Below are 59,859 nucleotides of genomic sequence, written 5' to 3' on the forward strand. Positions count from 1 at the left end.
CCCTGCCTTTCGTGGTGACTCCTTTCCTGGATGCTCCCATCGCTTGGTCCCCACGAAGACCTCAGAAGCTCGGTTCGCAGTCAGCTTGATCATCACCTTTCCGTTCCTGGGCATTTCCACTGAGGTGCCCGATTTAGGGAAACCTGGAGTCGCGCAGAGCTCTGAGCGGGCCTTGCCCCCTTCCGGCCAAGAATCGGTTCAGGGTGCTCAGGAGTGTTCCAGGAGTGCCAGGAGTTCACTCGCTCAGCTTCAATGGGATCAACAGGAAGTTCCACTTAGACCCAGGACACTCCAGGTGGATTTAGATGGGCTTGGGGTGTGTTTCTCTGCACGTCTGTGCACTGAGGTCCTCGCAAGGAACCTGGACGTGCAGATGTTCTTGCTGGAGGTTTCCCCGGGACTCAGCCCACAGCTTTCGCAGATTACTGAGCTCTAACCAAGACGATTCCCAGTGGCAGGAGGCAGCCAGCGTGATGTAGATAAGTGGGACCACATGCTGGGTTTTTTTGGAGGTGAGGAAGCAGACGGGGAAAGGTTTACTAGTGACTTGCTTGTGTGTGTTAGTCTCATATTTTACTCAAGAACATGAGCCATGCGCAATGGTCTTTCTTTTCAAATGGCTGAGTAGTTCAGCGGCGTAACTTAAGTGGGTTCAAAGCCCACTTAAGTACATCGTATTTGGCTCCTGTTCAACAAGAAAGTCCTTTTTGCTGGTGCCAGAGCCTGGACTTAGTAAGAATGTGAATCGATTTAAAACATTAGCAAATATCTGCTGGCTCTTTGTTTATTGTTCTGCTTCTTAGGCCTAAAAACAACCCTGAATTTTGTCTTCAAGCTTAAAAATAAAGTGCCTCATTGGGAGTGTTAAGTAGGTTCTTGAATGAATGTCTCTAACACAGTTCTATCAGGCTACCAGCGTTGGAGAAGTGCTAATGCACTACTTCCCATCCTGTAATATCTCTGAAAGAGAGCAGTGAGAGGGGAATCCTCCTAATGGGCAGAGCTTTGGGCGGTGGACCTAGTCATCTACTGCTTTCAGATATCAGAATAGACATGAACTCGTGCACAGAGACTAATAGCTGGGCTCACTGTTCAGAGAGAGCACAAAGTGTGAAGATTTTTCTATCACATGTTAACTTCCACCAGAGTGCATCCGCCACAGGAGAAGTACTAAACAGCCAAGTAACCAGAATGCTTCTGCCAGTTGTTGCCAGTCAGTATTAGTACCTAGCAACTCCAGTGCTGGCAAATTGGTCACATGAGTGGTGTAACCAGGTGGCAGGGATGGCCCAATAGCAAGGGGTCCTATTCGTCAAGGCTGATCAACTTTTTGCCACCACCAAACATTGAACCTGCCAACCGTACAGACCAAGGCTGAGTCCTTAATGAAGCACCTCTGCAGGAGAGCAAGAAGCCACCTGCCTCTTATTAGTTTACTCAGGAAGAGTGAGCAACCTGACCAACTAGAGTCCTAGAGAAGATATCCCCAGAAGGGATGAAGTCATTATGTGAAGGAAGCGGCTCTGAGTAGCACAAGTGGTGGAGTGGATGTTCCACCCGGAACCACCACTTTCTAGAGCAAGGCACTCATTTCTCCCAGCAGCCTGGAGTGTTTGTTGATAGCTCAAAGCTGAGCTCCTCCCAGGAATTGCTTTCAACTAAAGGAAGCTACTTTGTCTAAGGTTACACCCTCTCTCTGGGAGCAGCCTACATCTAAAGACAGGTCTCTGAGGGAATACAACAAATCCTGTGTCTCAATTCAGGGCAACTCTGAAGGGTCATTGCAGCTCCAAAGCTCTCCGTGGGCTTGGATGAGGCCTCTGTTGCAATGGCATCACAGTTCAAGCTTTCTGTTTATCCTCTTCATTCCTCGTGTATGTTGTTCCTGGAAGCACTTCCGAATAAACTTCCTTCATAAAAACTACATCTCAGAATCTGTTTGTCAGAGAACACAATCTAATACATTCCCTTAGAGTGTTTGCAAAAGAGCTACCATATATATCATTTTAAAGCATGTCAGATTTGTCTCTCCTAAAATCAGAATTATCCAATACCTCCCCATTGTACTTGGAGTAAAGTCAAATTCCCAATATCTCCTACATGACCCTACACAATCTAACCCTCTATTTCTCTCCATCTCATCTCTGTTATTCTCTCCCTCACTTGTGATCTGGCCACATGGGCCCTTTTGCTATTCCTCAAACATCCCATGCAACTGCCTGCCTTTGGTTACTGGCTGTGCTCTGTGCCTAAAACCCCTTATCCCCTTTTTCCAGTCAAAAAGTGGGTACAATAGTTGAAACACAGAGAAATCGGGTTTAATGGCTTTTGGAATGGTCATCAGAGCCATGGTTCTAAGAAATGGGCAGCACTGAAATCTTCGATGTCGCGTCAGATTTGAGGTCACTCAGGAAATCTGAGGCAGCAGGTAAGTGGGAAGGCTCCCGAATGTCGACCAAGTCTGACCCTGGAGGTAGCGGGTATTTGAAACCTGGAGACTACGGGTCAATCGAGAATCAGACCCGTGGGAATATTCTTCAGGCACAAAGTTTTTACCTGTTAGTGAGCAGTTCTTCTGAAGCCCGGAACTGCTCGTGGTTCAGGGGGTCAGGTTCATTATCTGCACGTGCCTATCACCAGCCATGTAGAGAGCAGCAAATACTTCCAGGAATTCCCGGGCCGCTGGCCTGAGTTCCAAAAGTTTGTTTCCTCTTTCAAGTGTATGAATACGACTTGAAACCAATGTTCTTTTTTGCTTTTGTTTTGTTTTTGTCTTAAGAGAAAGCGTCTGATTCCTTTTATTAAGGAGGCAAAGCAGCAAAGAAATTCTCCTGACAAATAACTAACGATTATTTTGAACTTCCCACTCAGAGGGAAAAAAATGATATCCCTGGGCTGCTGACTGTTGAAGGCCGGTTAGCTCAGTTGGCTAGAGCGTGGTGCTAATAACGCCAAGGTCGCGGGTTCGAGTCCCGTACGGGCCAATGGTTTGTTGCATCTCCGAAAGTAGGCTGACAACTATTCTTGCTTCTTGATCTTAAAAAGCAGGGAGTAACGTAGAATGCTCTAAGAAGTTCCAATTCATCGCCTTCATTTTACCCTGATCCACTCATAAATCAACTCAGTTCCAGGGTTTCCATAAAGTGAGCATTTCCCCCAGGAAGTGTTCCTGTACAGGAGCAATGTAGAGATCTGTCCAGGGGCAGAGAGGCCAAGAGTTGGAGATTTTCCTAATGGGGGAAAAAAGTGGAAAAGATTTCTGGCAACTTTTTGTGTAAAGCTTGTTGATTTTAAGTCGTCTTTCCAAAGCAGTTTCGCAACCACCTCCTTTTTCAAATCGTCAAGAGATACAAGTAAAGAGAAGTTCTTAAAGGGTTGTTCTTTCCATGTCTCTGAAGATTCTTTAAGGTTTCACTGACAGCTGACATGACCCCGTGAGGAAGCACCATGGAAGGTGAAGGACTGGCTCAGGAGACCTCCTCTCCCTACGTGTCTGTATCACTTTGAACAGGAAAAAGAACACAGACCTTTTCTTTTTTTTTTTTAGTACAGGAGTCCAATCTGGATTCTTGTGATCAATACATCTTGCATCATTGCTTCTGACTTGAAAGGATGGTGAAATATCACAGCTACCCCTGATCTCTGCGGGTAGTCTTTCTCCAGCCTGGTAAAGTTCTCCTGCCAGCATGCGATGATCAGTATTCAGTTCAATGGGAAGTTCTTTCTGGAATTTTCTATTCTCACAGCTCTCTCCTTTCTGCTACTCTGTCCTGCCAAGTCCAGCTGTCTTGGTCTCCTGGACTATCAGCTCCCTCTCATCAGCTCATGGAGTTCACCAGCCTCTGCCTGGGTTCCCCTTCCCTGCATGGGGCCTAGAAACTCTCTAAAGGCAGTAAGTTAGGGGCAACCCTCGTTCTCACTTCATTTTCCCCCAAGATGGCTTCATTTTTTTCTCTTTCAGGGATTACTCTCCTTCTTTGCCTGATGCTCAGTGTCTTAAAAATTGTTGTTTCAAATATTTTTTCAGGTTTTAGTTCTTTCAGGCAGGAGGGTAATCTGATCCCTGTTATTCCCTCTTGGCTGGAAATAGGTCTCCCCACTCTTTGAAGGGTGAGAGGGGGAAGTTAAAGCCTCTGCTGTTTCTGTTGCGTGTTGCAGGCTTTTGTGAGCAGTGAGGGGCCCCTTGATAAACGCATGGGCCTGTCTTGGGGCAGTTCGAATTGCCCTTCTGGGAATCTTGGGTCCTCAGGTTGCTTGTGGCAGGCAGTCTGCACAGATACTGGAATGACTCTCCAGGATCCAACTGGGGCAACCTGTTTATAGGGTCCAGGCTACAATCTTCCTCGTGGGTCAGATCATCTTTCCCATGGTTTTCCGTGTGTCAGGGCTGGTTGTGGGAGAGGAGGGTGCTTGTAGGAGGGCAGAGCCTGGGATCAGGGGTCCTGAGAGAACAATGCAACCAAAATAAGCATTTGGATCTCTGTTGTGCTGGGAGGCTGAAGGTGGGAATTTTCTGATGAGGGAGTCTGAGACTTGGTGTATGTGGGGTCCGTGCACTTTTTCTTTACCATTGCTCTGCCCTTCACCTCTGGGGAGTCCCCTCAGGGTCCTCCTAGGAGGCCTGGCAGTGATTGCCACCTGACACGGCCTCAGAAGCTACAAGTGGATAAAGGAGTGGGACTTGCCCAGCACCTGAGTGCACTGGAGTGACCCCACTCCGTGTAGGCCATCTCTGTCCCTGTCCACATCAGAAGGTACGAGAGATGGGATGTTGTTGGACTCATTTGTGGACTAGGTGGATCTTAAAGAGAACAACTTGTTCATCAACGATCTTTAAATGACCTTTCCTGTGAAAGTTGCATTCCCCAAATACACTCTAAAATTAGAAAATCACCTACTTGAAATGGTGAACATAAGGCTTCTTATCTGGATAGAACTGAAGGGTAACCAAGATCATCAATTTTTATAATAAATATCATGAATTAATTAGCTAAATTAATTAGGAAGAATTTAATTAGCATAGATGGGGATGGCTTTCCTGTGCCCTGGCTACTTGTTAATCATGTGATCATGATGAACTTACTTAAACATTCAGTAATACCTACCCCTCAGGATGTGGGTACCACGAAGTAGGGGACGTGATAGTTGATGGATGGCTCCTTTTTTCACTTTTCAGGGAGTGAGTTCCAGTGGTCTAATGCAACAGTGATTTAACCAGGCTAATCTCACTCTTGGGGCACAGGAAGACCTTGCAAGAAGTACAAGTGCCCAGGTAGCATCAGGCGATCAATTTCCTAATCATCAACCACCATATGGATTTTACCTAGAACTGATCTACCTGAAAACACCCCTGATATCAAAGTGTACATTTCTGAATCACCTTTTCTCACATTGCTAAAGAAAAATGTTCATCTCGCTTCTCAAATCTTACTGAGGTTCATTGTCTCGAAGCGCAACAAGCTCCAGGTTTCAACACAGGGACAATTAGAAAAGCTGGGGAAAGGTTAAGATAATTGAATTATTCTAATATCTAGGTAACTATCCTTTAGCAAGTCAGGAAGTTTCCAATTATTGACTTGTAATAAATTAAGGGAGAATCTAGTCAAGTTATCAAATAGAATGTGAAAAATAATTATTGATGGTGGACCACTGTTATTTTTTTTTTTTGTGAATAACTCAGAAAGCATTACACAATTGTGATAAGTTTGTATAATAAAACCTAATCTACTTTCATTTTATTTGTATATTAAAAATACATCTCCCCTGGAGTTATAAACTAGGCATAAAATTAATGCTGAAACTTGACTTATCATGGCAACATGTACATTTATTTATGATTGTATGAACTAACTTTAAAAGCCTAGTTGTATCATTTAGATAAACATTCAATTATTTTTCCCTTTAATTTTACTGATTAGTTTTCAAATTCATAATATGTCTGTTGTTATGATTAATTGTGTATAAGTAATAATTTAGTTATAATTTTAATGATAATTTAGTACATGAGGGACTCATAAAAATTAGAGACTTATACTCTCCCCCAAACTGACTGTGATGTGCCCATGTAATTTTTGTTGCACGAAAGTAGGACGTAGGAAGCTTAATATAATTTCAAGCATAAAATTATTTTATATTATGATATGTATTTGTGGGAAAGTGAAGTTCAAGAAGAAATCAATGACACAAGATTAAAGACTGTAAAAGGAGTACTTGTTCATATTTTATTTTTTCATAATGATTGTATCAAATTATGCAAAATTTGTGTTCAGTATATTCAAGAGTGATGCAACAGTTTCATTTTTAAATTGTCAATAGTTATAACACACAGAAAAGCAACTGCTTAATTTCATGGCAAAATCAAGTAGTTGTCAAAAAATGTGCCGGGGTACATAGCTTTAAAATTTTGGGGAGAGGCATGGGTAACAAAATTTTTAAGGCTTCAGGCTCGACTTGGCTGAGGATAAAAACGTCTAAGCTCTGTTAATTCCTCAGCGTTTGTTTGTATCTTGTTTTTTTTTTTGGGAGCAACCTCCAAATTCAATGTTAAGAGACCCCACTCACTAGCTATTCCAGCAGGCTCTTCCCTGGAATGCTTTGAGGTTGGCATAGCCTCTGGGGCATCTCACAGCTGGGGGCTGGGGGCCAGGTCAGCATCACTTTTTTTGCCTCCTGAAAAAACTCGAAAGTGGCCAATAAATGTAGAGCTCTTGCAGATGCCATTGTCACTCCAGAAATGGTCGGGATCCCTCTTTTCTTTGGAAATGGCCTTGGCCTGAGTTGGCACCAAACTCTGAGCGGGATGCTGAGTTGCTGGAAAATTGTCCAGGAGGAAGAGCTGCCTATCGCCTATCCAGAATCTTTGTGAGGGCTCTGGAGCTCAGACTTGTCTTCTCCAACACACACACACACACACACACACACACACACACCTGCATCTGCTAAACCTGAGTTGCATCGCAGGCCTTGTGTGTTTTGTGTGTAAAAAGGCACTGCGCGCCAAGATGAACTTGGGAACCCTTGGGTTGCAGGAGGCTGGGCGGGTGAGCGCGAGGAGCCCCAGGCCTGGCAAGATGAGAAGAGATGCGGAAGAAGCCTGGCTGAGAAGGAAGTGCTTGGAATTCATCTTGGAGCAAGAGGAGCGAGAACTGGGAGGAAGTCTCTTTTGGCCGACGAAGATCTCTGAGACGTTATTGAAGCTGTTTCTCTACCATCTCCCACCCAACCACCGCACTCCACCTCTGAGGAGGTGAATTGATTTCTGTTGAAAATAACTTTCTGGAAAAAAGAAAAAATGGAAACTCTTGGCATTTGACCTGGAGAATCCTCGCTCTCGATTCCGAAGACCAGATCAATAGCAGAAATGACGTTATGGACCCCTTTCCCCCATTCATTAAATTAAGTGACCGAGAACCTACCAAGCTGTGCGGGCTCCGCGGGCACCAGAGGAATGAAAACAGCACAGTCCTCGCCCTCAAGGACAAGACAGAGAAACACAAGCAGGTAACGATTATAAAATGGCAAAGGGAAGCAGCAGGCATTCACACTGCCGGGTGTCGTCAAGGGAGTGCAGAGAAGGAGCATCTCCCGAGTCCTTAGGAATCCGGATCTGCCAGAGATTTCCTTCCTTCTGGGATGGAGAGGAATCCTCCTGCCGGGAGCCAGGACCAAACCCAGCAGCCACGTCTGATGGAGGGTCAATTTAGAATCTGCCCATTCAGGAGTAATGCTCTGGACGACCAACTTCTCCTCCCAGATCCTTCCCAGGGTGGGAAGAAGGAAGCCTCTGCTGTGAATGTTTCTCGGTGTTTTCTCGGGGCAGAATCGATGAATTTGACAAAGTCTGGTTCCACCAGAGAGGCCAGGTCAGTTTCTGCTGGAGGTAGTGTTTTCGTCTTGTCTTTTTCATGTCGCAGGAGTGTAGAAAGGAGAAATGGAAAACAAGAAGAGAGGCTTGAGAAACGATGTTATTTGTTCTTGGTGAAAAGAAATTAAACGAAAAAGTCACCTTTTGAAAGGGAGAAGAAAAATTTTCTTTAAACACCAGAATGTCAACACACTTTTTATTCTTTAAATGAAAATTCTCAGTTCTTACGCGACCGGTTAGCTCAGCTGGTTAGAACGTGGTGCGAAGATTGAGGGTTCGATCCCCCTACAGGTCAACAGGGGACCTTTTTTTTTCCTTAATAAAAATTGATTTTGCTTTCCTCACCTCACACATTGGAAATAGTGTCTCCGACATAAAATTGGGATTAAATGCTGACTTCACTTCTTAATCCTCGGCAGTGACATCTACCTTCTTTGTCCCCCTCTCCAAAAGGGGCGGGGGAAGGAAAAGAAAAAACAATCTTTGGAAAAAAATGGCATAAAGCCTTCAGATAGAAATTTTAGGAAAGAAAATGAGGGTAGGAGAGTAGAGGTGGCTTTGGAGGTGAGATGAGTGTCTGATGGCCGCTGACCCTCTGAGCGCCCTGGTTTCCTTGTCCCTGTCCCGGAGTCAGTCCACCGAGGCTCCGTGTGGCCCTTACAGCTTCGTCCACCTGGTTGTCTCCTGGCCCTTTTCGCTGCCTTTTCAACACTGTTGAAGTCGCTGTTGCTTATTGTTGAAGTCATCACAGTCGTGTGCGTTGCATATTTTCCTTTCTCTTCCTTTTTTTAAAAAAAATTTATTTGCCAATTGGCTTTTATCAGTATTTCCGTCCATGAGGACCGATTTTCTTTTTCTTCTGGATCTCCAGGATCAAGAACAGTTCTGAACACAAAGGAGGCATTCAGTAAATATTTGTGGAGTGAATGTATGGAGCCTCACTATGAGAGCGTGCTTTCAAACGTAGGGATTTTTTGTTGTTGTTGCCAAATCTGATTAATACACCAAAGCCTACCAAAGTCACCATTTATGACAAAATGTTGTGATTGTAGAGGACACATTATTGTATAGAATACGCAAGAATTTCAGAAATGAAAAATTAATGACAAATATAATCCCAGCAAAAAATGAAATTTAGATATTTCAGATTTGACAAAGAGGCATTTCCAAATAGAAATAGAAAGTCAAAGCTCACTTAAGGAGACAGCTGTGTTGGTAAAGCAGAGCCTCTGATGTTTTGTTGGGGAGAGGGCTTAGGGAAACAAACTCTTTCAGAGGCTGACATCATCTGTGGAAGCCTGGTTATTTGGGAGAGGCTGTTGTTTGGTTGGCACTCAAAGGCGTGTTTACTGAAGTGAGTCTATCCCTGACTGGCTGGCTCTCAGAAGGAAAGTGTTGGCAGTGATTGATTGTCTTGCAAAAGCGTGTTCACAAAATGGTTTCCATTGATAGATCGAATCAGTTTAATATTGGTTCTGGTGGCTACCTGTTGTCATGCCTACAGAACCATCAGTCGTTTCCTGTTTGTGATTAGTTTATGTTCTCAACGTTTTACTTTGACCTGAAAGCAAAATCACATTGTTTATTTATTTAAATGTCCAATTAATGTATAATAAAAGCACCAGTTTTATCTCTGAGCCTCTCAATCCATCTTAGACACTTTAACTTTCAGTTCAGTGACGGGATGAAAAGCAGAGATGGAGTAAGGACAGGGTGAGGGCTGGGTGAGGCTTAGGGATGCTGTAACCGGCAGGATGGGTCCTGATGGAGTAGAGGTAAGAAACTGGAATATGTGGAGCACATAACAGGGTAATAAAAAAGATGGTTTTTATTTTGACCTTTCTGCATCAAATCAGTTTGAAATAATTAGGTACTTGTGGTGGATTTATTGCCTTAATGATCTGAATGCATTTGTTTGTTTGTTTATTTTAATTCAATCTAATTTTTAATTTTTATGTTTTTAAGATCTCAGTTCTTCTTCCTTCCATTTATCTGTGCTGTTTTTCATGTGACCACGTACTGCCTTCCCACTCTCTCTTGGCTGAGCACTGAAACTTCTTTTGGCCAATCAAGTATGAGCAAACTTGACAAAGAAGATTCTTGAATAAGCCCTTTGTTCTTTCTGCTTGCTTTTTTGGGTTGTTTTAGTTTTTCGTTTGTTTTCTAAAATAGTCTTTATTTTTTAGAGCAGTTTTAAGTTTACAGCAAAACTGAATGGGAAGTTCTCATATACCACACCCCCCTTGCCCCCACATACTCTTCCACTATCAACATCATAGGTCAGAATGGTACATTTGTTACAACTGATGAACCTACTTTGACACATCATTATCCACCAAAGTCCATAGTTTACACTAGGGTTCATTCTTGGTGTTGTACATTCAATAGACTTTTACAAATATATAATGTCACATGTCTACCATTACAGTATCATACAGAATAGTTTCAATGCTCTAAAAATCCTCTGTGCTCTGCCTATTTATCCCTCTCTCCCTCTTAACCCCTGGCACCCCCTGATCTTTGTGCTGTCTCCATAGTTTTGCCTTTTCCAGAATTCATATAGTTGAATCGTACAGTATGTAGCCTTTTCAGATTGGCTTCATTCACTTACTAATATGCATTTAAGTTTCCTCTATATCTTTTCATGACTTGATAGGTCATTTCTTTTTAGTGCTGAATAACATTTCATTGTCTGGATGTACCATAGTTTATTTATCTGCTCAGCTACTGAAGGACTTCTTGGTTGCTTCCAAATTTTGACAATTATGAATAAAGGCCAAAAACATCTGTGTGCAGGTTATTGTGTGGACATAAGTTTTCAACTCATTTGGGTAAATACCAAGAAATGGTATTGCTGGATTGTATTGTTGGTAAGATTTTGTCAGAAACTGTCAAACTGTCTTCCAAAGTGGCTGTACCATTTTGCATTCACATCAACAATGTATGAGAGTTTCTATTACTCCACATCCTTGTCAGCATTTGGTGTTGTCAGTGTTTTGAGTTTTAGCCATTCTAACAGGTGTGTGGTGGTAACCTCATTGTTGTTTTAGTTTGCATTTCCGTAATGACATAAAATGTTGACCATCTTTTCATTTGCTTATTTGCCATCTGTATATCTTATTTGGTAAGGTATCTGTTCAGGTCTTTTGCCCATTTTTTAATCAAGTTGTTCATATTCTTGTTTTGGGGTTTTCAGAGTTCTTAGTGTATTTTGGATAGCAGTCCTCTATCAGTTATGTCTTATGCAAATATTTTCTCCCAGTCTGTGACTCGTCCTCTCATTCTCTTGACAGTGCCTTTTGCAGAGCAGAAGTTTTTAATTTTAATGAAGTCCAGCTCACAGATTGTTTCTTTTATGGCTTGTGCCATTGGTGTTGTATCTAAAAAGTCATCATCAGACTCGATGGTCATCTAGATTTTCTCCCATGTCATCTTCTAGGAGTTTTATAGTTTTGTGTTTTACATTTAGGTTTCTGACCCATTTTGAGTTAATTTTTGTGAAGAACATGAGGTCTATGTCTAGATTGTTTTGGATGTGCAATTGTTCCAGCACTATTTGTTGAAAAGACTGTCCTTTATCCATTGTTGGGCTTTTGCTTCTTTGTCATAAAGCAACTGACTATATTTGTGTGGATTTACTTCTGGGCTCCCTATACTGTTCCATTGATCTATTTATCTATTCTTTTACCCATATCACAATGTCTTGATTATTGTAGCCTTATAATAAGTATTGAAGTCAGGTAGTGTCGTACCCCCAACTCTGTTCTTTTCTTTTAATATTGTGTTGACTAGTCTGGGTCTTTTGCCTCTCCATATAAACTTTAGAATCAGTTCGTCAATATCCACAAAATAAATCCTGGGATTTCGATTGGGACTGTGTTGAATTTATAGATAATGTTGGGAAGAATTGATGTTTTGTTAATATTGAGCCTTTCTATCCATGAATATGGAATATCTTTCTATTTGTTTAGATCTTTGATTTCTTTCATCAGAGTTTTGTAATTTTCCTCATATAGATCTTCTACAAATTTGGCTACATTTATACTTAAATATTTCATTTTAGAGGGTGTTAATATATATCATATTGTGTTTTTAATTTCAAATTCCAATTGTTCATTGCTGGTATATAGGAAAGTGATTGACTTAGGTATATTAAACTTGTATTCTACAACCTTGCAATAATTACTTATTACTTCCAGGAGGATTTTTTTTTTTCCTGGTGGCCTTTGCCCTGAGCCGTTGCCACGATTACTTGTCTGAATTTAGCATGCAGCCGAATAAGAGATATACGGAGATCGGCTGATTGTTGTTCACCAGACGTGTGAGTCAGCTCAGCTGGACATAAACAGCCTGGTCAATCCCAATCTATACTAGGAAATCATAGACTAGTGAACTAACTAGATTCTAATTGTTTTAAGCTACTGAATGTGGCTGGTTTGTTAAAGCAGTGTATTTGTGGCAAGAGATAAGTGCTATGTATATTAAAATGTCATTCGTTTTGCTCCAGCAGAATTACCCTCCTTGCTCTCCCTCTAGTACACAAGGTAAACTACGCATCAGGATCTTTGTGGGCACTATAGCCTATAGTCTGGAAGATTTTACTTGGATATCCCCATGGTTCATTCATTTTCTTCCTTCAGAATTTTGCTCAAATGTCACCAATACTCCATTTAGAAACTAAAAATAAAAACTCATTCCTAATCTCCTTCCCTAATTAATTGTTCTCCTTAGCATTTATTATCACATCATCTAGAATTTTATGTGCAACTTTACTTTTTAAAAGTTTCTGTAACCCTACCACTAGAAAGGAAAGAAATTTTTATCTATTTTGTTCATGGCTGTTATCCCGGTGACTAATGCACTATATGGTACATAGTATACATTCAATAAATATTTATCGACTGAATGAATGATTAAGTTCTTCGTTGTCTAAAGCAAAGAGGACACATGCTTGAAGAGACAGTGGGGGAGGAGCAAATATCACCTTAGCTCTGGCCCTCCAGAGATGTTGGGTCAATAGAGCAGGAAAGGCACACTTCCCTTTTCGAAAAGCGCATAGAAGGACCCACTTGGTGTTAGCTTTCTCCGTCTCCATTCATTCTCTTCTTCCCTTATCTGGAAGCCAGATAGAGTGAGAGTGACCCAAAGAAGGTTTAGGGATAAGGTCACCTATATTTCTGCCAGAAGGACCTCTCAACTTAACAAGATCTGTAGAGGGTCTAGATTATCCTGACCCCTCTAAAGGCAGTAGTTTTTGATATAATACTGGTAATTAGGGAATAATGGGAATCGGTAAGTCTCTCAGTGTCATTTTCTCTTTGAATCTATGATGTCTCTTCTGTCTTCTGTCTGATTCTCTTTGTTTTTTTCCATTTCCAATTCCCCCTGTAAAAAGTCCACGTGGACCACCTATCTAAATACTTGAACCATTTTTGAGGCAGAGATTTTTACTGAGGATCACATTTAGGTCTCCTTACAGGTCGCTTGACAGCCCATGGATTGACTGCCTTTGAGAGCTCTGGCCCAGTCAGATATGGCCAGAGGTTAGGCATCAGCATTACATGTTAGAAAATATGGGGACCCTAAAAAGCATTTAGCACTCTGTGATTGCAGGCTGATAGTGGAGCAGTGTCTTTAGATGAGACTAATGTCATGGCAAGCTGGAGGATTGCCAAGTCTATCGACATTGCTAGATGTCCATAGTGGACATCTCATGATTTCTTCCACCATTTTAAAGACTAGCACAGTTCTCAAGCCAGTCTTTATGTACCTTTGTCCTGAGGAGGGAAAATAACTGAGAAGAGAAATATGGAATTAAAATCTATTCTTGACATGTGCTATCATAAACTTCAGAAAATTCTCCTATCTCTTCAGGGAAAGGAATTTTCCTGTATTCCTATCAGTGAATTACTAATGACTTAAAGAGAGTTTTATCTTCATTGTCTAGAGCAATCTTCTCCTGAATATTGGATTACTCCCATGAACATTCAAATATGCTATTTGACTCCTATCTTTAAAACGCCCCAATATTTTCTCTAGCTACTGCCCTATTTCTCAGATGATTTCATAGACAATCTCTAAAAAACTATACAGATTTACTATGTGCAGTTTCCCTCCTCCCAGTCTTCTTCAAAGCCACTGCATTCAGTTTTCTGGCACCCCCACTTCATGGAACCTTCCTGTCAAGATTGCTAATGGCCTTTAAATGTCTAAAATTAATCGTCACTTCCATGTCCTTGACCTTTCAGGGACCATAGGCACATTATTCTTCTTAAAACATTTTCTTCATTTGACTTTCAAGGCACTGCTTTCCTGATTGTCTTACTGCCCCACTGGCTCCTCCTTCTCAATATTTTGGTTTCCCCTCTTCTCACCCACCCTTTTTTACAGTGAAATGTCTCAGGGCTTTGTCCTTGGAACTCTTCTTTATATGCAATCACTCCCTGGCGACTTCATCTATTCTCGTGGCTTATATAATGTCTGTGTGACTGCCACTCGCTAATTTGTATCTGTAGTCTATTCCACTCCATTAGACTCCAGCCTTGTAGATTCATCTCATTCCTTAGGATTACACTTGAGGGTTTTATTCTAGGCATCTGAAAGTTGGCGTGTCTAAAACAGAACACCCAGTATTTCACTAATGATGCTGCGCATCCAGTCTTCTCCACTTCAGTTTATAGCAATTCCGTGCTTCCGGGTTTTCAGCAAAAAACCTCAAAGTCATCACTGATTCTGCTTTCTCTCACTTCTCCCATCCATTTTCTCAGGACTGTCTTTTGACTCTGTCTTTAAAATATATCTATACTGTGACTACTCCTCACCAACTCGACTGCCACCATCCTGTTCAAGCCACAGTCATTTCTGTTAGGTAGCATGATGAAAGGGACTTAAGAGATCTCCCTGCTTCCGTTGTTTTCTCTGTGCAAAATATTCTCCACCGAGTTCGCAGAAGGGCACTTTTAAAACACTCAAGTCACGTAAAATTGTTTTCCTGCTTAAAATGCCATGTCTCCTCATTTTATCATAGTAAACGCCAAAGTCCTTAAAGAAATGATCAGCTGCACTTGATCTCTCCCTTCCGTTCTGTTTCCTCTCTGACTCCAGGAGCCACTCTCCACTGGACTGTTTCTCCTGCAGTTACAGTTGGCTTCTTGATCCTCCTAGCATTCATCATCTTCATTTGTGTGTCAGGAAGATTCATTCTCTGTCCCTGCCCATAAGGGATGGGAACCTCACCTCCTAGGATGGACAGGCACTGTAGCCAAGCGCAGGATCTTCTCTAACCCAGCAGCATGCATACGACCTGACTACTTGTTGAACGAGGGGAGGAAGCCTTTTCAGCTCTGGTCTTGTGCTACAATTCTTGTAATTGAAAGTCCTGGGCTGCAAAGGGAGGGCGGAAACTTGAGAATTGGTGGAAATGTAAAGATTCAGATAGAACATTTCTGAACCCAAACTCAGAATTAGCAGGAAAAAAAAATTTATTGAAATTGTTTCCGCCCGGTTTCGAACTGGGGACCTTTCGCGTGTGAGGCGAACGTGATAACCACTACACTACGGAAACCCGCCCCTTCAGCTATTTTCCTTTTGAATTAGTTAAAATGAGCCTTAAATTTATTCTCTTCTTCATAATATTTTCTTAGTTGAGGTGCTATTTTTCCCTCTACACTTTCCAATTCTCCGAATCAACAGTATCTAAACTCGATCACTCGTAGCCAGGCCAACGCTACCCCCAGAGCCCCAATTACTTTACCAGCATCAGACAGGTAAATCTTAGGCAGGCTCCCGGGAGATTTTATTTGAAGATATTTCTTGATATATTTTACGCTCGTTTCTCTAACATTCGTAGAGCTTCATCTCTCGATGACTGAAAACGATCGTTTAGGAATAGAATCGACTGGCGGAGCTCATGGGACTTTGAGCAATGGCGGGAGACTGAGGGCAGAGGGCGGGGTGGCGGACCGTGCCCAGCTGTCTGTCAGGCGAGGGTGGTGGGGTGGCTGGGAAGTTTGTGAAAGTGGAATCTGGCGAGTAAGTCTACCAGACGTCAAATGAACAACTCTCTTCTGTTCTGCATCACTCACGTTGACTGCTCGGGAACGTGTCAACTCGGTGTGTGGTGTCCATTAAAGTCTCATAGCAGGAAGATGACCTTTGTGATTTACTTGACTCTCCTTTGTTATTCACTCCATTTCAAGTATCCTAGTCAATGTCCTTACCGCGGACACCTCAAGCGATCTGCCTTCTACTAGGTTCTAAGACTGTTCCCCTGCAAAGGCGCCCGGTGGCAAAAAAGTGTTTGCCCCCAAGGTAGTCTTGAGAAAGTAGTGACAGGACAGAGGTTTCTGGGCCTTTGAGAAAGATCACCGACTGGCTCCCTCGTGTGGCAGCTAAAACGTGACCTGATGAAAATAGTGTGGGTATTGGAGGAGAGAGGCATGTTTCTCATTGGCACAATCCTAGCCCCACCTTTTCTTATTTTTTGCTTTGAGATCAGATCAACAAGATAAAGAGCTATTATATTTAAGGCATATGTGTGTTTGTTAAGCTTTCTCAGCAATTTGATTTGACGCTTATTTTAAAGAAACCATTGAATAACCCACTCCCATTCTGGTACTAGAGGTATCCGATGCCCTAAAGGAACCGACAACCTAGAAGGAGGGGAGGGGGACCTGAGGTGATCATAATTTGGTTACACACAGTAATTTACTTACAATAAGAGCGCTGCATGGAATGCCAGCTATAAAAGCCACCGTGTTTTCTCATATGAGCACAGAAAAGGAGCATCCCCTCCAGTCTTAATGGTCAGGAAATACTTGCTAGGGGAAATGATATTACTCAGTTGATGGAAAAAAAAAAATGGAGGTGGTTGAATAGGCTTGGATGGAGAAGGTATTTCTGCATTGGCATGAACATGGCACAGAGGGTGAATGCAGTATGAGGAGCTCCAATGGTAGGTTTGAATCAGAGTGTATGTTTGTTTATTCCTTTTCCTCAGGGAAACTTATTCCATTGAGAGTAAGTAAAATAACACATCCTGGATCAGGGAGAGAAAGGAATACCCTTCAAAGCATGGAATTTAGATTTAACTTGAATGTGATGGGTGGGAAAGAATTGACTTCTTAAAGAGGAACATGACGTTTTCCATTTTGATCCAAAGACCTCTTGGCTTTTTTATAAACCATGAGTGAAGAGGGCTAATACTTTATGATAAATTTTTCGAGCATTCATAACATTTGAAAGAACTGTGAAGTGAAAACCACATGTATTTTTACTTTTTGGAGATTGGTCCTCAGGTATCTTTGCTCAGCACTTCTACTCTAAAAGACAATCTTTCCCTGACAATCTCCCTTGTCTCTGGAATGAATCTATTGCTTGACATTGCTTCCAGAGCAACCTCTGCAAACCTTAGCCTTTGTGAGGAGTTGGGCAACACTGAAAAGCTATCTTTCCAGGGCATGTTGGGCTCTCTTTCTTTTGAAAACCTAGGGGATGCAGGTACCAAATATTCTTCTCTGTTGTCTATGGGGCAAATGGACTCATAGTCTCTTTTCTTTTTTCGAAGCTGAATGGCCTGAAGAATTGAAATCTATCAGACAGTGTGCAGACTTGAGTTTCTTTTTCTTATGCTGATAGCCTGTCAGGACCTTGGTAGTAAGAGTCATTCAGACACCCACTTTTTTTTTTTTAACTTTTTATTAATATTATGATAGTTTACAACCTTGTGAAATTTCAGTTGTACATTATTGTCAGTCATGTTGTAGGTGCACCACTTCACCTTTGTGCCCTCCCCCCACCCGCCTTTCCCCTGGTAACCACCAATCAGTTCTCTTTGTCTATATGTTTAACTTCCACCTATGAGTGGAATGATACAGAGTTCGTCTTTCTCTGTCTGGCTTATTTCACTTAACATAACACCCTCAAGGTCCATCCATGTTGTTGGGAATGTGATGATTTTATCTTTGTTATGGTTTAGTATTATTTCATTGTATATATATACCATATCTTCTTTATCCAAGCATCGGTTGATGGGCACTTAGGTTGCTTCCACGTCTTGGCTATTGTAAATAATGCTGCCATGAACATAGGGGTGCATGGGACTTTTGGAATTACTGATTTCAAGTTCTTTGGATAGATACCCAGTAGTGGGATGGCTGGGTCATGTGGTATCTCTATTTTTAACTTTTTGAGAAATCTCCATACTGTTTTCCATAGTGGCTGAATTAGTTTACATTCCCATCAACAGTTTATGAGGGTTCCTTTTTCTCCACAACCTTTCCAACATTTGTTACTTTTTGTTTTGGTTATGTTTGCTATTCTAACAGGTGTAAGATGACATCTTAGTGTAGTTTTGATTTGCATTTCCATGATGATTAGTGATGATGAGCATCTTTTCATGTGTCTATTCGCCATCCGTATATCTTCTTTGCAGAAATGTCTGTTCATGTCCCCTGCCCAGTTTTTGATTGGGTTGTTTGATTTTTTGTTGTTGAGCTGTGTGAGTTCTTTATATATTATGGAGATTAACCCTTTGTCGGATATATAACTTGTAAATATTTTTTCCCAACTAGTGGGTTGTTTTTTTGTTTCAATCCTGTTTTCCCTTGCCCTGAAGAAGCTGTTTAGTCTGATGAAGTCTCATTTGTTTATTCTTTCTACTGTTTCCTTCATCTGAGGAGTTATGGTGTCTGAAAAGATCCTTTTGATACTGATGTCAAAGAGCAGACACCCATTTTTAATACTCCTAAGTGAGACACTTTCTTGAGGTTTGAAAACCAAAGGCAGGAGCAGTGTTCAAGTAAAGGTGTACAACAGGAAATAAAGAGCTTGGCTGGGTTTTGGGAAGTTTAAAATCAAGGCAGAAAAAATTTAATCATTAGGACCAATTACTAGGGAGAAAACATATATTTACGTTCACATTTATATGTGTATACATTTCCTACACTATGTATTTATTATAGTTTTATCCATATATTGGCAGCTTCCTCATGCATAATTATCTCAACTTAGCTTTGTGAACAATGTCTAGGGGACCAAATTTTACCAATCCTGAAGAAGGGGAGTTGATCAAAAAAAGTTCTGCTAAGTATGGTTACAATTTTCATCAAAGAAAGGTGTATTTAATCACCAACTACTATTTGCTTGGGACTAAAACATAACCTCCATGTGAAAAGCATATTTTGTTTGTTGTGTTCACTTCTTTACTCCAAGCTACTTAATCTCTGGCTTATAATAGGGATTCAATTAACATTCCTTGAGCAAAACAATGGATGGATGGAGGAATTAATGAATGAATAAACAAGGGCCAGGTAAAAGTCAGGAATTCGGTTCTGGACATCCAAAGTTACTTTCTCTCTGTGTATTCTAACTGATGGGCCTTTCAAATTTGTGCCAAGGGAATTGCCTGTAAGGTTATTTAGCACTTCAAATATCCTCTTCACGTGAGCTTGTGATGAGACTGTCCTTGGACCTGTCAACTGAAGCCAACTTGTTGTGGGCTTCCTGTTCTTTCTAGCATTTGCCTCTGTCATCCTCAGCAAGGACACTGGGTCTTAGTGTAGTGGTTATCACTTGTGTGTTATGTGCAGAGGCCCTAGTTTTGTTCCCCACTAGATCCAAAGTAAACCAAGCACTGATCCCTTTGTTCCAAGTTTTTATATCATAACAGAGAGATCAAGAAGTTGTTTTACAATCTTTCCCATCTGGTTGATGCCTGCTCCAGGGGACTGCAGGGTTCTGGGATCACACTGACATCTACATTCCCTCATTTCTTTAAGATTGGTACCTGAGCTAACAACTGTTGCCAATTTTCTTTTTTTTTTCTGTTTTTTCTCCCCAAATCCTCCCAGTACATAGTTGTATATTTTAGTTTTGGATCCTTCTAGTTGTGGCATGTGGGACGCCGCCATAACGTGGCCTGATGAGTGGTGCCATGTCTGCGCCCAGGATCCGAATCAGGAAAACCCTGGGCCACCGAAGCGGAGTGCAGGAACTTAACCACTTGGTCACGGGGTCGGCCCTGTTCCTTAATTTCTTTCTAGCTACCATAAGGAGCCACCTAGAAGCGTTTTCAACAAAGCCCGAGTGCCTATAATTGCCAAATATTCCAGAACACAGAATTAATGGCTGATTTGGGGGACTACTGTGGAAGCTATGGAAATATGGCATGCTGCCAGCTTCAGCCAACAAAGAGGAGACCAGGGATTCAGATGGCCTGAGCAGGCCTTGAGTCCAGCACCAGGGAGAGAAATTAATGCTCAGGAATAGAAGATAGTCTCATTTGCAGCTCCTAAAAGTGGAACTCATATGGGTCCTGTCCATTAGCTCCATATTCTGAAAAGTTGGAGCAGCAGGGGAGGGAGGATAGTGGTAACTGAGCCAGCATTTGTCAGAAATTAGGAGGAGTGATTGGAAATAGCAACAGCCTGCCAATGGAGTTCTGATCATGTCTCGGATGTAACATTTGTTTCTTCAGCTTAACCTCATTAGGTTGACATGGTCTGTGGAATGAGAGACAGGGAAATTTGACATAAAAAATTAATTTCTAGCCTCTTTAGTATTTTGATGCCTATAAATGGTGGTTCCCTATCAGTACCTACTATTTTACTGATCCTTGGTGTTCCACAGTAAGTCAGTGATGGACCTCATTATAATTATGGCAGATTAAGCACAGCATTTGCTTTCTCTCTATCTCAAACTACATTATAGAGAATATTAAGGGTGTTTTAAGGCATAAATGCACAGGGACAAAAGGATGAGAAAGTGGAGAGCAGCCCCAAGATTTTGAAGGCTAGAGAGCAGAATGATTAGTGTAATAGAGGAAAAATGTTTACTGTGTTAAATACCTTTTAAAACACTTTATATTTAAAGTTTACACACCTTGTTCCATGTACATCTAGTCTATTACATCTCATAGATGCACAATATTCAATATTATGCATTTACCACATTTACCTATCTACTGTCCAATGATGGTTGAATTTGATTCTAAAGAAGCAAAATAATGCTGCAATTAACATACACATATGATACAATCTGTGCCTTTGTGTGATTTTTGTGTCTGAGGGAGGGATCATACACACCTAAGAGCAGAGTATCCGGATCATTGGGTATGAATAACCTTAAATTAAGTAAAAGGCATTAGATTGTTCTTCAGAATGGCTGGAGTGATGTCAACTTCCATCAGCAGGACATGAGGGGTATTATATCAGATTCCTGCATAATTGACACATGCAGCTTTCTAATTCTTCTAACAACGTATATAGAATAATAGCTCATTTTATTTTGACTTTTTATACATGACTAATAATATTGAATGTTCAAATTGTTTTTAATCTTTTCAAATTCTTCTTCTGTATCTTGGCTTTGGTGAGCATCCTGTTCTTAATCTTTACCCATTTTCTACTGAGCTTTCTGCATGATTTTGCTGATTTTCTTGGCTTCTTACTATATGGTATAGATTAAGCTGTCATTTTTAAATGTTTCAAATGTCTTCCACTTGTCACCCTATTTACTTGTGGCCTTCATTTAACATATCTTTGATTTACATCAAGTAAATTATACTGATGCTTCACTTTACTGTTTGTTCTTTTAAATTTTTTTTTAAGTTCTTCTCTATCTTGTAGGTCATAAAGATATTTTGCTACATATATTTCTGTTAATTTGTGTTTGAAACATTTAGGTATTTACACTCTCTAGATAAGAATATTTTATAAATTCTACAGATGCTTTTATTCTATGCTAAGAATGACAATAAGAGAATAATATATAAACTCTCATGTCTGCCAACGCCTGGGGACTCCTTTCTCTGATATGCCCTTTCTTGCACCCACTACATTCTCACTCCTCCCAATTCAGCTCTGACTCAGACACTGACAGGTGTGGATTTCCCTCAACTTGCAAAGGCAAGAATCTCTCATGCTATCTCTTTGCTCACTGGTACAGAGTGTCTAAAAGGCCAGAGACAGAGCTCTGAGCTGGATGGACCAATGAAGTGAGTAACACGTTCCTTTCTCTTGGCTTTATCAGGCAATTGAGGGCACAAGTTTGTGAACTTAGTAAGCTCTGTGCATTACCAACAAGGGCTGGACTCTTTCTGCATCAGTGGTTTTAAGCCTGGGGAGAGTTGTCCTTGGACCTTTTATGCTTGTGTGGTACAGCTAACACAATCATCTTATATTACAGTTCTTTCCTCTGGTAACCAAAATAACAGAGAGGTATTTATTTATTTGTTTTGGTGGCTCTCAATAGGTGTTTTATGATGTTTATAAATTAATTCTATTCCAAATTCTACTTCAGTATTGAATTTCACCTCTGGTTCCAGAAGACTTCACAGACTTTCAACACAAACTCTCTCAATACCCATCTGGGAGCTGCTTTAATGGGTTCTTAAACAACCCGCTACCCCATCCCCGAAGTGCCTGGCAGTATCTTACTGACTTGGTAGCTTATGTGCACCTGGCTCAGTGCCTAGCACATAGTGGGTGCTCAGGACAGAGATTTCATCAGTGGAGAGTCAGAACTCTTGGGTAAAATGCTTCCTTATTAAAATCAATGTCATGTATTCAACCTCCAAACTACATTTGTGCGCACTAGGGTTTTCTTAATTCGCTCCAGGAGAAGTTTGTCTCAATATTAACTATCCTCTTTTTCTAGACCTAAAGTCTTCACTTGGACAATCAGGTTCAGTGGGTTTGGAATCGAGGCTTAGATTCAGCAGGCAAAACAGTGTTCTTTGATGAGGAATAAAAAGTGTGGATACCCCATTTTAGAGTTATGAGATGTAGTTCATGCAGCTGCATTCTCCCCACCTTTATTACTCCACTTCCTTTCCTCTTTGGTTTTCCTTTGCATATCCTCTAAAATAAGTGTCCTCTTGAGCATAAGTGGTGACAGAATGAGTTGGGCCTGGAAAAGTGAGTATTCCTGTAGCATCACGTGCTTTTTTTGTCATGACATTCCTCATTTTAATGCAAGTCTCTGAGATCAAGGATGGTTCAGTCTTTCCCTAACACCCAGTATAAATTAGTGATGAGATAATATTTGTTAAAAATAAACTTTTTTTCATTTTTTTTTCCCAAGAAACATTACAGCGATCTTTTTCCTCTTTACACTTTTGATCCTGATTCCAGATTTCACGAACATAAAGTTATTCATAATCTCCCAGGGACTAACAACTCTTTAATTCTAACCCAGTAATGCGTGACATCAAAGTGCTTGCGTTATCACCGGGATGGCCGAGTGGTTAAGGCGTTGGACTTAAGATCCAATGGACGCGTGTCCGCGTGGGTTCGAACCCCACTCCCGGTAGTTTCATTTTTCAGCGTGTGTTTTACCTGAAAATAAGAAATTCTTGCGCAAAGTTAGGAACTGCTTCAGCGTATGGTTGGGCCTTAACTTATTTTTATCCAATCTGACAAACTCGGTCTATAATTGGTGGATTTAGATAACTTACATGTAATGTAATTACTGACGTGTTTGTACTAAAATCTATCCTACTGGTTGTTTCCTACGTGTTCCTTTTGTTCTTTCTTCCTTTCTTTGGTCTCTTTCTTCATGTCTTTGAAAAATATGAGCTTCTTTCATGATTTATTTTTATCTGCACTATTGCCTTATCATTTTTATGTCTTTTAAAACAATCTTTAATGTTTTCCCTAAGGTTTTCTGTATACAGCTACAATTAATCAAAGTCTACCTTCAAATGATGTTATGCTACTCCCTGTGCAGTGTGAGAAGCTTGCAACAGTATTCTCCCTCCTATATTTTATGCTATTGTCATATATTTTGCCTTCATGGATGCTATAACTGTACAACATGTTGCTATTATTTTTGCTTTATGCAACTATTTTTAGAGTGATTATAATTGGAAAAAATCCTTATTTGTACCTACATGGTAACAATTTCTGTGCATGTTCATTCCTTCGTATCTCTCTGGCCTCATATTCCTTCTTCCTGAAGAACTTCTTGTAACATTTTCTATTGTGCAGATCTGCTAGCAATATTCTTTTCAGTTTCTGTTTGTCTGAAAATATCTTTATTTCTTCTGCATTCTTGGAAAATATTTGTTGTTTGGTAGAGAATACTGGATTAATGGTTTTGGTTTTTTTTAAAAAATTCTTTTGGTCTCTCAGCACTTTAAAATGTCATTCCATTGTCTTCTGGCATATTTAATTTCTGATGAGAAGTCTGCTGTAATTTTTATTTTTATTTTTTAGTTAGACGTAGTATGTATTTTGTTCTGTGGCTGCCTTCAATATTATCTCTCTTTGTTCGATTTTCAGCTGTTTGAATACTACGTAAACAGGTTTTCTTTTTCTTTTATATGTTCTGCTTGGGCTTCTCTGACCTTGAAGCTGTGTTTTGATCTATTTCATTATTTTGGGAAAGTACTCAGCTGTTATCTCTTCAAATGTTTTTCTGCCCTTTTCTCTCTTCACCTCCTGGGATTCCAATTACAAAAAAAAAATTAAGATCGAGTATGTGGATCCCACAAAATGGAAAACAGTAGTTTTCAGTGACTGCTGGAGCTCTTATTGAAAACTCTCAAATGGAAAAGTTATAGATTAAAGACAAAATATTCAACATGCAAAGAAAATCACTGATAATCTCATTGTACAGGGGAGGGGCATTGCCATCTAAGAATTCTGAATTTTTGGGTGTCCAAGAATAATTTACAGTGCTTCAGTCATGTCATGTGAAGAGTGGTTTTTTGTGCAACTTTTTACATAGTCTGTCCAGTCTTTCCCTCTCTTGTGTAAAAACTTGTATTGCCTGCTGCCTTCAGAAAGTGCATCTATAAAGTAAACATCAGGCTCTTAGTTTTCCACATTATATAATAATTGAATAACACAGGTTTCATCAGGAGTAAATTCCCCAAACTGTCTTCAACAAAACTAGAGCTAACATTTTGCAAAAGTACAAAGCTTATAGAGAGAGTCCACCAAATCGCAATCCACGATCTTTTCTTCACTAAGCATGCTCGTTAACCACCTGACCTACAAAGCCCTTTTGAATAGAAAAAGAAAAGCAGGTAAAAAAATATTGTATGAGAAAATTGACATTTTCACACAATAGGAATTGCTTTTGGAGAAGAATACATATATTTTTTTTGAAATAAAAAACAAATTCTTTGGAATATACCACCATGAGTCTGCCCAAAAGAATCACGCACCTAGCAAGTCGATCCACCTTACTGATGTTACCACATAAATAACCGAGAGAAGATGTGAGTCAACAATAATACATATAACAAATAATTTTAATTTTTTAGTAGTCACACTAAAAATAGAAATAGACAAGTAAATTAATTTGAATGTTTGAATCCCAAATGTTATCATTTCAACCTGTAATCATTAAAATAACCATTAATGAGATATTGCACATTTTTTTTAAACTAAGTTTTAGAAGCATGTGCTGATGACTATTGTTTTGAACAGTTCAGCTGTAGAATGTTCCAGGGGAAAAGGAAAAATTCTGTCTTCACAATACAATCTCTGTAGGGTTTTTTTTCTTTTTGAGGGGAGTGGGGTTCCCAACATGCAGATTAAAAACAACTAGAAAAAAGCCTAAGTTTTCTCCTTTAGGACTGAAAGTGTGATTATTATATGAAAGGTCCTTTTGTTTGTTTAATCGGGAGGTGGAAACTGACTTCTTTCTAAAACAACCCACCACCAACCCCACCAAAAAAAAAAAAAAAAAAAGAAAGAAAGAAAAGGAAAAGCTTGGTTACTTGGTTGGTTAAAGCCTAGCGGTATCATGCTGAAGTTGTGCATCTCCGTATAGATGCTCTATTTTTTCCCTTCCTCCCTGGAAGTTCCCCGTTGGTGTTAGCTGTAAAAAGCGGGTAGTAAAATGCAACGCACTAGTCCAGTGCTACTTAATGTAAGGTCTGCAGAATAGCAGCATCAGCATCACCTTGCTAAAAATTCGTGGACTGCATCCTAGAATCAATGTAGGAGCCTTAAGGGTGAGGTGCAGAAAAATGGGTTCAATACTTCTTCCCAGTGATTCTCCTGCACCCTAAAATTTGAGAAGAATTTGCTTTAAGAAGCTCGAAATCCTGTGGACCATTCTTTCCTCCCTCCCATCCCCATCTTCCCTTTTAATTCTCTTACAACCCGACAGACCGTGGATCAAATGAAGTTTGGACGCGGGACAGGTTCATTCTTTTCTCAGCACCCCTCACAGCGCACATTGTCCAGCGTCAATAAACTTTTGTAAGATAAATAGTGTATACCCACAAATGAAGGTCTCTTTTGCTTGTTTGTGTTCTTTTTCCTGGCTTTGCCTACATTTCCTTCCCAAACTCTTCCACTCTGCCCCAAGCTCTGGTGTCAGGTCCCGGAACACCTAGGAAGGAGATCCGCCTGTTTAGAGGCACCGCCCCAAAGCTGCCACTTCTCTTGTCTCCCTTAATACTCTCTCCCTCTTCTTGTGTATTTAACTTTTGTCTGGACCCCTTTCATCTCTAAACAGTTTCTTAGTCTCAGTCCTTCGCTTTGAGGCCGCCTCGTTCTTCTTGGTGAGATCGCCGAGCCGGGCGGGGAAGCAGAAGCTGACTCTCTTTCGCAGGTGTCAAGGCCGATCTTTGCCTATCGCAGAAATGAGGGCCTGAGGGAGAAGCTGTGATTTCGTTTATCCACAGCTGTACTTTCTTGATTCAGTATTTCTCCAGTTGATGGTCCTTCTCTTTCCTCCCGCACGGATGCTCAGGGCCAGAAAGTGTACAAGAGAGAGACCCCGAGGAGTGAGAACCCTGCTTAATGGCGGAAAAATTAGTGAAGAAAATACTGGTAATTTTTTTTCGTTGACGCTTCTTTGATTTTTAAAAATTAAGATATAATTCTTGAAATTCACCATAAAATTCACCCTTTTAAAGTTGTGCAACCATCACCATTGCCTAATTGCAAAACATTTTCATCACCCCCAAACTCTGTACCCATCCCGCCCTTTCCCCAGCTCCTGGTGACTACTAACATTATCTCTATTTGCCTATTCTGGACATTTCATATGAGTGGAATCATACCACATATGGCCTTTTGTGTCTGGCTTCTTTCACTTAGCATGATGTTTTCAAGGTTCATCCATATTGTAGTACGTATTGGAACTTCATTCTTTTTTATGGTCGAATAGTATTACTTTGATTTTTTTAAGCTGTCTTTCCAAAGATCTCTTTCAGCCAAAAGAAACAAGATAAAAAGAAGGAAATTTCAGAAGAGGGGTTCTTTGAGCATCCATTCAGATTTAAGGAACAGCCAAGATTGCTCTGTGTGGCAGTACCATGGAAGGTGAAGAGCCAGATCATATGAACTACATTCTGAAGGACTTTAGGAATTTGTTTCTGTTATCCATTTGAACAAGGTACACAGGAAAATACTTTCGCTATTAAGAAAAAAAAAGAGGTCGAGCCAGCCAGGAGTCGAACCTAGAACCTTCTGATCCGTAGTCAGACGCGTTATCGATTGCTCCACTGGCCCCTCCCGGCAAGGCTCTTGATTATTCATTATTCATTAGAATGGTTGAGAAAATAATTGATTCATGATGCAGACAGAAAGGAGTTTAACAAGACCTGTGGGTGCCGGTAAAGTTGACTGATTTTCTTTGTGGCCAATTTGCATATATAAAACATTTATATTTATAAATTTGCTGCTTTGGAACATCATGTATGTGACAGAAAGACTGTCATTAGTATCTTTTTCGTTTACGTGTCCTTGTGCCTATTGTTTCTATTTGTGAATGCTTCATTAACTTACTCAGTTGGTTCATCTGTCCATTCATCAATGTCATTTTAAAAAAGTATTTAGATACTGATGCTTCATGAAGATCAGTAATTAGTGATCCACATAATTTTAAATTTTGATACAATAAAAAAGAAAATGAAATAAAATACATTCTTGAGTTATTAATTATATTTCCATTTCACTCTCCCAAAGAGCCGTAACTCATTACAGAGGAGATAATTTCAGACTCTGTGCAGCAGAAGAGACATTCAGAAACATTTGTGCACATCCAAATGGAAGCAAGAATTCAATAAAGAAAAACATTTAAGAACCCAATTCACATAGGACCTTAGAAGCTCAGAGTTAACATAATTACGAAATTAGAGGATACCAGTCATCATTACATAAATTGGCTAGATATATTTAAGAGTTTGAAGTAGGCAAAATAGGCACATGGAAATATGAAAGTATTTATAAGTGAGGGCAGTCCTTTCTTCTGAGAGCTAGAAGCACAATAGTTTGGGTCCAAGTGTAGGCAGGGTGCACAAAAACTTTATCTGGAATCCTACCCCACTAGATTCATTGCCTGGGCTAAGTTGCGTATCTTCTCTTTGCCTCGATCTCCTCATTTCTATTTACTGTTTTAAAAAGTATTTGGCACATACACATTAATGGATATTTATGATCCTAGACCTTTATGGTTCCCACCAGCCTGTTTTTTTGTTTGTTTATTTGCTTTTGTTTTTTAATACCAGAGAACTCTTTAAGGAAGCTACTGAGATTTCTATTATCAGCACGGGGAATTTTGTTACAGATTTTTTAAAACAAAATTTCCTGTTTTCCTTGCCATTAGGATTTGCCACTGTTTTCAGATTTAACAATCTCAACACAAAACAAGCAGCTATTCTGAGTCCCAGGCTTCACATGGACTATGGACAGGCTGTGGATAGCGGGGCCAAAGGAGGCATCCTCCTGCGTTCAGGGATTCACAGATGCCCAGCTTGAAGGAGAAGGATAAAAGAGCCAAAATACACAAAGGATGCATACCGAAAAGGTAGGTAGGCCAACGCAGATATTGGAATAGGAAGCTGCCTTCTTCCTATCAGTTTTCTTGTGGAATAAGATGAAACTAGAGAATCATAGTATTTGTGAAAATGAACTTTTGTGACTTAAGAAACGAAAAATGGTAAATGCGCTGTGAGCAGGATTTGAACCTGCGCGGGAAGACCCCATTGGATTTCGAGTCCAACGCCTTAACCACTCGGCCATCACAGCCCAGCATGCTGCTGCTATTTGTGTATTAAAAAACATTTGTATAAAGCCCCGGATTTATAATCCTATCAATGCTGGTCACTTTTGTTTATTTGGCATGTTTACTTTTAGCGGTACACAAAAGGAGGTCACTCTCCAAACCTCTTCATCAGATCCTTCCACTTAGCCCCGCTCCAGCCTTTTCCAACTTCACCCCATCCTGCCAGGCCTCACACTGCAAAATCTCACCTCTGAGAGGAGGCAATAGTCCAGCATTACAAGAATCCTCGATTTTAAAAATTTTCTACAGTCTTCATGATTTGTCTGGTTTGGCATCATAGTTGGCAAGGAATAAAGTAAGGAATTGTATTAAGCGTGCCTGGGATCTTATTCAGTTGTGCTCTCCACAAACTAATACACTATCCTTTGCTGCTATGGAGGACAACATGGCAGGCTCTACCAATATTTCAAATGAATCTACCTTTTGATACAGTATTTCTACAAATGTACAAGATATACTCGCACACGTGAGAGATTATATTGCTTTCAAGCTTATTCTCTGCAGCATTAATTGTAATAGCAAGATTGGGAAAAATCTAGTTATTCAGAATTGTTTAATTAGATAAATTATGGGATAACCACACAGTGGAGTGCTAGGAGTATTTAAAAGAAAATGAGACGGATTACTATGTAAATACATACATTTTAAAATAAAAGCAAGATTTAGAGCAATGTGTATAGAATGCTACCATTGGAAATATATTTGTGTTAGATCGTATACGCATTTTTACAAAAAATCTCTCAAGGATAATTAGTAAACTCATGACAACAGTAACCAGTTGAGGGACTGGAGACTAAGGAGGTGGCATTTTTTGGAAGCAGGAGGGAGAAGGTTACTGCATGTCATTTTACACGTTAGATGTTACCTATTCAAAAATTAATTCAAAAATTAAATAAAAGCTCAAGAAAACACCTTAAACATGGAGGTTGGAGATAAAAACTATTCTTACCAGAGGTCTCCTCTGGAATGGTTCCTTTCTGGAACTGAGCAATACTGAGGGCTCTTAAGGAGGCCTCACCTGGTGCTCCAGAGGGAGCTACTCACACAAATGAGATTTGAAGCCTCTCGGGAATGCTGAGGAAAAAAGGCAAGAAGGTTCTAGAATGGCTTCCAAGCCTGGCCCTGGACCCGCGGGGCAAGGAAGACCTGGGAGGCTCTGGGAGAGTCATCAGATCCAAGATCAGATTGTCCTGGAACATTCTTCGGACACTGAATTGGATCTTCCATTTGTGAGCACTGTCCATGCAGCCAAGACCAGCTGGTAGCTGAGTGGGTCAGACTACCATCTGCACACCCTGATTTCAAAGCCCTTTGGGGAGCAGTCTTGATTTGCTCTAGGCTGTTCTGGGAGAAGTGGAAGAAATTCTCTCTCCATAGTATATTTTCAGTGGACTATTTTGTCCAAATTCGCACAATTTAAATAGCTTAAACTTCCTCCTTTGGGCCTAGGAGTACAACTTTAAAAGACTATTTTTTGTGTGTTTTGTTTTGTTTAGGCAGAGAAAGGAGCACACCTCTCTTTTTATTTTCTGTCTTGGCCAGAGAGTAGCTCTCCTTACAGCAGACCGATTCCAGGAGCTATTTTCACCAGAAATCCTCTCTCAGCTTCAGGGGCAAAAAGCACTGAGTGGAGTGACTGTAGGAATCTCCAGTTCCCTGACCCCCGCTTTGTCATTTGACCAGTTCACAGTTCTGCAACAGACCCGGAACCAGGCAAGGGCGAGCCGTGTGGCTGTTTCACTGGTTTAATTTCCAGTGTCTCTGACAGAACACTTCGGAGACTTAATCTTGGGAGAAAGATTGTGAAATCCACCCACAAATTAAAAGGATCTTTTGAAATGTTTGTGGTTCTTTCTCAGCTAGATCTTAATTTTCTCCCTAGTCCTTCTACTCTACCAAGTAATTTAGGAGTCCCCAAGGAACAAAACAGAGAAAGGAGGCCGTTTAAAATGATGCCATCTAAAAGCAGTCACTGCTCATCCCTTCCTTCCTGTCTCCTTGGGAGTTTTACTTTTGCTGGGGATTCTTTTTTTGTTCTACATGGTTTCTCAGACTCTAGTTGCACTATGAGCCTGCCACCTTCTTCCACACAACATTACACCAGGAGATGTTCTTTCTTTTTCCTTCAGGGCTGACGCCTGAGGACTGAGAGCTGTGAAAGGCAAATGAGTGTGGATGGCTGCACGATAAGAAAAACGTTGGTGGAGGAAGTACTGGTAAATTATCATTTCCTTTAAAGCTTCTTCAATTTTAAAGTTTGTCCAAAAGTCTTTCTCAATGAACTGCCTTTCTCAATTTCAGGAAGAAAGAAGTGGGAGGTGAAAAAAGAAATCTTAGAAGATGGCTCCTTGGATGACTCTGAAGACTCTTTCAGACTCGACTGACAGACAAGACTGCACCATGGGGTAGCACTTCCCAATGGGAAGAATCAATTCAGGATAACTTCCTTTAAAAATGCTTTAATAATTTGTTTCAGCATCACTTTTAGATAATGTTTCGATATCACTTCTTTGAACAGTGTAGGAAGAAAGATGTTTTTCAGAAGAAAAAGAAAAGAAAACTGAGACAGCCAGGAGTGGAACTGTGGCCCTGGTCAGACCTGTGACCCATTTCACCACTGGCCTTCCTACACAGGAGGTCAATATCAACTTATCCTTGACTAAACATAGTTTAAGTCAGAAAAGGAATTGATATGTTGGAACCTAATCCCCAATGTATAATATTTGGAAGTGAGGCCTTTGGGAGACGATTAAGTAATGAGGGTAGAGTCCTCGTGAATGGGATTAGGCCTTATAAAAGAGACCCCAGAGAGCTCTGTTGCCCCTTACTCCATGTGAGGACACAGGGACAAGACTGCTGTCTATGAGCCAGGAAGCCTGACTTCAATCTATACATGCCTTGATCTTGGACTTCCCAGCCTCCAGAACTGTGAGAAATAAATATTTGTCATTTAACTCACCCAGTCTATGGTATTTTTGTTATAGCAGCCCAAACAGACTAAGGCTGGGATAGAGACACAAATGAGGCCCACAAGACTGACTGAGCCAGTTCTGGAAAGAAGGACCCCTTCACTTTGTGATCAGTTTGCATCATACACATTTGCCTAAAATGTCTGTATTTAAAACAATAATCAGCTTTCAACTTTAGAACATATGGTAAGGTGGTAAAGGTGTCTCTAGACTAATTTATAAAATGAGATTGGAGAGTTGATATACCTCTGAGGAATGGTAGATAAGGTGTACTGCTGGCTTAGCCAGCTGAAAGCCCACTGCTTTTTATGGTCTGTATGACTAGGTACAGAGAAAAAAGCACTAATCATATCCATAGTTGTGTAACAAGTGCCAAGGCACGTGAGAATTTTCTCCATTAATGAAACAACATCTGGAATAGCAAATGCAATCGGAATAATCGCTTGACTAAGTTTACAATAACTCACTGTCATTCTTCCTAATCCCTTTGTCTGCTACAGTTGAATAAGCAAGTTGAATAGAGATATGGTGGGACTTTCCACTCCTGTACCTTTCAAGTCTTTAATGTTGGCATTTATCTTTGTAATCTCTCCAGGAATACCAATACTGCTTTTTGTTTACTATTTCCATAGTTAGAGGAATTTCTAGTAGCTTCCTCTTGGTCTTTTATGCCATAGTAGCCTTCACTCCATCACTCATAGAAACAATACAGAGATTCTGTTTGGAATTGCAGAAATAACCACAGGGTGGGTTCAGGGACCCACTGTGCCCACAGTGAAATAGACCAGAGGTAAAACTTCATTGATTGTCTGACTTTTATGAGTCCCTACTTTGCCTAGGGAGCAGCAGTGATGTTTTGTATCTCTAGGAATTAATGCTAGTTGAGGGCCATTATCTAGTAATCTCTGAAAAGTCTGTCTATTTCCTTTTCCCTAATGCACAGTCACTTTGGTAAATGGACACTGGTCCCTTTAGGGAAGGCTAGGAGGAAGAATAGTGGTATAAATTTTTGGCAATGTGCGAGTGGTCTTTCTCAAGGGAAACTGGACTTCTTTTCATTCAAAACTGGCTTGAGCCTGGGAGACTTTTCTGCTCATACAGATCAAGTCAAAGATCAAGGTGCCCTCAGGGTTGGTTTCTGGTGAAGCTTCTCTTTCTAGCTTGTAGATGGCCACCTTCTCACTGTGTCCTCACATGGTCTTTCCTCTGTGCACATGAGGAAAGAAAGATTTCTGGTGTGTCTTTCTCTTTTTATAAGGACACCAGTGAAATCGGATGAGGACCCCACCCTAGCACTTCATTTAACCTTACTTACTTCCCTAAAGGTCTTACTTCCAACTACAGTCACCTTGGGGATTAGAACTTGAACATATGAATTTTGAGGGGGCACAATTGAGTTCATAACAACATCCATCTAATCTTTGGCAACTAAATGCCAACATTTGGCTCCTGTTACCCTGTGATCCAATCCTTTTCATTGTGTTTAGGGATTCCAGTTCAGTGGTAGCAGGTCCCACTGTAATTTCTGGCCTACAAGGAAGTCACCAGAGAGCAACTCAAGGATGCCGGGGTTCCCCTCATGAATTTATTTCTTACAACCCCGCTGAAAGTTAGTTCCTCTGGAGAGAAAGATAATCTACTCTAGAATTTCAGTCTGTTTAAGCCTTTAGATACTTCACTGTATGGAACACCAAGGAAGTACTGATATTTCAATTTCATTTTGTTGGGTCATTCTAACTTTGGGTCCATATATTAATCATTTATTAATTGTATATTTTAATTAATAAAAAATTAGAGCTGTTCCAAGGCCCTTGAGTTAAAATATTGAATCAGGTATCTCTGCCTGGGAAGACCATATCAATGAATTGGTCTGATGCAACCTTATATTCCTTCCACATTGACCCCATACCCTTAAAGATCCATTCCCACTCAAATTTCCCAGGTTTCTGTCAATATAAATTCATAAAATCATGCACTATTTCTATGTGTATCACAAATCTTCATGGGTCACACCTTCTCCTTGACCCTTTGGGGTCTCAAGAAAGGGGAGAAGTGGTAATGATACATCCTGAGGAGCATCAGCAGAGTCTAGCAAGACAACTACCTCAGAGAAGTCATTACAAATTCTTCAGGCAAGGGTCACTAACCTTCTCAGGCTGGGGTAGACGGGCTGCTTCTCCCAGGTTGCACTAGGAATTATAATCTGGAAATGTAGAATAATTCCCTACACGTGTTTGAGAGAGGTGAATCTCCCATGTTCTAAGTTTATTTTATTCTAGAAAAAAACCCTTAAATATTCCTAATTTTTAGCAAAACCTCCGATTAAAATACAGACCCATATATCACTAAATTTTTATGTAGTTTACTCCTTTCTTTTTTATATCTCATCCCTCCCCAACCCCCAAGATAGGAATTTATATTTTACCTGAGTCAGTTCATTTTTTAACAATTAATTTAGAAATTGCAGTTGTCAGTATGAATCTCATCAAGAGCAACTGTGTCCAGTTGCATTTTGTTGTCAAATATTGCCATTTTGGTTGGAATATATTCCTTATCTTAAAAAAATTTGCTTTAATATCATGTTTCTGGTGCAACTATGATAGAAAGAGCATGGGATCTAAGAGTGGGATGACTTATGATCTTGTCTTGATTCTTGCTTGTAGTAGCTGTAAGTATGGGCAATAAAACAATAGAACAAAGTTACCATGATTCTATAAAGAAGTCTTATTCCTAGACTCTGAGTTCCTTGAGAGCAAAGACTATGTCTTTCTGCATTTGCATTCTGTGCCAGAGACAGCAGTGTTCACTAAATATTTCGTCTGCTCCCCTATATTTCTTAGAAGCCTGGTAGTTAGATAGAGTCACATGACTACTTCCAGTCCATTGTCTGCAAAGGAAGTGAGGAGACTGGCAGAAAGTGCTGATGGTTTCCGACAGTCTCCTGAGCTCAGGCCGTTTAATTCTGCTTCCCAAAAAGTCATTTTCTGTCACCTAGAGATGAGCATCAGGGCACACTGCACGGACAGAGAAACGGGTGCAGACAGCATCCGGAGGTCTTGGAATCAAATTCTCCAGTTGTAATCATTTCACAATATATGTAAGTCAAACACACCTTAAACTTATACAGTGCTGTATGTCAATTATATCTCAATAAAACTGGAAAAAAATTAAAACAATATATCATTAATTCACCCCCCCAAAAAAATATCCAGAATGTTGTCTTAGCTTTCCACGCCAGGAATTTGTGCAAGAATTAGTGCCCTGGGAGAAGGCTTTGCTTGCTTATGAGGTTGTTTTTTTCAATCTTTAGAAATAGAAAAAAGGGAGAGAAATGTACCGCTACAACGAACATTTCCCCAACAGGCCTGTAGTAAATAAACCTGGGCCCTGCAGGCAAAATCTTTTCGATCATACATGGGTGGGTCAGAGTTTTGCGACAGGATGTTTCCGTAGTGTAGTGGTTATCACGTTCGCCTCACACGCGAAAGGTCCCCGGTTCGAAACCGGGCGGAAACAGGCCTTGTTTTTTTTCCCCCTGAAAAACATTTGCTTTCAGAGATTTCAACTTGATTTGTACCTACAAATAACAAAACTCACAAATCGTCGCACTTGCTCTTTAAAAGCAGGAGTTATCCTGAGAGACCCTCGCTGCTGCATCACTTCGCTGTTCACAAGGAAACAGCTCTTCCTCTTCTTTCTCCCCTCTGCCAGGTTCCCGCAGGACCTGTGAGGGTCCCCGGAAAAGCAGCAGGGGATAGAGATGAGCCGGCGCCGCGGGAATGGTTGCGCTCTTTGGAATCTGGATTGCTACACAAGACACGGCTTCACCTTGAAACCGGGCGGCAATGGCTACCCGGTGTCCGGTAAGGACATCAGCCGCCACCCCCAATTTATTCCTTGCCAGATAAGTATTTCCAACCCAAATCTACTGATCCCCCTCAATCGTGGGAAGATACGTTGCAGTGGCCTGCGTGGATAATGCGAAGCCCCGGGTCTCTGACGCGCGCCATTTCCCGGAGGCTCCCAGGCAGAGCTCCGCCTGGAACATGGTGCCGGGACACCGGTGGCGGCAGGTTTCGATCTGAGCCTCTGCGCTCCGGGAGACCCGGCCCCCGGACCGCGTGGGTCCCGACCTGCCCCGCGGGCCCGCGCGTCCCAGCTCCGGGCGCTCGCTCGTTCGGTCCGGGGCCGCCGCAGGCCCGGCGTCTGCCAGCGGCCGGGCGCGGTTCTCTGTTTACCCGCACGACGCTCCCGGGTGGAGGAGCGGGGCGGGCCAGCCGTGTGGTGGGTGAGAATCGGCAGGAGGCCTAAACCGGGCTCTTGAAATAAACTTTGGCGGTTCTTTCTCCCGGACATTTCCAGCTATGGGTGTCCAGCTCAGCCGGAGGGGTGCCCGGCAGGCCAAGACCGTCCTGGGTGGGAGGAGGGGCGCGAGCTCGCTCTAGGTCTCCGGGAGCCCTTGTCCTGTCTAACTTTCAACGCTGGGAGTTGCGTGCTAGGATGACCAACATTTTAGCGAGCCAACCCGGCACAGAGCCATACCAGGCCAAACTAGCAAACAATCATATAACATAAAATGAATAATTACACACATGCGTATTATTACTTTAACATAAAAATATGAAAAACAGGTGTTTATTTGAAATTATATTATTCTGTTTGCTATTCTGTTACATAAATGCTATTCTTTGATCCAAACAATAGGACTATTTAAAAGTGGCAATTAGTAATTAATAGTGGGACTAATTAAACAACTAATATAGGTCAGAAAAATATAGTAACATTTTTATAGTGTTTCTTTCTGTTTTCTGACAGAGAAACTTTTAAACTTTTTATTGGATATTTAAGTTTTCTAGATTATATTATTGTATATTCGGAAGATACATGCATGTAACATTTTTAAAAAGGATGATAAATACAATAGGACAAATTAAACAAATTACCTATATTTAATAAAAAGTAACAATGACTTTTTTTCTGCCAGATGATACAGTACTCTTTTTACTCGTCGTTTCCTTTTCCAGTGATATTTCTGTCAACTGCCTGCAGCTTTTAGAACATTTTTCTTTTCTTTAATGTAGTAGTACAACCAAATACAGTTAAAGTTCACTTTGACGTGCAGCTTTGCTGTTCTTGGTGTCAGTTCAGTGTGATGACATCAAATTAAATATCCTCTCAACAAAAGTGTTTGAGCATGAAATCCTCAGGATTTTACTTAAAAGCAACAGTAAGTTCTTAGATTGGTAGAATTACTCTCTAACTCTCCAGAAGTGTCCATCTACTTTACATCTTGTTTGGGTAAACCTGCTGTTTGTCAATCAGATCCTTTGCATCTATAAATTCATCATATCATGTTCATATCAAAAATGCACATCATTTAAAAATATTCTATATTCCATAGCATATTGTATACTATTGTAGTTAAACCTCTTTTTTCTGGGAAAAATGGTTTTAAAGCACAGAGGTAATTTAAACTTGTAAAATAAAAGTTGGATTCCAAATAAGTTACAGCTTTAGTAAAGAAATGAGAGAGTCCTATTTAACTTGATTGTTCTTTTCTGGTGATGTTTTTAAAAATATCAGTGGTGCCTGGTAGACTATTTGAAAATAGTCTTATTTCCAAAAATCGAGCCATTTTTTTCAGTGTACGATTCTTTTTGGCAATCTACACATAACTTGGAACAATTCTGGTGTAGTCAGTTCATCCTTTCCTAGTCTCCTAATGGCTTCTTCAGAGATCACCAGTTTTGGAAAAGGAGCATATTAATTTCTAGTTTACTGTAATTCTTTTCTACTTCTCTACTTTCTAATTCTCATCCTCAATGTATTTCTAAATTAGGGGAGGGCATTCTTCTTGTCCCATAATTTGAAAATATGATTTTATAGCAGGCCAACATTTTAAGGTCTTTCCTATGGCCAATAGCAATGATAGCTATCCTGTAAGCGCATGTTTAAAGAGGCCATAGCCTTCTATTTCTATACAGTCAAAAAATCTCATTGTTTCTGTATATTTTGAGGAAACTGAAAAGTGACTCAAATCTTGAATTATGAAAGCTTCAATCATGGGTGAGTAAACCACACCCCTTTTTAGCATTGTTGTGTGCAAGATGTGCAGGACATTTAGCAGGTAGAATTTTTCATTTTCTTTGGTAAGAAATTTGTTATCTGAATTTACCAAAGTTTATATTTGTGCTGTCAGCTGAATATGCAGATAGATGAACAAAGTCTTGTTTTTATTTGGGCAAAAGATCATGAGATTAAAAGTGATGTAGGCCATTCTGACTAGTAAATCAGATAACTGATGACCTTTAACAGGGCTTGAAGGATGAGGAAAAATTTTTCTTGAGGAAAAAATTACTGAGGCCAGAAGGAGAAACACTTTAGCAAAGGTATACATCTTTGAATGTCTTGGCCTTATCTAGAAACTGTTTGGTAGGCTAAATATATTTACCAGCTATGATGGTTAATCTTATGTGTCACCTTGGATGGGCCATGGTGCCCAGATATTTGGTCAAACAGTATTCTAGTTGTTTCTGTGAGAGTGTTTTTGGGTGAGATTTGAATTTAAATTGGCGGATTGCCCTCCATAATGTGGGTGGGCCTCATACAATCAGTTGAAGGCTTGAATAGGGAAAAGGCTGATCTCCGCTGAACAAGAAGGAATTCTGGCAACGCACTGCCTTCAGACTTCATCTGCAACGTTAGTTCTTCCTAGTTCACCAGCATGCTGCCTTTGGACTCAAATAGCAAATTTTTCCTGAGGCACCAGTCTGCCAGCCTCTGCCATCAGAATTTGGACTCACCAAGCTGTTATAACTGCATAAGCCAGTTTGTTAAAATAAATCTCTTTCTGTATATAAACATCCTATTGTTCTGTTTCTCTTGAGAAGGCTGACTAATGCACCAGTTATTATTTTAAAGTATTTAACTCTTCAAGAGTTAGTAAATAGCATCTACTGCAGTTTCAACAACAACGTTCTAGTCCAAGTGGTCTTTTAAAAAGCAGCCTTGATCCCCTTGTACATGCAAATAAGGGGTGTCCTTGGCAGCACATCACAGTTACCAATTAAGGGCACCCATCACTGAGCAACAGCATGTCTGGTATTGAGTGGTGGCAGCAACCTCTGTCACTGCGTCTGGGAGTTGGAAGTGGTTGTCCTTGTCCTGGTGGCCTTTGTAGAAAGCAGCATGGGAAAGGGTCCATAGAATATTCATATTCTTTTTTATTTATTGCAGTAACATTGGATTATAACATTATATAGCTTTCAGATGTACATTGTAATATATTTCGAATTCTGTGTAGATTACATCATGTTCACCACCCAAAAACTAATTATATTCCATCACCACACATGTGAGCCTAATCACCCCTTTTTCCCTATTCATATTCTTAAAGAGATCTAAGATCCAGAAAATCTAAGACGTAAAGGAGGAAAAGACCAAGGGATTATTGCTGTTAGTAACTCTAATCTTTGCTCTAGAAACCTCATGTTTGCTTTCACAGGATATATACAAACAAATATAAATAAATATAGGATAATATGAACAGAATATATTTATAATATAAATATTAACATAATTTTGTATTAGAATATATATAATTTATATAAATATCCTTATTGAAGTCCAGTAATACAAATAATATAAATAATAAATGTAATATAATTAATATAAGTTTAAAAAATTATCAGAGTTTCTGGGAAGATGGAGTAAGTGTCCTTATCCTTAGCCTTTCACTAAGTGCAACTAAAACCCCTGGACATTATATATAAAACAAACATAAAAGAATCTGAAAGGTGGAGTAAAGAAGGCAGACTGTCAGGGACCTTGGGACCAGAGGAATGACATGGTGGCAAGTTCCCTAGGTTTTTTTTTTGCCTCATATATCCTAGACTTGGAGCTAAATAAGCTAGAAAACTGAAACGCCAATGGAGGCACACAAAAAATTCCCTAGGAAGAGCCACTGTGTACCAAAAGACCACCAAAGGGACAGCCTAGCAAGTCAGAAAAATTTTAGACAATAACTCCTCTCCTCCAGCCAAACACCACAGAAAAACTGTAGCACCCCCCACCGCCACCCCAGGCTAGCAGAGTCCAAGTGGGGAGCCAAGACTTCCACCCTCAGGAGGCTGTAACAACCAGGAGACCCAACACCCTTGTCTGGGAGGTGTCAGAGAAGGCCAAGTAGGAAGCCAGGACTTGTACCCCCATCCAGAATTGCCTCTCCCTCTGCTTCGCTGCTGGGTGGTGTTAGAGGAGGCCCTAGTGAAGAAGCAGGACTTTTGTCATGGCCTAGTGGTAACTGGGTCCTGCCTCCACCCATCTCTGGGTCAATGGAGACCACGTAGAGAGCCGGAGTTCTCTCCATCTTCCAGCAGCAATAAGGAGCTCCTCACCTCTTGTGTCCTGGAGGCTGAGTGGGGGATCCTGGACTTCTAACTCTACCTGGCAATTATGAGGAGATGCCTCCACTTCCCCTGGTGTTAGAGAAGGCCAGTTAAAACAGAGTTTAAATAAGAGCCAGAGTGTCATAAGACACAGGTTTCAAATGAAAATCACTTGTCAAATCGAAACTAGGAAAATCTCAAACCGAATAAAAAACAAATTCAACAGAGCCCAAAAGCAAGATGAAAGAGATGGTAGGATTATCTGACAAAGATTTTGAAGTAGCCATCACACAAATGCTTCAGTGAACAACTCTGAACGTGCTCAAAACAAAGGAAAAATAGACAGCCAAAGCAAAGAAACAGAATCAGAAAAAAAAGAAAGAAAAGAAAATGCAAAAGAGAACAAAATGAAAATTTTAGAATTGAAAAATTCAATAACCAAAATAAAATCTCAGAGCATGGACTCAACATCAGAATGGAGGGGAGAGAGGAAAGAATCAGTGAACAGGATGACAGAACAATAGAAATTACCCTTATGGCAGCCATAGCAAAGTAACACCTTCATACATTGCTGGTGGGAATGTAGCACAGCCACTCTGGAAAAGTTTGGCGTTTTCTTAAAAAAACTAAGCAGGAAGTCACCATGCAACCAGCAATTGGTCTCCTTGGCATTTATCTCTGATAAATGAAGTCTCTTGTTCACATGAATAACTGTGTAGAGGAGGAAAAATAATTTCCCTCTACCCTTCTAGGTTCTTAGCTGAAACTCTTCTGTAATGAAGAGACGATTAAGAAAAGACATTAGCAAGAGAAGAATAATAAAAGATTAGCAAGATAAAAACAAAGAGAATTTTAATAACACGTATACCTCCTGTATACATGACAGATACCCAGGAAAACCGAGTAATACCCATGTATACAGGAGTTATACAAACAAAAGTTTAATAATACATATACCTCCTACATACATGGGAGTTACTGTGTTTTCCTGGGTATCTCCTACATATCTCTCTGGATTTTCTGTTTCTACTTCAGGTCTCAAAAACAAATTTATACAGTATCGTTGTTTCAATTGCTGTTAGCCTTTTATGGTGTTTTTTCCTCCTGTTTGTCTGTTTGGTATTGCCAAATGATCTCTATTCCTTAAAGATAGCACCTGGCTACTCCCTGTGCAAAACTTTCATAATAATCTAAATCTAAAATGCAGAAATTTTCACAACTGGGTCATATTCGATTCCACCTTTACTCTTTGATATCCTCTTTTGAATTCCTTACCTCATTCTTCTGCACTAGAATGGGGTTGGGGGAACCTGGGTTGCTCTATCTTCATTCACAATCAACCTATTAGTCCTCTTTCCCTCTTTCTTTCAAAGTCACTACACTTTGTAGTGTTAAGGGAACCAGATCTAGTTACTGATGGCACATTTCATGTCTAGGTGCCAGGATTGCGTATCAAGTAAATGGGACATGAATATTCATTTGCTATTCTGAATGATCATTTTTAGATTCAGATGTCTTGGACCTTTTGGGCCAAACGCTGTTACCTAATTTTTTGTGAGCTTTGGATGAATGAGAGGAAGCAGCACAGCACTTTCAATTTCTGTTAAAGACGACAAGTTTTCCCCACCCCTGGGGCTTCAGAGAATTGAGTTCACAGGAGAGAATCCTAACGGGAATAGTAAATTTATATAAATTATAACAGACTTGTTCATTTTTCTTAATTTTTTCATGTTCTTTGGAAGTTAATGCTTAAATCTGTAGGAATTTAATCTAAGCCATCTGAAATTGTAATGACACACTGGAAACCCTGTATAAAACCAATGTGAATTCATGTTATACTTTCTATTTTGAGATTGAAAGAAGAAATTGGCTATTCATTGTTGCATTTTCAAAAACTGGTTAAATGTCAAGTAACTTCAGAAGCAACAAAGAGGAGAAAAGTAGAAAAGAAATGGGAGGGTCGTAGGGTCCAACGGGAGAAAGAGCAAGCAGAGGGTGACAAGCAGAACGTGACTCAGGAATTAGCTGCTCTACGGGCCCCTGTCAGCACTGACACCTGCCTGCTGGAGGATCAGGCCGAGGCTGGGAGGAGCGCACCTCCGAGAGGCATGGTTTCCCACCTCCTTCTCAGTGGTCCCACCTGGGCCTCAGCTCCTCTGCTCCTCTCAGATCCCGGCGTTTCTCCCGGTCCAGATAATGGCCCTGATTCCGGACTCGCCCTGGTCTTGACTTCCCTTCTCATTGATTTGGGGAAGTCTTGGTTCTTTTGGGATGCAGATGGGTCAGAAGGTCTCGAGAGGCGCTGGCCCCAGAGTCCTTTTGTCTCCGCAGACCCCAGCCCCGCACTCGGGTGCCACCACGTGTCCGATGACCGGCACTGCAGCTCCAGATCCGTAACTTACCCGCGCGCGGAGGCTCGGGACGCGCAGCTGCAAACGCAGAGCTACGGTGACCGCGGAACCACCTCGAGCTCAGGCGGCGAGACGGTGCAAGTTCCTGGGTCCCCAGGACCCCGAGAAGAGCTGAGCAGCCCGGAGTGGTCTCCAGGAGCAGAGAATCCGCGTGCTGCGAGCGGAAGCCGAGTCTTCCGAGCCTTGCACTGTGGCAGTACCGTTTTCAGTTCCTTGATCCGCCCGCCGCCATCTCAAGCTTGGAGCAGCCTCGCGTTAGCCCCGGGCCCTTCTCGGAGTATTTGGAAAAAAATCCCGCTAGGGGACATTTATGAGTCTTCTTCCATGAGTTTGAGAAAGACTAAGTTTTCACAGGAAGAAACACGGTTCATCCATGGCAGCACCTGGGATTTATCTTTTCCTTTTCTTTATAGAAAAAATATTTCTTGACTCTTTGCTGAGCCGAACACCAGCCAAATTTACTTGGTATAATTTTAAAAGCGGTAAGTAAAGCGGCCTTATTCGTGTGGTGGCCGGTTAGCTCAGTTGGTTAGAGCGTGGTGCTAATAACGCCAAGGTCGCGGGTTCGATCCCCGTACGGGCCAGTGTTAACGATTTTTGTTTCCTCTTTTCGAACACATCGCCTGTGGATACTGCTGTCTTGTATCCGGTTACAGATAGTCATTAAATCACAGAGCAGAGAGATTTGACTTGTAATTTTCTTTCTTTAAAAGAACGCACGAGAGTTAGGATGGAGAGCTTAAAAGAATAAATGAGGTAAGGTGGGTGCATTTAGGGAAGGGGAAGTAAAATTAACGAATTTCTTGCATCAGTCTGGAAAAAGCTTTAGGCAATGCTGTTTTCCTGTAATTTAAGCTTTTGAAAGAGAAATCAGTACTCTTGGTCATGGTAAATGGCTCAATTGGTCAGGGCGTTGCTTTTATAAAGTGTTAAGGTCGCAGATTCGATCCACTTACGGTGTACGCAAGGTGGTATTTAGTTTTTCTTTTTCTCGATGTGGGAATGTCTGAGGCCTGTGGTGTTGCCTCCCGCCAAACTTCAGACCAGCAACCGCGAATGCTCCACGGTAAAATGGAGCAATGGTCGGCCTTTGGGTTATATTTGACCGTTACCGTGGCACTGCCACTTACAAGTCATTTATAACTCGTCTAAATTTTTTTGAACTTGTATCATAAAAGTGTCGGATTTGAGATTTGAATGATGCAGGCGGGGTGCACGGTGGGATATAGGAGGGCAAGAGACCCTGGGGCCGCTCTCAGTCTAAGCGCCTCGCTCGCCCTGTCCTGTTCTTTTCTTGAAGTCCGGCCACTGGGTCTCCGTGTCCTAGCTCGAGCCTCCTAAACCTGTTTCTCTCCTCGCCCCATGCGCTGTCCCTCAGGCTCCCAACATGGTTTTACTCTTTCTCTTGTTTGAAAGTACTGTTTTAGGTTACTATGAAAATGACATTAACGATATTGATTAAATAATTACGTAAGTGATGTCTCAAGCACAGTGCCAGGGACATAGTGGACGCTCACTAAATCCAAGAAGGTGGTACTCTCCTCTGTTTTGGTCAGTTCTGCATCCTTCACGTCAAGAACAGTGACTGGCTGAAAGTCAGCACCTAAATTTTTTTTTAATTAATAAAGGGAACCTGCTACTTCATTTTGTATTAAATAATATGCTTACGGATTTGAAGTACAAGAAGGACTCGACAGCCTGTTGCTGAAGATGAAGGGGGCCACCAGCCAGCGAATGCTGACATCCATTAGAAACTGAGAGTGACTCTGGCTGACAGCCTGCAAGGAAATGGAGACCTCAGTCCCACAACTGCATGGAACTGAATCTTGTGACAACCTGAATGAGTTTGGAAGCGAGTTCTCTCCTAGGGCCTCTAGTGAGGAGCCTGGACCTGCCACACCTTCATGTCAGCCTGATGAGACTCGTTTCTTTGTTTGTGTTTGTTTTTTCTTGGGTAAGGTAATACATTCACATGGCCAGTAACCAAATGGGAACACAGTGAAGTTTCCCTCTCGCTCACATCCCCCATCTGTCCAGTTTTCAGCACTACCTCCTTTTCTGCCAGTTCTCAGCACCGTCTCCCACATATAACTGCTATTCTTAGTTTTATATATATTCTCCCTGATTTTCTTTATGTATATAGATGAAAATACGAATATAAATTTTTTTCTTTCTAGTTACGTAAAATGTTACATTGTACACACTATTTTGTATCCTGTGTTTTTCGCTTTTTTTTTTTTTGATGTATCTTGGAGATATCTAGTTTATCAGCACTTACAGAGTTTTCAAACAGCGTGTTTAATGTTATATTTATTATCTATACAGAAACAGAGCTTATTTTCAATTGAGTTGGTCCAGCTAGTGAGAAGTTGAAACTGAACTTTTAAATCCATCCCACCACTGAAGACAGAAAATATACAAGTAGGACCAGAGAGAGAGCAGGAAGATGGAAGCTTTAATTTTCTGTTATAGTGCGAATAAAACTTTTTTTTGTAAAACCGTATGACATTTCAAATAGTCCTAAAGTAGGGGCTCCAAAGTACATTGTTGATCAAAGGAAATTTGTATAGATTTGTTCAAAGATAATTTTCAGAAAAAGGTAGAACCATCACTCTCATGCAGATATTAAACTGAGCACATTGTTAGACAATAAGATATTTACAAAGGTTTCAGTTTACAAAAGTGAAATCTACTAAATTATTATGAGTAGGATCATAACATGGATCACTTAAGAGGAAAGAGAGAGAGCTTCTTTGTAGATCCAGAAAATAGAACACTGAAACAACATCAACAATTTTTCAAACAAAAACCACAGTCATCCCTCTGCAATTCATTCAGTCCTATGTAGTTAATTCTTGATCTGCTAGATCTTGAGTTAACAGCTGTAAGGGTAAATGAAAATGATTTTCTCTATTTATACAGGGAAAACTGCTCCCCCCCACCTCCCCCATTTTCCGTAGTGTTTCCTTGGATACATAGTGAATCTGAGTCCTTACATGAACTTTAGAACAGAGGTAAATATTTCTAGGGGTTAAGCCTAGTCTTCAGTTTCTACAAAACTGAAGTATTTCTAAGGTCATAGACCAAATAATCTCTAGATATGTAAATATTTACCTCCTGAATTAGCTCAGGGGTCTCTCATGAGAAGTACGGGAGGCTGTCATGAGGTACAGCCCTTTGCTTCTCGAGGAGATAAGAGAATGTTCTTTCTTCAGCTTTGCTGTAAAAAGTGACATTTTGTCATAATTTTGTCATCACTTTTATGCTACCTTATATACATGTAAATCTGTTAGTACTTACTTAATAAAGTGTGTTCTCTCTCTCTTCTATTGATAAGGAGGAATCTTTTTGATGGAAGAATTGATGGGAGAACTTAAAGCCATGCCATCAAGAGCCTGTTCCCGAGAGAACCTGGCATGGTAGTCTTTGTCTATGAAGCCCTGAGACAGTCTTCTTTGTTGAAGATGATGCACTCTGGCCCATAGCTGATTGCAAGAGCTTTCAGGGAAGCAGCAAAAGTAAAGCAAAATAAGTGTATATAGATGACAAAAGATTTAAAATAGCTGTGATTAATTTATTATAATTTTCAAAAGCGAAATATCTGATGCAAGTTCATACCAGGAATAATGCCATTAACAGGGAATTTTGGCTGTTTCTGTGGCATGCAAAACAAGATAACAAAGCCAATCCAAAATAAGTTTAGACAAAATAGCTATAGACATAATGATCAACTATATTTTCAAAGGAGACTGGTGGGGACCTGGAAATGGCCACCCCAAGATATGTCTCTTTGGCATCAGGATTATTTGAGGCTGATTGCTTTTGATAAACTGGGACAGGGAAGGAGGCTCTGAGGAGTGGAACTTGCTTGCTCTTTGTTAGGAGACATTTACATTGTAAAGGAAATCTCTATCTGTAAAGGTACCTCCCTCTCTGTAGCAGGAAGAAGAAAGGGGATGACCTTCTCTCTAGAAACTCTTAATCAATGCCAAAGGCAAGGACTTAAATCTGCATTTTGTTTACTTTACTTGTGTTTACATGATCGACTCCCCCTCCCAACTTTGGCATTTCTTTAAGGATTAAGCATCTTTCCTCAGGCTAGGAACTGATTGCTGCACTCACCTGTGACCACCCAGCTTGAGACAATAGAATTGCCTCTTGCTATGCCCTCCAAGATAGCAGACCACTCCCTGCTGTGTCCATCAAGCATGTGCTGACAGGGCAATCTTGTGACTATTGTGGGAGGGACATTTCAATCACATGTGAAACACCCTGTTTGGGGGTATATAACCACTCTGTGCACCCCACTTCTTCGGTGCTCTTTCTTCCTTCAGGAAGTTTAGACAAAATAGCTATAGACATAATGACCATGTCTCCTCATAAAGCTTTGTTTAATTTTCTCTTGCTATTCTGTCTCATGTGAATTTAATTCATTCTCCGGCCAGACGAACCCACATTAGGTAGAGGAAAAGTCTTCCTCCCCTACACAGTGAACACTGCATCTAATTAATAAAAGTGGAGGAGCATAATTTTTACAGAGAAAAAATATCTTAAGACATAACATATAATAATCCTGAGACATAACATGCCTCAATTATGCAAACCATATAGTAAGAATACATCAAGAATATACTAATATGGAGCAGAAAGTTTCGGTAAGTCTGGAGTAGGTCCTACGCATTTATATATTAATGAGACCCTGTAGGCAAGTGATGTAAATCCCTAGTTGAAATTCAGTGGCCCAGAAAACGCTACCTTCAAATTAGTGAAGTAGAGTTGCAACCAAGTTAACATTTAAAAAAATAACTGAAATTATGACTGATACACGCTACTGCTGTCTAATATCAGGTAAAACATCCCCAGGAGTCATAAATAGGAAAATATTATGTGATGCGGGGTCGGTGAGCCGAGGAGTCGAAAGAAAGATTTCTTGGACTCTCAAGATCTGGCAGTAGTGCTCTTTTATTTAGAGAATAGTGTGGAATAGCATGCGGACAGGGCCCATGGGCAGTCAGAGCTGCTGCTGCTGCATGGGGACAGGGCCCATAGGCAGGAGGAGCCACTGCTGCTGCCGTGGGCATGGGGATAGGACCCATGGGCAGGCAGAGCTGGTGCGTGGGGACAGGGCTCAAGGGCAGTAAGAGCTGCTGCTGCTGGGAGTTGAGGGTTAGGGCTAATTTTATAAGGCATGGGTATGTGAGTCATTTCTTTACAAGACAAAGGAAAGAACATGAAAAAAAGTTAAAATGGTATCAGTGCAGGTGGGGTCTGGTCATTGGGTGATCCCATGACTTTTAGACAAGAATCAAATTGGATTAAGTAACGGTCAGAAACCACCACCCTAAATCAGTTACATGAGATTGCCAGACAGCAACCAACTTAAGTTCTTGCCTTCCCCATTAAGAGTTTCTAGGGACAAGGTCATCTCTCTTCTTCCTGGTACAGAGAGGGAGCCACCTTTTACAGATAGAGATTTACCTTACAAATGTAAATGTGTCCCAACAAGGGCAAGTTCCATTCCCCAGAGCCTCCTTCCCTGTCCCAGTTTATCGAAAGCAATCAGCCCCAAACAATCCTGATGCCAAAGAGACACATCCTGGGGTGGCCAATTTCAGGTCCCTACAAGGTCATCCCCCCTTCCTTCACAAGTGCAAATGTCTCTCAAAAGGGCAAGCAAATTGCCATCCTCGGAGCCTGCTTCTCATCTGCAGTTTTCCTCATCATTATGGACAGTAAGAACAATGATAAATTTTTACGGATTTCCCATTTGGTATGCAATTTCTGAAATATTTATATTAATAACATTGTATCCATGCAAGCAAATTTGACCTAGGGAAGACTAAGCTCTTCTGCTTTCCCTCCTCCTCCCTCTGCTTCCCTTTGCTTCTTTTTCTTCTTCCCCTTCTTTCCCTCCTTCCCTTCCTCCTCCTCCTTTTCCTTCTCTACCTTCTCCTTCTCCTTCTCCTCGGTTGTCTTCTGGTATCACTTCTGATTTGACAACTTTTCCTGTGCAGCTCATCAACAGTAACATATCAAATAACCCTAATTCTTGCCAGCATCTCTCTTTTTGCAAGGTGAAAGAACAAATCTTTATGATTTCCAGGGGCCTTCTGGGAAGTCTGAAGGACAGTTTTAGGTGCAAAATATATCTTGAAAGTTTTATTTTCCATTTAGGATTTGATTTGGGGTAGCCAAAAATTAAAAGTTGTCAGGCCATTTGAATACTTAAGGTAGGACTTGGATTGTGATTTCTTGAGAAAACACTCGGCTACTTGTTTCAAAGTGACAATAAAATATTTTAAAACAAACATAGAAAGTAACATGATTGTAAAGAACTTTAGCTCATTCCTGGTTGAGAAGCCTTTCCTTCAATAATTAGAGGTGACAAGAGATTTTCACGTATTGAGGCACATTGGGTAACTCTTTAGGTTCAAAATTGATTCGGCTTGAACTAAAAAAGCCTGACTTATGGCCTATGAAACATACATTGTACATCTGCTTTAACCATTAGAGTAAAGAATGCACTCTCTTAAGAATGCATACTTCTCCTCCTACTCCAGACGGGTAAGGCTGTGATTAGTCCCTTTCTGGACATCAAGATCATGTTGACTTGCTATTGCAACTGAATACCTCTTTGAAACTTTGATGAAAATGTATCCTGAGTGTGTTTAATGTATGTTCTTTGTTCTAAAAATATATAAGACTGTACTGAAAACCATGCTTCTCTGGAACACTTTCTAAGGCTTTCCTGGGTTATAATCCTCACTCTGGCTCAAGTAAACTCACCTTATTTCTCTCATCTATAGAATGGTTACTGGTAAAATAAAACCCTGTCATACTGTAGGTATGTTTATAATGAAACAAGCATTCCAAGTTTGTATTTCTAGATATTAAAATCTTCAAGACATAGTCTAACCAATTGTTTATAATGTTTCTCAACAGCAGCATTCCAATTGAAAGAGCCATTTAAATACTAGTCTTCTGACAAGTGACTGCACTCCCACGTGAACTGATCGGCCCACTGGAGAATTAAAACAAGGAACAGCAGGCTCTTCAGATGTAATCCTGTGTTTCAGAAATGTTCTGCCAGTTCTGGAATGTAAATAAATAGATAAAGAAATAAGTACATCATTAAAAAATCATATTTCAGAATCTGATTTATAAATCTGTCTTTTTAAAAACCAAGGCAACTGCTAGTAAATGATCAGATAATCTTATTTTCAAATGTTTTTCCTTTTGCTTGAAGCCTTTTTGTTTGTTTGTTTTGGTCTATCTGCCTTGCTTTTTTGAATGTGTTTTAATCATTAACTTTCTGAGATTTCATGTCACTCCTCTATAAAAAACTTCACTGAATCTATGGTCTTGCAAAACTTTAAATGATGTTGGCACCATGTTCTGTCTCATCTTCTGTCATTCCTCCTTCCTTCCTTCCTTCCTTCTTCTTTCCTAAATATAACAGAAATAAAGGAGACAGTGTTCAACTTCCTTGTCCTTCAACCATGCTGCGAGGGTAGCCCGGGGATGTATTGATAATGGAGGAAGCCTCCCTTCAATGTGTAGGCTGAGTTTAGAGCAACTGACAGGTGTTAGGCAGTCAGAGTTTGGCTCTGGATTTGTGTGGTCCACTTAATATTTCAGACAAGGGTTGTTTGGGGTGTCGACGAAAATAATCCACAACCAATCTATAAATGAAAATTTCGGTGAGTTTATTCTGAGCTGAAATATGAGGACTGATGTGGATTAAGGCTGCCCCAGCTAGAGAAGCTCAAGGTGACCTGGCCTACATGCCAAACTATACGACCCAGTGGACTTTTTTTATGGTATGAATTAGGACCGCCCCAGGGAGAGAAGCCCAGGGCATCCTCACCTACATGCCGATCTGTATGGCCAGATTCGTATCTAAAGTTATATGACCGCACAATAACCAGACCCCATCTGCACTGAAATCATTTAATGACTTTTTACATCAGCTTTTCTTTTTTTCCAGTAAAAATAAGTCACGTACCCATGCCTTATAAAATTAGCCCTAACCCTCAACTCGGGGCAGCAGCAGGAGCTCTGACCGCCCGTGGGTCCTGTCCCCACGCACCAGCTCTGCCTGCCCATGGGTCCTGTCCCCATGCCAGCGGGGGCAGCAGCAGCTGCTCTGCCTGCCCATGGGCCCTGTCCCCATGCCAGTGGGGGCAGCAGAAGCGGCGGCAGCAGAAGCTCTGACTGCCCATGGGTCCTGTCCCCATGCTATTCCACACTATTCTCTAAATAAAAGAGCACTACTGCCAGATCTTGAGAGTCTAAGAAATCTTTCTTTCGACTCCTCGGCTCACAGATCCCGCATCAAGGACCATGGCCCAGGGCCTTTCTTCCCGAAGGAAGAAAGGGCACCAAGGAAGTGAGGTATACAGAGTGGTTAAATACCCCCATACAGGACGTTTCACATATGATTGAAATGTTCCTCCCACAATAGTCACAAGATTGTCCTGTCTGCACAGCGCTTGATGGACACAGCAGGTAGTGGGTCTGCTATCTCGGAGGGCATAGCAGGAGGCAAGTCTGTTGTCTCGAGCTGAGTGGTCACAGGTGAGCTCAGCAATCAGTTCCTAACCTAAGGAAAGATGCTTAATCCTTAAGGGAATGCCAACGTTGGGAGGGGGAGGGAAGTTGCACCTTTATCTCAAGGGCCTTTGCTCTTGCCCTAGGGAATATCTAAAGCAGATATACAATGCATGCTCAACGGCCTCGGTCAGGCCCTTTTGAAAAGACAAGGTCAGGCCGAATTAGGTTTACACAAAATGGCTTTCTCATATACTCCAATATATCCTATTACTTGCCATTTTTATTTGTCAGGGGCCTATTGACAGGTATTTGAGAACACATTTGTTCCTCCATGACTGAGATTTTGGTACATATAGGGCAGGAATAACAACATTTTAATATAGGATATATGGGTCTAAAGGTATTTTCAACATTCACTGTATTTAGTTTGAAAGGAGAGAATACTGCAGTATTAAAGTTATGTGAAACTTGTGACTGTAGGGGAGGAAAAATAATTTTCCCTCTACCCTTCTGAGTTCTTAGCTGAGATCCCTGTAATAAAACACAGGTTAACAAGAGAAAAACAAGCATAAGCTTATCAACATGTCATGTATATGTGGGAGATACCTAGGGAAAAATGACTTCACTCTCAGAGGTGGCTTAGAATTCCAGCTAATATAGCATCTTCAACAAAGAGCAATAAATTTGTGGAGAAATGACAGGACAAAGGAAAGCAGTTTTAGGCTTCCAAGGGTGGAAATAAAGACAAGTTAGTAAAGTTTGTTATTTAGATTCCAGGCTGATAGGGTCTCAAGTTGTCTCTGGTGATTAACCTTTGTCCTTCCTGGTACAGAGGGAAGAAAGAAACTTTTTGTTAATTTATGTCCTGCTTTTAGGCAAATAGAGGGAGGGCGTGTATACATGTATACATGGGAGAAACCCAGGCAAACTGAGTAACTCACCAAAAGGAGAGAGGCTCTCATCTGAAATACTATCTTCAGCTAAAGACAAAGGAGGATGTTAGGGGTGGGGGGAGTCAGTTATGGGAGATTACTAGAAAAGCAAAGTAAACAAGAGTAAGGTTATTATTGCAGATGTAAGTCTTCACCTTCTGCATTCATAAGGGTTTCTAGAGATAAGGTCATGCCCCCTTTTTCCTGTTACAGAGAGGGAGTTAGCTTTACAGATGGAGATTCCCCATACAATTGTAAATTTCTTTCACAAAGGGTAAATTCTACCTTTCGGAGCTTCTCCTAGGTCTGCAGTTTTTAAAAGTAGCCATCCTAAAATAATCCTCATGCCAAAGAGACTCATTTTGGGGTGGCCAGTTCTGATCTCCCACAACCACAATGTCACTTACGATTCAAGGAAGTGATAATCTATTTGTGATTTATTTCCTAAAAATGTCATTGAGCTCCAGTTTTTCCCCTTGCACTCAGTAGGTTCTACTGATGCGTAAATAAGACAGGTCTTAGGGATGTGCATCCAAGGCCAACGTGGTGACAGTCTAAATTTCACCAGTACTCTCTTACTTGTTCTCGAGAGTAAAAATGAGTCTGACTCCAAACCAGATGCCATGGCTTATTAATTATTTGCCTGACACTGACAACCAAAATCCATCATTTTGCTGAAAATGTTGGCTGTGACAGGCTAAGAGATCTGAGACTGAACTTCCAAGACAATTTGAAAGTTACTCTCTATCTCCTACTGCAAGATAGTTTTTGCTCAGTTCTTATCTTAGTCTTAACCAATCATCAGTAAATTCATCACTTTCTAGGAACTACAGCAACCTTATTTATTTTCCCCTTCATCCCAAACCCTCATATTGTGATGAATTATCTGGCAAGAGACTACAATTGGAATAACAATTCAGTACAGGCTTTACCAGCTATATAAATTTCTCAAAACATCTCCCACATATTTAGTGGCAACTACACTATTGAAAATACAAAACCAAACAGAGAAGGCCCCGCTGGGATTCGAACCCAGGATCTCCTGTTTACTAGACAGGCGCTTTGACCAGCTAAGCCACAGGGCCCACCTCTAGGACACTGGTCAATTATATCATATTTGTAAATTTTTCTGTGAAATGCAGCAATTTGCCAGAAATTTATTTGACTTTGTAGCAAAGAGAACACATCTCTCTTTCTGAACTCATATTAAAATGAAACTTCTACGTTTAAAAAATGCATTCTTCAATGCAAGGTTTTAAAAATGATTTCAAATCGAAATGAGTTAAATTCCTATTTTATGGTGACTATTGCCCTCTAGAGGAAATATTGGATATTGCAACACATTTTAAATTTGTTTCTGTTAATTTATTTTGTCCACAATTGTCATTACCGTATTTCAAGTACTTTTCTAGGTATTGGAGGTAGAACAGTGAACAAAATAGAAAAAAATTTCTTCCCTTACAAAATTTGTATTCTGGAGGGAGGTAAAGAAAGCAAGTTTTAAAAATTTGCCCCCCAAACCTCTAAACAAACAACAAGGGATGTAAGACTCTCACTACTGCCAGCTTACAAAGCCCACGGTGTTAGCTTCTGAGCTAATTCACTGCACTTAAACAAGACTATCACGCTTCCTTCTATTTTATTTCACCTGGCACAAGAAAGCAAGCACAGATGAGGACACACTGACCCAGAGGAGATTTGCAGCCACCCTGCTTCGAACTTGCCCAAACTAGGCACTGTCAGGTGCCAAAGACAGTGGCTGTCTTCCAGAGACAGTTTGGGCCTCAAGAGATTTGCTGCTTAGTGTGGAGTTCTTCAGGAGGAAATTTTGCTTCTGGCATAGTTTCTTTCTGCTCACTGATCCTCTGGGCTAAAACTGACTTGATTTCTGCCTTCATAGATTTTAAGTAAAACTGAGTGGAGGATACAGAGAGGTAAAGAGAAGACTAGGGTACAGTGTGATAACCCCCACAGGATGCTGTGGGAGTCTCTAATGGGCATGGAGTCGGGAGTGTCTTGGCAGAGTAACATGCCCTCTCATTTGACAGGTTCCATGTCAGGTTGACAACGTAGAGGGGGTTGTGGCATGTTTGGCCTGAATACAGCTTAGCGTGGGGGAAGAACAGATCAGACCATCATCCTGAAATGTTTAAATAACTGCCTTGTGCTTTATGGGGAAGGATGAGGGCATATGCATTCGCTGAGCACCCACAAAGTGCAAGACCCTGGGGAGGTGAGACATCACTTAGGAGATCTCCTTGGGACAAATCTTCTGCATACCTGACTTCTTCTGGTCGTCCCCCAGCTCTTCCCTGCCAGTCTAGCCTGCACCTAATCTACCTGCCCTTTCTTACAAAACTTCAAGATTTATTTATTCCCTTTGTCCCCATGTCCTGCTGCCTTTCCTCTCTTTACGCAGGCAACTTTTCTAACTGGTTTATTGTGTATCATTTTGATCGTATGTATTTTTTGCAAAGTTGACATTTTTGTTCTGTGCACATATATTATAAATTTACGTGAATGGTCTATTATATATTTTTATACCTTTTAAAAAACATTATGACCTTAAGATCCATCAAAGTTCCTCTGTGTACATAAGTCATTTCTTCTGTTACATAAACTCTCATGGTGGATATTCATGATGTTTTTCCTATCTTCTGTCCCAGCGATGGACTCACAGGTTGCCTCCACTGTCCCATGGCACCTCCCCATCCATCCCCCGTGATGTACTTGTGTGGGAGTTTCATTGGGATATATATGTGGGAGCAGAATGACTAATTAATCCTAGTTTATTTTCCAGCCGACCCTCCCACCAGCACTGCATATCCCTTTATCTTCGTCCATGCTTAACATTATCCAGCTTTCTGCTTCATAATCTAATATGTGTAGAGTGATAAATCTCATTATTGTTTTTTTAAATTTGCATTTATGTTTTCTAAAGATTTTGAGCATCCGTTTATACATTGGTTAGCCATTTGAATTGCATCTTACATACATTGACTCTTCTCTTATCATTTGCTCATGTTCTTATTGAGATTGATGTATTTTTCACATTGATGTACAGGGAGTATATTGTAATTATTAGACTATTGTAAATTTTAGACCTTGCAATATTGTCTACCATTATGTTACTTGTCTATAGACTTGGTCAATAGAGGAATTTAATGGGAGATCTTTGATTTTGTTAAGGATTTATCTTTTTTTTTCCTCTTATGATTTCTACTTCTGAGGTTGTGCTTAAAGAGTCTTTCTCTATTACCAGGTTAAAAAATGTTTTCTTCTCTAAAAAGGAAAATATACAGATTTTCTTTTTCACATTTAAGATGTTGATCCATCTAGGTTTCTAGATAAGTGTATTGATTTTTTACATGGCAATCTATTGGAATTGTGTCTTTTAATGCCCAAAGTTTTGGTTTATAAGGGTCTCCAGGATGTGTGGGTGCTTATGTAGCATCCTACACTTCCTTTATCTTGGCCTCCTCACATTGTTATGTAATTAATAAAATTATATGTTTTCCTTGTTAGAATATATGTGCTCAAGGTCAGGGAGAACCCAGTTGTTCTTTAACATCCAGCACAAGTCATAGCATGTAAATAACATATTTTAAGAAAATAATTGTTTGAATTAAACTTTATGAATTTCCCGTCAGACAACAAATTGAATCAACAGATTTGTTTTTTGTTTATGTTCTTGTGAGCTTGGGCTGATGTTTCATGGACCTATGAAGTCAACCCGAGGCCCCCCAAACTGTAAACAAGTATTTTGGTTCTTATAAGAAAAAGATATGAGAACAAGGATCCTATGTTGCTGCAATGGGTGAATAGGTAAAGTTTTGAACTTAAAGTTTACAGGTTGCATATCTGTGTAGGTTCAATCCTTGTTTCTGGCACATGATCTTATCTTCTAATTTGTCTTTTTCAATAAGAGCTAGAAAACCTTCTTGTTGGTTTCAGAAAAACTCTGAGTTTCTGTTTTGTACTTGGGTTATTTTACTATTTTTCTCTCTGCTATAATCCTGCATCTTACCTTCAGAGCCTGGAAAAAAAATACTAGTAGGCAGTGTTTAATAGGTGCCCAGTTGAGTCTTTCTGTCACGGTACTAGCTCACCATTGACTTGGTATAACCACCCCAAGTCCATCAGTTTCTAAGTCTACTGTAATTTGATTTTAAGGAAAAATAAAAACTGAGAAAACCTTGGACACCACAAAGGAACAACTAGGATTATGTGGCCTGCAAACAACCTCCTTGGCCTGGTGGCTCTCACCACCTTTCGAAAGGCTTCCAACTCTTCGCTAAGGCTCTGGAGAGCAGGGCCCAGAGTTTGAAGGAGACTTCACAGACCAATACTGTGTCAAGGGAGGAAGGGAGGGGAGAGAGACAGATGGTGTAGGGGGGCTAAAATTTCTTCTCTGCCCTCTTAGGGTGTCTGGGTGTGCCTAAGACTTAAACTGACATAAAACAGATTAATATGAGAAAAACACACACATTTTATTAAGTTATTTTTGCGTGTACACGGGAGCCCTCACAAGAAAAATGATGACTCAAAGAAGCAGTTAGAGCTCACTGCTTGCATACTAGGTTGGACAAACATTGTGAAAATGTGACAAGACAAAGGGGTTTGGGCTAGGGCAGTTAATTGTGGAAAAGTGACTAGGAAGATAAGGGTTAGCTCAACAAGATTTTTTTGTACAGATGTGTCTCAGCCTTGACTCCCTGTCTCTGGTGATAAGAAGGCATCCTTCCTCCTGGTACAGAGAGGGCACCTTTCACATGGGTATTTTATCTCCTGCCTTCGGGAAGAAAAATGAAGGTAAGAGTGCCCTTCTTGCATCTGCTGTTTACTTGAAAAAAAGGCACTTGAAGCCTTTAATTCAAAATAATCAACATACCAGAGGGGCATATTTTGGGGTGGCATGCTCTGAACCCCTACAATTGAACATTTATTGCCTCCCATTGTAATGCACAAATATCCTAAGCCTAACTTAGTGAGCAGTCCTCAATAGGCCAGCTCTGACCCAGCTGCAAATAAAGGAAGATCATGAGACTGCTGCTAATTTCGTTTATAATTCCTTTGAAATAAAGATACATTTATTTAGCACTTATTTGCTAGGAACTACAAAGTAAGATGCATCCACCCAGGGGGTTTTATTGTTGCACTGCTCTATCCGCAGCGCCGCGACAAGCGCTTGGCACGTGGCAGACGCTCAGAATAATCTTTGAATGAATGGATGAATACAGATTAGTCTAGAAGTGTTCAAAGGGGCACAAATCAAGAATATGGTTTTAGATAATTTTTTCTCGTGTGTTCACAGATGACTCTACTTGAGGATATTTCAACCTTGTGCGTGAGTGAGATGCACTGGAAATGCCATTTAGTACCAGAGTCCCCTGTATTCAAACAAAATTACCTATCATTGAATCAGATATTTTCTAGTATATTTGTCCAGGAACTTTTGTATTTGTGGCCATGCAGATATTTCCCAGCTCACGGTTCCATAGTGTAGTGGTTATCACGTCTGCTTTACACGCAGAAGGTCCTGGGTTCGATCCCCAGTGGAACCAGTTACTGAGGCTTTCGTTTTCTTTGTTTTTTCTTCCCCCGTATGAAGGAAAACAGAGAGTTTTTTCTTTTTTTTTAAAAAAAATCATTATTTTTAAAAAATTTATGCTTCTGAGAGTGCTAACGGAGAAACAGAATTGATTCTCTCCCAGCTTTTCTTTGGGAGATGCTCTTTCATACATTGCTTAGCTCTGGTCTGGGGCGCAGTGCTGCATCACGTTGTCACAAAACCTGGTCTTGTTATTTCTGCTGCCTCTAGCCAGCTGAAGAGTTAGGAAGAAGTAAGTTTCAATGAAGCCCCAGCGCTCGAGACTAAATATTTTCTCACCTCCGGAGTGCGAGAGCCTAATCTGCAAGAATTCCTTAAACTGTAAAACTGGGCGGAGAGGCGAGTACACCGTTTTAGCTCAAAAGGGAGTAGCCCTGGGCCTCAGATTAGGAACAACGCCAAAAAAGTATGTGGTCAAATCTGAACAGAGGCTGGCTCCTCCAGTAATTTCCCAGTCCTTCGGGGGACTCACGTTCTTTCCCAGAAAGTCAAGCTCTCCCAGCTGCCGCCTGGAAGTTCTCAGGAAGAAGACTCCAGGTTTATTTTCCTAAGAGGATAAAACAGAGGTCTCTGGCATGGGAAGCATTTGAGACGTTGTTGGTTGTGGTTCATTAATAAAAACAAGAGAAATATACGAAAACTTCAATCTTACACAGTGAGACTTCCCAGTCTTCAACTACACTCTGCTCACAATAAAGTGCCATCCAGAGGGTCAGAGCTTCCGATCAAATTTCCAGTATCCTGCTCTTAAGTATGAATAGAAAATCACCATACATCTGAAGAATATATGAAAGAAGGGTAACAGAAAACAGAGACAGGAAGCAACTTGAGGAACAAAGGCTGCAGAGGTAGAACAACGCTGAGAATAAAGCAATATTAATATACTCAGAGAGATGGGAGACAACATTGCATACTGAGATAAAGAAAAGTGTATTCACACAAGGAAAGAGGCTATTTTTAAAGTAAAAATATATTATTAAAAATGAAAAATTCACTAAGTAGATCATAAAGTATAATAATATTCTGGAATATCAAGCAAAAAAAAATAGTGATGGAGAGAAAAAAACGAGTATATTAGAGAAAAAAATCTAGGATGTGCAACATCTAAATAATATTACTTCCAGAAATAAAGAATAAGGAAAATGCAAAGAAGATAAACATAAAAAAGACAGGTACATATAACAATACTAAACTAAACCAAAACCGAACCAAAAAAACAACTAGATAGGCAGCGGTCACTAAGTAGTCAGTAAAAAGGATAAAAATGTTTTTATATTTAACTACTGGGGAAACAGACAAGAGCATAAAATATACTAGAGAGGGGAAAAAACAAGTCACAAAAAAGGATCAGTTAATGGAATAGCTGCCTTTTCAAGCTTGACACCAAAAGCTAGAAGACAGTGAAACAATAGCTTCAAATCTGAAAGAAGATGAAATATACTATGGAAATCGGTATGAAACCCAGGTATCCATCAAGTGTGAGTGAAAAGAGAGATATTTTCAAATATACATTGCTTCATAAAATTTACCTCCAGTACTCCCTTTCACAGGATCCACTGGAGGATATGTTCCACCAAAATGAAAAGGTAAGTCAAGAAATAGGAAGACTTGGCATATAGAAAAGATGAGATGCAAATATAACATAAGACATGTGTGGAGAGATAAGCCAGGATGAGAGGAATATCATATACATGAAGTGTTAAGGGGAGCTAGACTAGACTTCAAGAGTTCAGAAATATCTGGGGAAGAATTCTCCAAGGAGATGAAGTTGAGAGAAACCTGGATGTGCATAAACACCCTGAAAGGAGATTTAAATAACTGGTGGATGAATTTGGAGTTGAAATAATAAGGCCTATTGAAAATTGTGCAAATAAAAATAAGATTACTTATCCCATGTGGCAGGAGCAATAGTAGTTTGTTAGGATGGTTTGCAATTAGAAAATATCTATAAGGATTGAAAAGGAATAAATAAGGAATCATTATTTGCAGATGATATATCTATAGAGAAAGTTGGACAATGAATAAATGTTTAAAATCAATAAATGAGTATAACACATTTGCTAGATACTGTTCATAATTTTAATTCAGAAATAGACAGAAAG

General features: G+C 40.5%; 1 protein-coding gene and 8 non-coding genes across 11 annotated transcripts; 6 read left to right on the forward strand and 3 right to left on the reverse strand.

Annotated features, from left to right (window-relative positions):
- Positions 1–2,910: 2,910 nt before the first annotated feature.
- On the forward strand, positions 2,911–2,984 carry TRNAI-AAU (transfer RNA isoleucine (anticodon AAU)). The gene has a single exon. It is a non-coding gene; the product is annotated as a tRNA-Ile (tRNA).
- A 12,371-nt stretch (positions 2,985–15,355) lies between these two features.
- TRNAV-CAC (transfer RNA valine (anticodon CAC)) lies at positions 15,356–15,428 on the reverse strand. Its single transcript has one exon. It is a non-coding gene; the product is annotated as a tRNA-Val (tRNA).
- A 7,662-nt stretch (positions 15,429–23,090) lies between these two features.
- On the forward strand, positions 23,091–23,173 carry TRNAL-UAA (transfer RNA leucine (anticodon UAA)). The gene has a single exon. It is a non-coding gene; the product is annotated as a tRNA-Leu (tRNA).
- A 5,602-nt stretch (positions 23,174–28,775) lies between these two features.
- Positions 28,776–28,857, reverse strand: TRNAS-CGA (transfer RNA serine (anticodon CGA)). Its single transcript has one exon. It is a non-coding gene; the product is annotated as a tRNA-Ser (tRNA).
- Positions 28,858–31,397: 2,540 nt separating this feature from the next.
- On the forward strand, positions 31,398–50,127 carry LOC106829716 (uncharacterized). Of its 3 annotated transcripts, XM_070515468.1 has the most exons (3): positions 31,398–35,726; positions 42,582–43,143; positions 49,604–50,121. In XM_070515468.1, the coding sequence occupies exons 1-2, from the start codon at positions 35,624–35,626 to the stop codon at positions 43,088–43,090; spliced, it is 612 nt and encodes a 203-aa protein (XP_070371569.1). In that variant the 5' UTR covers positions 31,398–35,623; the 3' UTR covers positions 43,091–43,143; positions 49,604–50,121. The 3 variants fall into 3 exon arrangements, 1 of the variants encoding a protein (XP_070371569.1); XR_001397729.3 differs by lacking the exon at positions 42,582–43,143 and having other exon boundaries at positions 49,604–50,127; XR_011505145.1 differs by lacking the exon at positions 42,582–43,143 and having other exon boundaries at positions 49,607–50,121.
- On the forward strand, positions 35,307–35,379 carry TRNAV-CAC (transfer RNA valine (anticodon CAC)). Its single transcript has one exon. It is a non-coding gene; the product is annotated as a tRNA-Val (tRNA).
- Positions 43,172–43,245, forward strand: TRNAI-AAU (transfer RNA isoleucine (anticodon AAU)). The gene has a single exon. It is a non-coding gene; the product is annotated as a tRNA-Ile (tRNA).
- Positions 50,128–53,157: 3,030 nt separating the features above from the next.
- Positions 53,158–53,231, reverse strand: TRNAT-AGU (transfer RNA threonine (anticodon AGU)). Its single transcript has one exon. It is a non-coding gene; the product is annotated as a tRNA-Thr (tRNA).
- A 4,406-nt stretch (positions 53,232–57,637) lies between these two features.
- On the forward strand, positions 57,638–57,710 carry TRNAV-UAC (transfer RNA valine (anticodon UAC)). Its single transcript has one exon. It is a non-coding gene; the product is annotated as a tRNA-Val (tRNA).
- Positions 57,711–59,859: the final 2,149 nt, after the last annotated feature.

This window comes from Equus asinus, chromosome 8 (genome assembly GCF_041296235.1).
Source record: "Equus asinus isolate D_3611 breed Donkey chromosome 8, EquAss-T2T_v2, whole genome shotgun sequence".
Classification (NCBI taxonomy): domain Eukaryota; kingdom Metazoa; phylum Chordata; class Mammalia; order Perissodactyla; family Equidae; genus Equus; species Equus asinus.

Bases quoted from the DNA above. Each gene is read 5' to 3' on its own strand.
- LOC106829716 (XM_070515468.1), top strand. From the start codon at position 35,624: ATGAGCCGGCGCCGCGGGAATGGTTGCGCTCTTTGGAATCTGGATTGC. The intron at 35,727-42,581 runs GTAAGGACATCA...TTGTCTCCGCAG, and splicing joins CAATGGCTACCCGGTGTCCG to ACCCCAGCCCCGCACTCGGG.